The sequence below is a fragment of the Euprymna scolopes genome, chromosome 9 (assembly GCF_053919585.1).
Source record: "Euprymna scolopes isolate OS-2025 chromosome 9, ASM5391958v1, whole genome shotgun sequence".
Taxonomy (NCBI): domain Eukaryota; kingdom Metazoa; phylum Mollusca; class Cephalopoda; order Sepiida; family Sepiolidae; genus Euprymna; species Euprymna scolopes.
Genome location: NC_136490.1, coordinates 3,466 through 75,554, shown reverse-complemented (window position 1 = coordinate 75,554; position 72,089 = coordinate 3,466). Strand labels below are relative to the sequence as shown.

The window sequence follows — 72,089 nt, the reverse complement described above, 5'->3', positions numbered from 1 at the left end:
ATTTGCTATTGTCTGCTAGTCTTTTGTAGTCTAGTGATGTAAGTTAAGCATATCACAGAAATCTATCAATATAAGATAATTATGACTGTAAACTTTGTAATAAAGCAAGGGTGTTCTCTTCATCAACATTTTATTTATTCTTTTTTTTCTGCGCCTTTTTTGGCAGGGTGGGATTTGGGAGAAAAATGAAGGGGAGCCACACGAATGTTGAGAATTCATGAAGGGGGGAATGGAGTGAAAAAGGTTGAGAACCACTGCACTAGGGGATCTGACTTGTGTTGGCAGACAAACATCCTAAGGAGGGCTGGTCCTCCTTGCAGCCACTCGGGTAAGGTATATCCGGTGCCCGACCTTCTGGAAAAGTTAAACATTCTCTCGTGTGGGGTTGAGTTAGTTGCTGTACAAAGTAGCGATCGAATAGAGTGCAAAGCTATGTTGAGTACTTCATGCCAGTGACGTTCGTCCAATTGCCTGGTTTTGAGTGCAAGTTTGATCGTTTTCCAAATTGTGCCATTTACTCTCTCGCATTGTCCATTGCCGATTGGATGGTATGGAGTTGAGTGGGTAATCACAACTCCATGTAGCCAGAGAAACTCTTTTAGTTCACATGAAATAAACTGACTTCCTCGATCACTATGGATGGAATCTGGGCAGCCAAAAAAGGTAAATAAATTCTGGAGACAATTTATAACAGTTTTTGTTGATATGTCCTGACATGGATAGACAAAAGGATAGCGTGAATATTCATCTACAATCACGAGTGGGTATTTGAGATTATTCGTAGATGGTTTCGGTCCCATGAAATCTATTGAAAGACGTTCAAAGGGGGATCGGGAATGGATTAATCGACCTGATGGAGGTTTGAAGAACCTTGGTTTTAGTTTAGCACATATTTGACATTCAGCGCAGGTGCGCTTAGCATCTTCCATGAAGAATGGTAGATTCTTCTGCCTCACAAAGTGATAGAGTCTTGCTACTCCAGGATGACAAAGTGCTGCGTGCAGGTCCTTTAGTGATAATGAGCGCAAAGCAGAGCATGATCGAGAAAGGGTATCTGAAGAGTTATTAAGAGAACCTGGTCTATATACTATCCCATAAGAATAGTTTGAAAGTTCAAGTCTCCACCGAAGCAGCTTATCGTTTTTAATACGATTTGGTGTCTGCGTGTTGAACATAAATGATGCAGCCTGTTGGTCACTAATAATGGTAAAGTGTCGACCGAGTAAGAGGTCACGCCATTTACGCACAGATTCTACAATGGCTGCCGATTCACGTTCCACTGCTGAATGTCGACGCTCTGACTGCGTTAGGGTTCTGGAAAAATATGCTACTGGACGTCCATTCTGGGAAAGGCAGGCTGCTAATGCTGTCGCAGATGCATCAGTTTCTATCGTAAAAGGAACTTCATTCTCAATGGCTGCAACCGAAGCCTTGCAAATTTCATCTTTCATGGCTTGAAATTGATTTTTGAGTTTCTCAGTGATAGGAAAGGACGTAATGTTTAATAAAGGTGAAATCCGATCTGAGAAATTCTCTATCCATGGTGAATAGTATGAGAAGAAACCTAGAGCCCGCCTGAGTGACTTACTGCAGTTCGGAATCGGTAATTCTTTTAGTGGTGTAAGTCTGTCTGGATCAGGACTGATTGTTCCATTTTCCAATAAGTGCCCTAGAAACTTTAGTTTGGTTATACCATATTCACATTTTACAGGGTTTAGTTGCAAGTTAAGACGGTTGATAACCTTTCTAAAAGCTTCCATATTTTCGTTTAATTCTTTATTAGTTTTTCCTCCGATGACAATGTCATCAATGTAGGCAAATGTACCTTGGAGTTCATGTTCTTGAATCAGATTATGCATGATACGTTGAAACACATTCGTTAGCCCAAAAGGTAACCTAGAAAACTCGTATAGTCCTCCGTCAGCTTCAAATGCTGTGTAAATTCTCTCGTCTCTACGTATAGGGCATTGATAATATGCAGACTTCAGGTCCAACTTATTGAAAATTTTGTACTGTGATAGTTGGCGTATGATATCCGAAATTTTGGGAAGCGGAAAAGCATCCAAAAGTGTAAACCGATTTATAGTTGCAGAATAGTCAACGACCATGCGACGCTTATGTCTTTCATTTCTAGTTACTAGTACTTGGGCTCTCCATGGGGAATTCGATTTGATTATGATACCTTCTTTTAATAATTTTTGTATCTCATTCCGGATAAATTCGCAGTCCGATGCTGAGTAGCTTTTGCTTTTTGTTGCGATGGGTTTACAATTCTTTGCTAAATTAGAAAAAAGAGACGGTGGCTCGATTTTCATCTGAGTGACGTTACAAATCTGTAAAGATGGTATCTTTCCGTTATAACGGAATTCCACCCAGTTATGCAATTGCATGAACTCTTGTCCTAGTATAATTGGAGCACACAAGTTGGGAAGGATAGATAAACGCATATTAGTGTAAATTTGTCCATTAACAGCGATGGACGCAACACAGTGTCCTAAGGTTTTGCTCGTGAGATTCGAGGAAGCCATGCTTACCGTATCATTAGAAGGTAATATACTAAGGCCGAGTGATCTCACGATGTTCATTCGTATAAAGTTATGAGTGCTTCCACTGTCTACCATAGCTTTCAAACAGGTACTATTAATTGTTGCATTTACTACAGAATATTGTGGGCATGGAGTGCATTCGGATGACGCAGTGAGGGCAATATATGCAGAACTAGTCCTGGTATTATAAGTTGTTTGTTTTATTTTAGATCGGCAGACTTTAGAGAAGTGGCCCCTCTTTCCACATTTAAGGCAGTCAGCATTCCGAGCTGGGCAAATATTTCGAGAATGATTTTCTCGTCCACAGAATTGGCATCCCGGCGAAGTGAGTCGCCTGATTATTTCTGGAAACAGCAGCACATTCATTAGTTAGTTTCAAACTAGAGTTATTTTCAGATTCATCTGCATGAATAGATGCTTTTTCTACAATTGATGTGTCATAAGCTGCTGCATTATGTTGGACCATTTCTAGACTTCGTGCAGTTGCTACGGCATGATCTAGGTTAATTTCAAAACTTTCAAGTAATCTCTGCCTAATAGTTGAGGAAGTGAGACCTGTGATAAAAGCGTCACGTATCGCTAGCTCCACATGTTGAGAGGCAGTAACATCTTCAAATTTACAATCCTTAGAAAGATTCTTTGGTTTTAGGAGAAACTGATCAATAGATTCACCTTGATTTTGTTTCCTAGTGGCGAGAAGGTGACGAGCAAACACAGAATTTACCGGTTTTACATAGGTTGCTTGAAGGATGCTAATAGCCCTCTCGAATGTTGAACAGTGAGATATAAGAGAATAGACCTTCGGTGAGATGAAATTAATCAGAATACTTAACTTATTTGGAAGAGTTTGAGGATGAGCGACTGTGAGAGAGTCGATGCAGTTGATGAGGGTACGATACCAATGATTCCATTCGTCAGCGGTTGTATCTGAGGATCCTTCGAATTTACCAGGTCTCAGTATAGCATCCATTGTTGCTGTTAATTTTTAATTTTATGTTGAATAAATTGTAATGAAAAATAAAGACCTTTTAAGATATTAGAAAGGTTTTATTCAACATAAAATTCGGCAGGTACAACAACATGGTCGGTAACGAACGACTAAGCTGGGAAAAGGCGCCAATTTCGTAACCATTTGTAAACATCTGGTGCGCATGCGCACTAGTGCTCTAAACTCACAACAAAGCCATTTCACAAGTAAGTCGCATTCTACCTTTTTTGGCGACTACGTGTGAAAAGAAAGAAAAGGCTTGAAGTTTTGTTCCAAGTTCTGCAGAAGGGCAGGTCATGTAGAATCAGCAGAAAAGAAAGTCCTGTAAAGTCAGCAGACGAGCAAGTCCCAAAAAATCACACACACACTAAAGTACTCTTTAAGCTGCAGCAGTTCACCGATACGATCACACTGACGTCGATCCTAGAAAAAACGCCCCCATGTTCCAAACACACTCCCTTTATCCTTCCGGCGTCCGTCCTCGGCCAATCAGCAGCCAAAGAACGGTCACGTGGGGCCCAGTGATGATCGCACAATCTACAAGATGAGGACGGCGCCATTTTGGAATTTCTTTCATGTTTCGGCCATGCACGTACGCACACCGTAGGAGCGTTCCAAGGTAAGACATGACGCGCAGACACGTGGGCGCTTCCTCCCTTCATTTTCTTCGACTCTACACCCCCCCCTGGTTTCAAGATCACACATGCGGCATTGCGGCCGCGGTCGTTTGATACGAGCGCTCCTACGGAGGGGGATTAGCTGGGCTTCTTCATGTCCACCAGTGCCACCCGGGTCAGTGTCCACAGTCCTACCATCCGGCTGCACTTCATCTTCCTCCAACCTACCTGGGTCAGTGTCCACAGTCCTACCATCCGGCTGCGCTTCATCTTCATCTTCATCCGAGCTCTCAGAAGTGGTGCTGGAGCTATCTCCATCCGTGCTGAGGTTCTCAGCCATAGGCCGGATTCACATTTCATCACTGGATGATTCATTACTTTCACTGTTCACCATTTGGTTTATATCAAGGGTGGGCCGGACATCCCTTATATGGCGTGGGACACCATCAACCAGCACAGCCTGCTCACCGATTATGCCGGTGATCCGTCCCTGTCTGAACCTGGTCGTGCATCGGTTATTGGGAGGCCTTACCCAGACGGTGTCCCCTGACTTGTACCGTCCTTGCGTCTTTTTCTGATTAGGCGGGCAGGCGTCAATGCCCTTAACACGCACTCGATAGCGATGTATCGCATTAGCAGGTGCACTTCCAGCAGTCGTGTCATCTTTTGGCGTTGTATTGTACCTATATACCGCCTCCGCAATCGTGCATTGCTTCCTTGCTGCTATCCGTTTCACACTTCGGTGGCACCGCTCTGCTATACCGTTGCCACTCGGCACATACGCACACCTGTGTCTAAGCCGGGTCCCCCACTCGTCCATGAAACGCCTGAATTCCCCGCTGCAAAAGGCTGTGTCGTTGTCCGTGAGAATCTCTTCGGGTGGCCCCCGCTCGTAAAATATAGACTCTAATTGGCGGATGACACTAGCCGAGTCCTGTCTTGTTAACAGTCGCCAGATCGCAAACCTCGTCAGTCCGCAATCGATTAGTGTGAGGAAGTGCTGACCACCATAGTGGGTTATGTCCATGCCCAGCCGGCTCTAAGTCCCGTCGACTTCCAGCCGACCTTTCTGCCATTTGGTGGGAGCCGGGTCGATTGACTGGCATATTTGGCATTCCTTGACCACTGATTCTACTCTGTTTTTGGACACTGACTGGTTGGTTAAGTGTGCAAAATAATATGTCCGTCTCACTCCGGGGTGTCCCGTGTCGTGGTGTACCCTCTTGATTTCATCCGTCTCCTCAATAGAGGCAGCACATAACGATCCTGGTTCGGCTTCTTTCTTCATTGCGTCGAACCACCTCTGGGGCACATGGGTGAGTTTATCTGCAAGATTGCGGGTGGAAGCGGCAAGCACTGCGTTCACCGATAGGTTGTACTCTTCCACCAACTTCCTTAGTGTCTCCAACCTTTGTCTGATTAGCATTTCGGTAGCCGCCTTGGTGCACACTCTCACTTTGTCTGTTAGTGTGTCAACTATCCAGTGGTACACGCACAGCGAATCTGTGTGTAAGCACAATTCTTTAACTTCCACTGGAATGCCATATTTACTCCCTTTATCGCCGCATCCAACTCCGCTAGGTTGATGTGAGTGGCATCATCCAGTGGTCGCAACCAGCAGGCGTCCTCAATCACAGACCCGTTCATCTCCAACAGTGCCCCAATCGTGAGGGAGCTCGCATCCACCCACACATTTAGTCTGTCTCCCTGGACGCACCAATCTCCTTTAGCGGGGTCCTCCTGCTTGACTCTTGTGATGGTTTCTTTTACCATGCGAAGCAACAGATTGTCCACCGTCTCGTCATCCCAGCCTTTGGTAACTGCACTCGCCCTCCTCTTCATGCTGGCTGTTGCGACCCGGGTGCATCCACATACTGGCAAGTGTCCTACCAGTTTTCCACACAGGGAAAATATGGCCCGCCTCGTGAGGATATGGGGCACTTCGGAGACTGCAGTTCCGCACCCCCACCTCAAGGTCCCTCGCTCCTGTTGAACGCTCAACCCCAAAACACGAGCGCCATCCTCCAAGCGTTCTGGATCCTTATAAATAAGTCCAAGTTCGGCAAGCTTAGCCCTCACACGTGATGATGGCACAACGTCTTCATTCACGTATATGTCGTCAAGGTATGCTGATGTCCCCTCTTTTACGGTCTTATCCTGTGACAATACAGCATTGACGATCGTCTTCATAATTTGGGGCGCAACGTTCAGCCCAAAGCCCAGTCACGTGAGGCAATACCTCCTACCGGAAAACACTACCGTCTGAAACGGCCACAGTGTCTCGCTAACCCGGACCTGCAGATATGCCCTTCTAAGGTCCAACAGGGATACATTAGAACCCAGCTGGCGCCATTCTCGCAGTTTGCTAGCACACACGTCGGCATCGCCTGTGAACGCATCAACATATGAGTTCAGTTCTCGGTAATCCATCACCGGCCTGACTTTTGCTTTGTTCTGTTGAGCAACTGCCATTAATGGGATCAGACCCTTGGGGGTTCCAAGTTTTTTGTAGGTGTAGGGAATCAACAAGCCATCCTCGATCCATCTGCAAAGTTCTTCTTCGTACGCGGGCCTCATGTGGTCGGGCACTTGGTATTCCGTTATGCCATTTTGCAGTTTGGCCGGTTCTCGGTCTTCTGACCACTTCCATGAGGCAGTCCAGGCCCTCTTTTGCTCGTCAAATTCGACGCTGAAGTCTGGTTGGTCCATCTTTAGTGCAGCACACATTGGGGCTTTCTCCTGAAAATGTACCGCCCCCGTCACCGTTATGTAGACGCCACCAAGAGCTCTAATGGCATCATATCCTAGGAGCAGCTCAAAACTCAGGGGTTTTTCTGGTACCACCAGCGCCTCTAGGTTAGCGGAGATTCCATTTTTCATCCGAATGTTTACGCTGCCCACCCCGCAACATGTGCGCATCTCTCCACTGATGGTAGTCACTCGGACGTTCTTCTTTCTCCAAGTGTGGCAGAGATCTGCACATATGATAGTGCGGGAGCACCCGGAGTCAAGGAGTACTGAGCGCAGTGTTTCGTTGACATATATTGAAACGATCGGCAGCGTCTCATTTAATTTCTGCGTGGGGAAGAGGTTGACGCTGACACCGCTCATGCAAAGAGTGTAAGCGAATTGATCTGGCACCGTCCTAATGGCAAAAAGGGAAGCTTGAGGTGGAGGACAACCGGTATCAAGTAGGGATAGACAAGCATTTTTTTACCTTGACAGATTGTGGCTTGACACGTTTCATGATATGGCACCTGTTGACACAACAGTTGAGAGCCTTATACAACAGTTGAGAGCCCTCTTTCTTGGATGTGATGCCGGCAGTTCCTTGCAATTTGGCCCAGTCCATTGCATTTGTAGCATATGATTCCGCCACGTGGACCGGGTCCCTAATACGGTTTCTTATCATTCGGCGTGGACCGGGCAGCAGCAATTACCGGTTCCCTCATCTCGGAATAATTCTTCATTACAGTCCTGGCCCGATCCACTAGGTCATTAAGGGGAAACGAATCCGCACTTGAGCTGGCTCGTAATAGTCGCTTTGCTTCTGTCGGGAGTCCTGCTAGGAATTTGCATGCTAAGGCCCGCTCGGGCAGTCCATCAAACAAGACCGTTAACTTGGTCAGTTCTACCAAGTATACATCGACCGTTTCGCCCGGACGTAGGGTCCTTGCCTCAAGTTGCTCCCAAGCAGTGGCGGGGTCAATTGCAAACGCCTTGAACAGCGCCGCCCTAATTGTCTCGTAGTCCTGTTTGCCCTCATGGCTGAGCTGTTGATACACGGCAAAGGCGCCGCCGGACAAGCGCAGAGAGACAACACGTTCGAAGTTCTTTACGCCAGACAAAACACAATGTAACTCCAACTTTTCCACCCAGTCAAGTACCGGGGTTGATCCATCGAACTCCAGTATTAATTTGAGGTCAATTTTTTCCCCCATTTCGCCGAAATAGCTTAAAGCAGTTTCACAAGTAAGTCGCATTCTACCTATTTAGGCGACTACGTGCGAAAAGAAAGAAAAGGCTTGAAGTTTTGTTCCAAGTTCTGCAGAAGGGCAGGTCCTGTAGAATCAGCAGAAAAGAAAGTCCTGTAAAGTCAGCAGACGAGCAAGTCCCAAAAAATCATACACACACTAAAGTACTCTTTAAGCTGCAGCAGTTCACCGATACGATCACACTGACGTCGATCCTAGAAAAAACGCCCCCATGTTCCAAACACACTCCCTTTATCCTTCCGGCGTCTGTCCTCAGGCAATCAGCAGCCAAAGAACGGTCACGTGGGGCCCAGTGATGATCACACAATCTACAAGATGAGGACGGCGCCATTTTGGAATTTCTTTCATGTTTCGGCCATGCACGTACGCACACCGTAGGAGCGTTCCAAGGTAAGGCATGACGCGCAGACACGTGGGCGCTTCCTCCCTTCATTTTCTTCGACTCTACAAAATGCTTTTTATATAATGAAGGAGACAGTTCCGTGACTGTGATATTACAAGATTTTCATGTAATGAAAAAGACACTTCTGCAACTGAGGTATAAAAAGATCTATATGGGATGAAGTAGAAAAGTCCGGCGACCGAAATAATTGAATGTTTTTTTTATGTATTGAAATAATCAAGAAAAATCCTTCGACTGGGGTAATTGAATGTTTTGAAGGAGACAAGTAAAAGTTCTTGGTTAGAAATAACCAGTCTTTTCTAGGAAGAAATAACAATATAAAAGTCCATCACTTACTTTAGCCAAGAGATAGAAAAGGGTAAAAAAAAATCCATTAAGATAAAAAACCCATCTCCACGTCGAAAAACGAATGATGGTGTGGTGCACACGAGGTTAACGTCTATGGTGACGGAGTCAAACGGCGAGCTGTGTGTGCTGATGTAGACTGACTCGTTTGGGCGCAAAAATGCCCTTTTTATATATTTCCGACTTTGAAAGAGAGTTTAAAACATATTTTAAAAAGGAAGCACAAAATAAGTGGATAGTACTTAATCTGTGGAGTTTCAAAGAAATACTTTCTTTCTCATCAAAGGGTTGGTATTAGCAAAATGCGGGATAGGATTTTGCTTGCAAAAGTATTTAATGAAACTACAAGTAAGTCATAGACTTTACTTGGTAAAAAAAAAGTGAAGCAGAGGGAATGGGGAGAAAAAAAGGCCATTTCACGTGAATGGATGGCCTGGTGATGAGTAAAATATCCAATAACGGTAAAATCCAAAAAAGTTGATTGAATTTCCATAAGTAAAATCCAAAGGAATCGCGTTATTCACGTTCTTATTATAAGCTTGTTTGAACATGTTTTCCCTCACATATACATACCCACAAGTATGCACGCACGTACGCACACACACACACACACACACGCATATACACAGCCCCATACACACACTCACATTTATGCGCATACACACACCCGAGCTGTGACGTCACTTCCTTTTAAGTGAAAACAAGACATGCGCACCCAGAACACTAACTCCAGTATAAAAGTCAACAAAACCTGTTAACTTCCCTCTTTTTCGTCTGGACCAGCATTCGAGCTGCTTAGTCGACGAACTGACCGCATGCTCTAACGTCACTCTATCTCCCCTTCGCTTTGGTCCATCAAAACAGACATGTGCGTGATGCTCTACTGAGCTTAACCCTCTCTTTCTACAGGCCGGCCTGCCACTTCGGGTTTCTCTATTGCCTTTTCCCTTTCCTTCCATGCGCGTAGTCGTCAACGGGTGAATGAACACATGTACACCAAAGACTTTCATTTCTCAACAGAAAATAAACGACATGTTTATTTTATTCCAGCATTTGAGTTCTTTGTTTTCTTCATTCAATTCGTATTATTATTTTTTCTTGTAGCGAGTTAGGGTATTTCATATCCTGGTCCACAACATGAAATGGTGATCCCTTTATTTTAAAAATGAAATGAATGAGTTTGAACGAAACACGTGGTAAACTAAACTCTCCCACAAAAATTCACGGCACGCACGAAAAATAATTTTTCTCTAACAAACAAGCAAACTTGTTGACCACGAGGAGTAAAAATTTCAAACCGCACATACGAAATTGAAATATAAAAATTTCAACACAAAACAAAATGGAACTTCAACAGATGGACTTCTACAACGAAACCATGGCATTAAACATTCGGCAACCTGATCAAAACTGAAACGAGGAATTAGCAGAATTAAAGTCTGCCGTTAAGAAGCTTTCGAAGCAGCTAGCCGACGCACTTCAAACGCGTCAACATGCTCACAGAAACCACAACGACATGCGACGAAACTACAGGCGAAGAAGTTCAAGCAGGAACCGATCCACGTCACGAGATAGACAAGATGTGTGTTTCTATCACAGGAGATTCGGCGTCAACGTGTTCCAAAAAACAGCACAAGGAAATGAACCTTCCAGCCAGTAACGACGACGACTGTAGCTGGAGCACACAAAAAAGGTCGTCTATTTTATATCCGAGACAAAATTCACGGATATAACTTTTTAATAGACACCGGAGCGGAAATCAGCGTCATACCGACACCGCATGGTCACCTGACAGGGACCGAATTTTTCAACTTATAAGTCGCCAATGGTACAAAAATACCCACTTTTGGTGAAAAATCTTTAAATTTAAACCTTGGAATACGGAGTAATTTTTTATGGAATTTCACCATAGCCAGCGTGACCACTCCAATTTTCTGGGCGGACTTTTTAGCCAATTTTAACCTGCCTGTCGACATGACTCATCACACATTGACAGACAACGAAATGAAGATTTCAGTGAGAGGAACTACCTCGAAATTTTTAACCACCGGAATCAGCAGTGCCTTACCCAAAGATTTACACGTCCGCCGGTTACTCCAAAAATTTCCTCAACTTTCCCAGCCGTTTAAAAACACGGACCCCATCAAACACAGCGCTAAGCACTATATTAAGACAATAGGACCGCCCGTCTATTCAACCCCCAGACGCTTGAAACCGGATAAATACAAATTGGCAAAATCCGAGTTTCAAAATCTACTCCACATGGGAATAATACGGCCCTCGAAAAGTGCTTGGTCATCACCACTCCACATGGTACAGAAAGCTGATAACACCACATGGCGACCATGCAGAGATTTTAGACGCTTAAACGCAAAAACTGTTCGAGATAGATATCCTATTCCCCATATTCATGACTTCGCCAATGGACTCCAAGGCGCCACAATTTTCTCCAAACTGGACCTCGTTAAGCCATATTTTCAAATTCCAGTCGCGGAAGATGACATTCATAAAACCGCACTGACCACACCATTTGGCCTTTATGAGTTCCTAAGGATGCCTTTCGGGTTGAGAAATACCTGTCAAACTTTCCAGCGTTTGGTTGACAAAGTTTTCAGAGGTCTGCCGTTCATATTCGCTTATGTGGACGATGTTTTAATCGCCAGCAGAAACCTCAAAGAACACCGGCTACACCTGGAACAAACTTTTGAAAGACTGTCACATTTCGGTCTTAAACTAAACACCGATAAATGTGTTTTTGGCCACCAGGAAGTTGAATTTCTCGGTCATTTAATTGACAAGGATGGAATCTCCCCTTTGCCTGAAAAAGTAAGTGCTATTTCAAATTTCCCTCTACCGACATCTGTCAGACAAGTACGCCGTTTTGTAGGCATAATTAACTATTACCGACGTTTTTTGCCAAACTGTTCCACGTTACTCGCACCTTTAACGGACTTGTTAAAAAAACGAACCAAAAACCAACAGTTAGTTTTGGAAGGACCTGCACTAAAAGCCTTCGAACAATCAAAAACTGGTTTGGCAAACTTCACCAAACTTACATATATCCAAGATAGCGATACAACGGAACTTACGCTTACAATGGACGCATTGGAAATAGCAGTAGGAGCTGTCATTCACCAAATTTCTGACAACAAAATGACCCATATTTATTCTTCTCTGCCAAGTTAAACAAAGCGCAGACTAAATATAGTACTTTCTCGAGAGAGTTACTTGCAATTTACCTTGCAATTAAGCACTTTAAACATCTCCTCGAGGGCAGACAATTTTCCATTTATATGGATCATAAACCTCTAATATTTGCTCTACACACACATGTCGACAAATATGGTGCACGAGAAATTTGACACCTGGACTTTATAGCCCAATATTCTACCGATATACGGTACGTAAAAGTACAGGAAAACGTTGTAGCTGACGCTTTATCTCGCGCAATAATTGCTTCTGTAAATTCCACTCCACTAAGTATGGAATTAATAACACAAGAGCAATTAACCGATACCACGCTCCCAGCTATAATGGACAAAACTTCACTGAAGCTGAAAGAAATACCGATACCATTCGGAACAACAAATTTCTATTGCGATGTTTCACAAAAACACCCTTGCCCTTATATTTCATCCAGCCTCAGACGACAAGTTTTCCAGCACTTCCACAATTTGTCCCACCCAGGAAAACATGCCACCGTGAAATTAATAAGCGGAACGTTTTGTTTGACCAAATATGAATACGGACATCTGTAGTTGGACCAAAACTTGCATTCCTTGCCAAAAAACAAAGTTCACAGACACACAAAATCACCTTCAGGAACTTTCAGTGTACCAGACGCTAGGTTTACTCATGTGCATATCGACTTGGTTGGACCCTTACCCACTTCAAAAGAACATACCCACATCCTTACTATAGTCGATAGATTCAGCAGATGGCCGACAGCAATACCAGTGAAAGACACATCAGCCGCAACAATAGCCGGAGCGATTTTACAAGATTGAATAGCAATTTTCGGAGTGCCCTCCGTAATCACAACGGACAGGGGCTCACAGTTCCAATCAACTCTTTTCACTGAATTCAACCATTTGTTGGGAACAAAGCACATTAAGACTACTGCCTATCATCCTTGCCAAACGGTATGGTGGAACGATTGCATAGACAATTAAAAGCATCTTTGGCTATGAACGGAAACAAATTGGACTGGTCAGACAACTTGCCACTCATTCTTCTAGCAATTCGCAACACTGTGAAGGAAGATTTGCAGAGCACACCTGCAGAATTAGTTTTCGGATCAACACTTATTTTACTAGGACAATTCTGTGAAAAAAAAATACACATATTTCCCCAACGAAAACTTCTGTGACAGACTTAAAACACAAAATGCCACAATTAAAATTTACTCCAACCAAAAAGCCAGACATGAACGTTTTCATTCCAAGCGATATTTACACATGTAAATACGTTTTTATCAGGAACGACGCAGTAAAAAACCCACTATGTCTAAATTATTCCGGACCTTATTTAGTTCTCGACAGGAGTAAAAAGTATTTTACAATATTAAAAAAAGAAGAAAAAAAGACACTATATCAATAGACAGACTTAAACCTGCATTCATAGACGAACAATTACACGTTTCTCCTACTCCAATACAAGAACATACACACTCAGAAACGGACAAAGAAATTACAAAAAACACCACACCACAAACAATAAAAACTGGTCGAAAAGTTAATTGGCCAAAACATTTCAAACAATATATAACTTATTAAAAAAAAAATATATACATAAAAACAAAAACAAAATACGTTTCTCTTGTATATATATATATATATATATATATATATATATATTATATATATATATATATATATATATATATTTTCTCCCCAGGAGGGGGAGTCTTGTTCGAACATGCTTTCCCTCGCATATACACACCCACAAGTATGCACGCACGTATGCACACAGACACGCATGCATATACACAGCCTCATACACACACTCACATTTATGCGCATACACACATCCGAGCTGTGGCGTCACTTCCTTTTAAGTGAAAACCAGACATGCGCACACAGACCACTAACTCCAGCATAAAAGTCAACAAAACCTGTTAACTTCCCTCTTTTTCATCCGGACCAGCATTCGAGCTGCTTAGTCGACGAACTGACCGCGTGCTCTAATGTCACTCTATCTCCCCTTCGCTTTGGTCCATCAAAACAGACGTGCGTGACGCTCTACTGAGCTTAACCCTCTCTTTCTACAGGCCGGCCTGCCACTTCACGTTTCTCTATTGCATTCCCCCTTTCCTTCCATGCGCGTAGTCGTCAACGGGTGAATGAACACGTGTACACCAAAGACTTTCATTTCTCAACAGAAAATAAACAACATGTTTATTTTATTCCAGTATTTGAGTTCTTTGTTTTCTTCATTCAATTCGTTTCATTATTTTTTCTTGTTGCGAGTTAGGGTATTTCATATCCTGGTCCGCAACAAGCTCTATTTTCCATTTGGTTTTATCGAGCTTTTACATCTGGTTGAGATTACTTTATAAATATTAACTCTTTAATATTTATAATAAACTTTAGATTTGCCATCTTGGATTATTTTGGTAAACTTAATTATAATTCTTATTTCATTATATATATATTATATATATATATATATATATATACACACACACACATGCTAACTCCAACGTTGCATGTAAAGTAAAAACAAAATAAAATCATTTAGTTTTAATTTTGTTTAAATGTTAAAGAAAAATATCAAAAAAAATTAAAAAAAAACGAATTTTCTTTTTACCTTGAAAAGGTGAGCATGTGAAAAAAAGCCATTTTTAATTTTATTAAAAAAAGTATTTGTATAAAAGGAAAAGAAAATATTTTGAAAAAGTGTTTTTTATTAATCTTTTTTCATTAAAACTTTGTGATGCATTTAGTATGTTACAAGTGCTAATTCAAACCAAACGGATGCCGTTTTCCATCTTGCTCAGGACAAGTTTACTTTCTTTTTTTCTCAACTGGACTCAACTCGATTCAACTCGCCCCCAACCTCTTCACTGCCAGCCTTATATTGTCTCATTCATTTACATTGGTAAAAATAAATTAAATTAAATGTTATCAATATAAATCAAATTTAAATAATAAACTTAAATAGAACACTTAAAACAATCCTCTCACTATAAACAATAACTAACACTCCGCTATTTACTAAATCAATTTCCCTTAATGTAATATGCAAATGAGGTCATCTCTTAATCGTCTATTTTGCAAGAATTATACTATATATAGGAATGAAGTATTAAAGTAATGAACCTTTTGTATATATTAATCAAATTGTGAACAAACAAATAAACAAACAGACAGGTATACGAATTTATATATATAGATAATCCCCTGTCTTATGTAAAAAGTGTCCCCAACCTAGCAGTTCCCAAAGTATCAACTTAGCTCCCACCTGTCCCATCGCCACAATGGGTCATCTGTTTTCCTGTGTTTCAAGTACTTTAACGGAATGGTGCTCTGATGTACTCATAACACTTGTGCTCCCTTAACTTAAATACCCTTAACTAACCCAATAAGCAACAAAATACGACCCAGTAGATATTCCTATATCCAGGAAAGCCTTTTACTTTAATAGTTTCTTCTCTCAAACTCCTGGACTGGAACTACCTCTCTGTTTCTTGCTTCCCTGACTGTCCTAACATGTAATTTGAACAGACATCTCACTGTTCCAACTTTTACAGTGTCGCTATAGGCATGGTCCCTGTAGGAAAACACGTGACTTACCTACCTAGCATGTGTACATAATTCAACGGGGCAGTTGTGGAATGAAATGAAGGAAGAAAAAAGAAACAAAAATGGCTGCCTTATCTCTTTATATGCCTGCAATGTTGACGTTCTGGTGATGTAAGAAAAACCCCTTGGCTACGACATGTTGATTGGAATTGATGCAATACAAGCACTAGGAGGCTTCATAATCACAGTGTAATGCTTGGAGAAGGGAAAGAAGTCTTTGCAGCTATGTCTATCAAAGAAAAGGACTTCTATGCTACATTTGATGACAACGAAAGGGCGTGGACTGCAAAGTGGAAGTGGACCATTAGCCAGGCACCAGATTGGCTGTGCAACACCATTTCAGAGTATGCAGTTTCTACCAAGAATATGGCCGCATATGAAGAACTTCAGACATGGATTGATAACAGTTGGTTAATAGTGTACCCACAGGAACGTCTGGGACCATTCAAAGGATTAATTCCGCTCATGGCTGTTGAACAACTTATCAAAGACAAAATTTGGCCTGAAATGGATTACCGGGAATTGAATCAACATGTTGATGCTTTCACCGGAAACACAGATGTGTGCACTGCTAAACTAAGAGAGTGGCATCAGAAAGGGAGTAATGTAGCACTGCTGGATTTGAAGAGAGCCTACCTGCAGCCATTTCAGACGGTGATAATCAAGGGAAAACGATATTGTTTGACACATTTAGGTTTTGGCCGAAACATAGCACTCTTAATAATGACTATTAAAACTGTTTTGATGCAGGATGAGACCACAGCAAAAGCTGCTTCAGCTTGCATTGATGACATCTATGTTAATAAGGATATAATGTCTGCAGATGCGGTTCGAATAAAACTGGAATCGTTTGGGTTAATAAGCAAAGATCATAAGCACCTAAAGGATGGGGTGCCCGTGTTAGGCCTAGAGGTCTGAGAGGAGGGCAATACTTTGCGATGGAAGCAAGGGAGCCTGATTCCAGAGTTACCCAGTGTATTAGCAAGGTGTATTGTTTTCTATTTGCAGTAAATTAATAGGACATCTACCTGTCTGTGAATGACTCCAATCAGCAACAGGAGTATTAAAAAGATGAGTAACTGCAGTACCAAAGGATGGGATGACATGGAGGATGATGATTCTCTCCAGCAAATGATGGACAAAATGTTGACCACAGTATATAGGAACGACCCTGCCTGGGGTGAGTGGCAAGTATTTGGAAATTAACTGAATGCATGGGTTGATGCAAGTTCACTGGCTACAGGTGTTGTGTTGGAACAATTAGGTGCTGTTGTGGAAGATGCATGCTGGCTTCGTCCGAAAAATGATGCCCAGCATATAAATTTGGCAGAACTTGATACCACGTTAAAAGGCCTTAATCTTGCATTGCAATGACAGGCTAAGGTTGTGCATCTCCACACTGACTCATTGTGTTTATCACTGGTTGACTGACACCTTGACTGGAAAGGCTCGAGTTAAGACTAGAGCTGCAAGTGAGATGTTAGTACAAAGGAGACTGGCGATAATAAAGCATCTAGTTGATGAATTCAGCTGGCAGGTGGATATCCTGGAATTCAGAGGACCACATATTTTGTCCGAAGAGTGTGTCCTGCAACTACAAGGGCATCAATTAAGGCAGCCATACGCTCATGCAAAGAGTGTAAGCGAATTGATCTGGCACCGTCCTAATGGCAAAAAGGGAAGCTTGAGGTGGAGGACAACCGGTATCAAGTAGGGATAGACAAGCATTTTTTGACCTTGACAGATTGTGGCTTGACACGTTTCATGATATGGCACCTGTTGACACAACAGTTGAGAGCCTTATACAACAGTTGAGAGCCCTCTTTCTTGGATGTGATGCTTCACTTGAAATCCTGACTGATAATGCCACTACATTTTGATGTCAAGAATTTCAGAAATTGATGCACAAATAGGGGATTAGAATGCATTAACTATGTGCATATTTTCCTGAAGGTAATGGTATAGCGGAGCGGTGTCACTGCACCATCAAAAGAATTGTGGTTAGGACACAGTGCTCTATTTCAGCTGTGTACTGGTATGTGACACCCAAGGACAATGCAACACTAGCAACTGCACCAGCCAATGGGATTTACCGCTATGAATAGCGTGTAAAAGGAATAGATGTCACACCATCAGTGATTAGTGTTGTCAATATACCATATCAAGTGGGAGATTGTGTTTGGGTACAACCCATGAATGCTGGGTGTACTGCAAAATTTTGCAGAGGACAAATAGATAAAATCATAAGTCCTCAGAACATGTTGATTGATAGTATAACAAGTCATGTAAAAGATATATATCCCTATTATACATCTTCTGATTCTGAGAATGATGAGCAGGATCACATACAGTTCAGGGATGATCCTGCTCACCTACTGCCCCTTCAGGTGAGCATAGAAACACTACCTACAGAACTAGATAAGGGAATGATGGGGCATACTGTTCGCAATAGTGATAAGATAGACATGGAGAAGTAATGCCTCCAATTCCTCATTGAAGTACCTGAGAAAGACAAATAATGTCCACCCTCCGTGATTGTGAAACACCAACTATAGCACCACGAGAAGGGGATGATGGAACATACTGAGGAAGATGGAATCAAGGAAGTGATGCCTCAGATTCTTCAAAGAAGTACCCAACAAAAACGGATATTGCCTCCCTGCCCTGATTGTGGAACCGCCTATGGAACCACAAGCGGGGATAATGGAACAGACTGGTGGCAATAACAGTTGTAATGAGGAAGATGGCAACGAGGAAGTGCTGCCTCTGATTCTTCAAAGAAGTACCCAACAAAGACGACTGCCCCCTTGCCCTGTTTGTGATCATGAGATCAGGGGGGAGTGTAGGAAAACATGTGACTTACCTAACTAGTATGTGTGCATAATTCAACAGGTCGGTCCTGGAACGAAATGAAGAAAGAAAAAAGAAACAAAAATGTTGATGAAATGTAGCATTCAAGTTATATCTGGTTGACATAAATCTTTATAGACCTGCAATGTTACCACCTGCTATGCAGATGAGATGCTCCTGGTTGGATATAAAAGAGAGTTGCTTTTTCAGAGAGGATGTTCATTTTAAAGTTGGATTTCGAAGAAGTTCAATCATCAGCAGTGCTTTTGGAGTTGAAAGAAGGTGTGTTACTTATACAGATGTGTGGAAATCAGTGAAAAAGATTGGTGCATTTGGAATCTGGGTGTTTGGACAACAGTGTCAAACTTAACCAAGAAATTGGTGATGTGAAGGGCAGGAGAAATAACAGGTGGGTTATTCAATTATAGTACCAAAGATACAAGTAGCAATATACATTGTATGAGTGGCCACTGAACATCAAGGTACCAATATGTGGCATAGCTCTGACTTTGATATAGCTATTTGGATGATGATAACGATTTTGGATATTGTCATGAACCACACCGGCAATTTATATAAATTGTCTACCTATGTTATGTCATAGAAAAAGTAGGAAATGAAGCATGTATTAAAATGAAAATAAATGAAATGAGTAGTTTTTAAATGAAAACTCAAAAAACACATTATATACCTACAAGTTTACAAGTAAATAAGTCATTTTTAGTTAGAGATGTTTATTTATGAAGGTTTATACAACTGTTTTTAGTAGTAAAATTTTCTGTAACTATCACGAAGAGTTGGACTGTGGTATATGTTAGTGTGAATATGCATGCAGGAATATTAGACAATGAGGCACTGTATAGGTATGTGTTAGTTCATCTTGTTTTGGTTAGTGCATGTGTAGATGGGAAAACTCTAACTGGCTTTTCGAACTAATTGAAAGAGCATATCACAAAAAATGAAAAAAAAAGAGGGGAGTATTTAAGTCAGTCATATTTTGATGATCGTTCTGATCGCATCTCAATCTCACAATAATTTTTTTTTCTTTTTCATTACATATACCACCAGACAACAAAATTCAAGCCCATATATTAATTTGGAGGGGAAGGGTTCAATTGAATCTCAGGTAGGTGTCTGTTAGAGAAAATCAAAAGTTCAAAACTGATAATTTTTAGCTTATTATAGGATCTGAGGCATTTGAGACTGATGCTTAGTCAACTACTTTAGTCAATGAAGTGATCAATCTTTTAGGCACTGCAAGGATCTGAAGCAAAAACTAGAGAAGCAGGCTGGAGTCAGGTGAAAATCTCAAGTAGCAAGCAGCAACAAAGAGTGAAAGTTAGATTGCATTAAGTTTGAGTTGTCTTGAAAAGGAGTCTAGTTGGTTGTTTTTGTTTTACGGCATATCAAAATTTTACAGGTCATTTAATGCTGAATCCAGTGATTTGGAAGAAAAATTTTTTAATCGAATATATTTTTTTTTTTTTTTCAAGTTGGTTTCTATTCAACCCATAGTTGGGACCCTAACAGGTACTACCACTCTGGTCAGAGTGGACCTGGGAGTAATAGCAATTAAAAGGTGGCTACACACTCCCTAAAGCCCGCAAGCTGGGGCCTCACCATCGGATATAGTTTAAGGTCATATCCAGGACGTGAAAAGAACTGTTTGATTGCTTATGCTGCAAGCATTGGTAGTGGCGTTCTCTTCTGCTTCTTGTCACACCAACTACTCATGCAATCCAAGAGACAGGCCTTCTGACTCATGGCCTATAGGTGAAACCCCTGATTGAAAGAAAAGCTGTTGAATGTAGTTTTGAATAGGTATCTTACATTTGGTAATTCCATGAAACAAACAAACAAACGAATGGAATTAATTCTGGTAAAAAATAGTGGGTTATTATTTGTGGCCAAATCTTGAAGTCAAATATTTTATTTTAGTCTTTAAAAGTAGGGTGTTTATGACTGTCAAAAAAAAAACAATCTTATATTTTTTTAATTTTCAAAATGGTAGCAGCAGTAGTTGGGTAATTTTCCAGGATCTTTGGGGGCATGGCTTATGGCAATGCTTTTGATGGCCATTTTAATTTATAATGGTAAACAGATAGTGTCAAGCTAACTACTGACAAATTATAGTACAATGTTGAAGATTTGGTACATCAGCATTTTCAGAAAATTTACTCTGGAAATCATCTAAGTATCAAGTTGAGGAGAAGTAACAATTAAATTTGTGGTAGCAGAGTTTTTGAGAGATCTGGGCAGAGGAGGTAGAGTTTTAGATTGAAGAGAGGCATTTTGTATCTGTTTATGCTCTAGCATAGAATCCATTTCTCTATCTATGCTGTTCATTCTATCATGCAATGATAATTGAAGGGATGTCTATGGGGATTACAATAGTGGAGATGGAAAGACTGTATTTAGTACATTTTATCAATTGGTAATTAGATTTCTTAACAGTAAAACCAGACTCAACATAGATCATACCATTGAATCTTTTCATTTGTGTATTACCTTGAAGTTAAAAGGCGGTAGTACGCCTTGAATCAATGCCTAAAGAAAGCAGAAATTCCTTTATTTCCTCCCATCTGAGAGCTATACCACAGTGTACAAAACAAAGATTTCTAGGAACAGAAAATAAATTAATTAGATGCTCAAACACAGTTGCAGCAGCACAAGTGTAAGCAAAAATGGTTATCCGTCCCTTAGTATGTGGCAATTATAAAAATTCATTACCATTCTTACATCTTCCATAAAGTATGACAGATCTGTTCTCCTGACGAAATGTAGCATTCAAGTTACATCTGGTTGACATAAATCTGTGTGCAAGGTGTGAAATTTGTTAGCAAAGATAGTAGAAAAACAAATTCAAGATACCGCATCCACAGCAACATTTTATTTTCCTGAGTGATGTCATAGCTGAAGCAAGCAAGTTCTAATTTCACTGTGTGGTTTTCTCATATATTTATTTTTGCACTTACTTTAATATAGACAATTTTTCTTATCAGCTAAGTGGCACATATCACCATAGTGTTTACCTCCTTTTCAACCACTGAGTGTTTTTGTTCAGCAGAAAGTTCTAGAGAAAGAAATCTATGAGCTGAGATTTTTGGGTTGAAAAGCAGCGATAGTATGTTCTGAAGCATAACTTTCCACCTCAAAAAAGAGAAAGAAGAGCCTATGTTTATAGCGACAATTTTAGCAGTTTTTTTCTTCAGGATAAAATTGTGTCCAAGATGGGCACATTTGTTGATGATGATATGTTCTATAACAGGCATGAAGGCAAATCAACTGTACACATTTCTAAGACAATGCCTGAAACGAAAGAAAATAACATCTAGTCTATAGTGAAATGGAGACGAAAATATAACGTGCATCCAGGAGATAAGCGCCCACGTGTTTGCATGTTGTGTGGGTATGTGGGAGAGACGGACGAGGGGAAAAGACTTACCTCGAGACCAGCTCAGCGTTACCGACCAAAAATAGAAAAGAAAGACCAAGATGGCGGCCGCCATCTTTTGTAAAGTATTATGTCTCGCAAAGTCACACGAATTCTTGGAATATGCAAATTTAGCCAGCCTAGAACGACGATAAAAGCGGGTGATGGAAAAGACGTGGGGAGAGCGACAATTGAGTTGGCCGGGGAATCGTGTGGCTGTTGCTTCTCGTGCCGTGTGAGGATATTTTACCGTTGTTGGATTCCGTGCAGAACCGGTGTATAATGGTTATTGAAGTACGGCAACATTTATAACATTTTTTCCTGAACTTACCGTGTTAAAGAGAGAGTCGGGCGCCATCTTGAATTTTTCCTTATACATCTACAGAGGGCACAGTAATTTTTTTTTTTTAAAGGACTTTCCTTACACATTTTTGTTACAAGCTATCTCGGCCATTTGGCCTCTAGGACTATGACCGAGTCGAAATTTGACTTAAAGCTCATACCCGAGTTTGACGGGTCCATGTCCATCGTCGACTGGGTTGAAAGGGTCGAGCTGACGTGTGACGTTTGTGAGGTGAAAAGGGTACACACTGTGATTCCCCTGAGATTGGCTGGAGGTGCCTTGAGCGTATATCAGCAACTCAGTGCTGCCGAAAAGGGAGATGTCACCGCAATTAAAGCTGCGCTGTACAAGGCATTTGCCATGGATCCTTGTACGGCCTATGAAAAATTTGCTTCCAGAAAACTTCTACCGGAGGAAAGCGTGGACGTTTTCTTCGCTGAGTTAAAGAAACTCACAGTTCTGTTCGGTGGAGGGGTGTCGGAGCGGACGCTCGCGTACGCGTTTGTGGCGGGCCTTCCCACTCGGGTGAAGCAGCTACTGAGAGCCTCAACCAGCGTTTCAACAACGACCATGGAACACTTGATGGAACGTGCTCGAGCCATCATCAAAGATGAGGAGGACCTGGGGGAACCAGTTGTGATGGCGACACAGACAGGCCAGATTGGCGCTCGGGAGATTCCGAATCAGAACCCTGCAAGCAATGGGAAATGTTTTCGCTGCGGCCGACGCGGACATTTTGCAAGGAATTGCACCAACAGGGGGCGTGTGCGCTGTTTTAATTGTGGCGGTTTGGGGCATCTAGCCCAAAACTGTGCGGGAAACGTATCAGGGGAGAGGACATCAGCGCCGCCCTGCTCCCCGAGCAAAATTTGAACAAGGCACAACCAGTGATGACCGTCTACGTAAACAGGATACCCTGCTCAGCACTTCTCGACTTGGGCTGTTTGCATACTATAGTGAGCCCCAGGCTGTGTCCAAGTTGGACTAAGAGGAAGATCAAAGTCACCACAATAGGAGGCGAGACCCAGACATGCTGTGGAGCTGGAACTGTCAAGATCTACACGGACATCGGTGCAGCCACTAAGATCAATGTGCTCATGACCCAAGGAAATCTCCTGGGGTTTGACCTGTTGCTCGGATACGATGCCATCAAGGCGCTGGGGGGAGTCGCAATTCATCGGGATGGAAAGGTGCGATTCTTGGAGGCCCCAGTATGTGTAGCGCTCCATATCGATCGGCCGGATTTTACAGTGGACTACGACTCGCGCAAGAGAGCCTGGATTGCATCTTGGAAGTGGACCGAGTGAATGGCACCGACTAAACTCAAGAATGGGGTTGCAGAGTACCCTATACCCAGTGAGGCCCGAGCAGAATACGAAAGGGAACTAAAGGCGTGGATCCAAGATGGCTGGTTAATCCCCTACCATGAGAACAAGCTTGGGCCTCCCAAGGGTCTAATACCCTTGATGGCAGTACTCCAGCATAACAAGTCGAAAGTACGGCCCGTGCTGGACTATAGGGAGCTTAACAAGCATATGAAGCCTACACTGCCGATGCTGACGTATGCGCCAGTAAGTTGAGGGAATGGCATCAGAAAGGCACTAATGTCTCGATATTGGATTTGCGAAAAGCCTATTTACAGGTGTGAGTTGATGAGACGTTGTGGCCGTTCCAGACAGTTTGGTTCCAGGGGCAGAGGTACTGCCTTACACGCCTCGGCTTTGGCCTAAATGTGGCACCACAGATCATGAAGACTATTGTCAACACAGTATTGTCCCAAGAAAAGCCCATGAGGGACTCAACGTCAGCTTACATTGATGATGTATACGTCAATGAAGATGTACAGTCTGCGTCGTGTGTCAAAGAAAAGTTGGCTCAGTTTGGTCTGGAATGCAAGAATCCTGAACGTTTAAGGGAAGGAGCACGTGTATTGGGATTGGATGTTTATGAAGAAGATGGCACCCTACAATGGAGGCGTGGCAGTGAAATTCCAAGCATCTCCAACCTCGTTACAAGGCAGACCGTTTTTTCTTGGTGTGGAAAACTTGTTGGTCACTTACCGGTCTGTGGCTGGCTCCGCGCAGCTGTTGATGTAATTAAACGCAGAGCAAATTTAACAACCACAGGTTGGGATGACATATCCGATGATGTCCTACTAACTCTGATGATTAAAGAGACACTGGAGAGAGTGAACAAGAAGGACCCTGTCTGTGGGCGGTGGTGTGTTAACGGAGACAACGTAGGTGTGTGGGTTGATGCCAGTTCTTTGGCGTTGGGAGTATCGTTGGAGCAAGGAGGAAACGTGTTCGAGGATGCGTGTTGGCTGTGGCCCGTAACAGATTCTCAGCATATCAACCTGGCAGAGCTGGACGCTGTTGTAAAGGGGGTAAATCTGGCCCTGCAGTGACAGTCTAAAAAGTTGACCTTGTACACAGATTCTCTCTGTGTCTACCACTGGGTGTCTGACACACTTTCAGGATGGACACGAATCCATACCAAGGCAGCAAGTGAAATGTTAATACGGAGAAGGCTAGACACGCTAAAAAACCTGGTATCTGAGTATGGGCTATCACTGAGCGTCACTCTGGTGCCATCACATTGTAATCGTGCTGACCAACTGACCCGTGTACCTCACAAATGGTATGACGCCGCGAAGATGGGAATGGAGATTACTGCTCGATCTTGTGCAGTTGCAATCGACCCATGTCAAATACAAAAAATTCATGCACAGAGCGGACATCCAGGTATCAAGAGGACCCTTTATTTTGTGAGGCGCATATACCCAGCAGTGACCAAGATGGATGTCAGACAGATCGTCAGAAATTGTGAGGCTTGCCAGTCTATTGATCCTGCACCAGAGCGATGGCAGAAGGGTCGCTTGGAAGTTGAGAGTGTGTGGCAGCGGCTGGCCATGGATATTACCCATTACAGTGGCAAGCCCTTTCTAACTCTCATTGATTGCGGGCCTACGAGATTTGCGGTGTGGCGGCAGATGACCAGACAGTATTCAGCAAATGTTGTTCACCACCTATCATCCATTTTTTTTGAGCGAGGTGTGCCGGAAGAGCTCCTGACTGACAATGATGCAGCATTTTGTAGCCAGCAAGTCCGGCAGTTGTTAGATTAGTGGGGCGTCCGACTATGGTTGCGATGTGCGCATGTGCCACAAGGAAATGGCATTGCTGAAAGAAGCCATCACAGCATCAAGAGAATTGCTGCCAGGAAGCGATGTACTATTATGGAAGCCACATATTGGTACAACATTACGCCAAAGGACGGGACGTCCCCTTCAACCGCACCTGTGAATGCTATTTACATATACCGAGTCGGAGTGAAAGTTTAATAGAACAATGTACTCTTTTTTTAACAAAGACTGTTTATAAAAACAGCTGAAGAAAACAGAATGTTTATACCTTCAAGCAGCCAGCCGACAAGGGAACATATAACAGATATGAAGTGGGAGATCCAGTGTGGGTGCGGCCCCCAGGAAATCGGTGCACTGACAAGTTTAAGTGAGGACAAATATCTGGAGTGATTAGCCAGCAGTCTGTTTTGGTCAATGGAACCCCACGACATGTGCGAGATCTTCGCTCAGCTACCGAGGTGCGTCACACAACTACAGAAGAAAGCAGTGAAGCGTCTAGCGATGAGCTGCCGATGCACAGATTCAGTGAGCCCCCTCCAGAGACTGATAGCGATACTTCATCTGATGAGGCAGAACCAGATCCAGAGCCCAAATCTGAAACAGTGAATGTACCTCTTCGCAGAAGTACACGCAATAAAAGGCTACCCCCCCCCAGTGCTCTCTATGTGATCATCAGATCAGGGGGGAGTGTAACGTGCATCCAGGAGATAAGCGCCCGCGTGCTTGCATGTTGTGTGGGTATGTGGGAGAGACGGACGAGGGGAAAAGACTTACCTCGAGACCAGCTCAGCGTTACCGACCAAAAATAGAAAAGAAAGACCAAGATGGCGGCCGCCGTCTTTTGTAAAGTATGATGTCTCGCAAAGTCACACGAATTCTTGGAATATGCAAATTTAGCCAGCCTAGAACGACGATAAAAGCGGGTGATGGAAAAGACGTGGGGAGAGCGACGATTGAGTTGGCCGGGGAATCGTGTGGCTGTTGCTTCTCGTGCCGTGTGAGGATATTTTACCGTTGTTGGATTCTGTGCAGAACCGGTGTATAATGGTTATTGAAGTATGGCAACATTTATAACATCTTTTCCTGAACTTACCGTGTTAAAGAGAGAGTCGGGCGCCATCTTGAATTTTTCCTTATACATCTACAGAGGGCACAGTAATTTTTTTTTTTTAAAGGACTTTCCTTACACATTTTTGTTACATTAACATTTATTGCTAATAAGACTAAGCTTCTTTTCTTTAACAATTACAACATTCACAATCACTGATTGCCATGGTGTGACCCAACCCCTGTGAGAATGGATTTAACAGTAATAATTATTATAACAAAGCTTAGTCTAAGCTTTTACTTTGTGAAAAAATACCAGGCTATTCCCGATTGTCTTGCTGGCTCCTTGTTGCTAGTTGGTGATGCAACACAAAACACAAGGGAAAAATAACTGCCGCTGAACAGATGTGAGTGATTATAACAATTAAATAGTAATATTGTTTGCCAATGAATCAATGATACAGAGTATTGTTTTGGCTTGGGTTTTGGGTGAAGATGACTTCTGGGTCACCCTATGCAAAACCTGTTGGCGTGAGAAATTCCTAGATGAAAAATTACACTTTTTTGTTTACTAGCCAAATAGAAAAGTTACTAGCCAAACCCACATGATTTTTAAAATGACATCTTCGTTCTGTGAAGAGTATGTACATTATAAAGATTTATCTGTATATTTTTAAATAAGTGTAATTCTAAATATACAACAAATTTTATGTTGATACTTGTATAACCCTTTCTCCCTTGCAGCAGTCGCGCGCGCACGGTGGGAAACGACGCGCACTAACCCTAAGGACGGTTGGCTATATTTTCGCTCCTTCGAGCCTCGGACCCCGCACAAGCATCCGTCTCTCTCCCTCTCTCTCTGCTGAGTCTCTCCGAATTGGACGTTGGTATCTGGCCGTCTAGTGTTGTAACGCCCAATCAGGAATTCTTGGTAATTTCTGTCGTGATCGTCTTCTCGTCGGTGGCCGTCTCTCCCTCTGTCTGCGATGGCTTGAAAGTCAAGTTTGGTTATGCTGAAATCGAAGGCAGTCTTCACAAGTATAAATGGAAACAATCAACAACGATGAGGATGGTTTAGGCTGTTCATTTAGTAATTCGGTATACATTAAGGCTCGGCTCGTCCCTTATACGTTCGTCAGGCTTGGAATGCAACCCCCACAGTGTATTTAACAAAAACTCTAAGTCGGCGGTCTTGTGAGTTCTCTTCGTCTCAATTAGAAGAGGCTGGCGGCATATGTGGCTCCCAACTGCTCTGTTCGACAGACTGTCCGATTCTCACTTGCTGGCTATCTCCGCAGTAGTTTTATTAAAACGTTATCCTCCCCTTCCTTCTGTAGTCGACCCAATCTCTCTATTCGACGGGTAATCATAATTCTTTCTCTCTCTCTCTTTCCTTCCCAACCGACCCCCTCTCAATTCAATTCCGAGAATTGGTTATCTCTCTAGGCAATTAACCAATTTGTTCCCTTAAAATTAGAATGACTAATTCAATTGTTTTCGGTTTTGTTCTTTCTCTATTATCACCTCCCTTGTTGGTTTAAGTGAATCATGTTATCATTACACTCGGACCGTCGACTTTACTCGTCGACCCTCCCCAGACCTCCTTGCGTTTTCCTCGCCAACCCGACATCTAGCTTATCTTTAGTCTGGCCCTTTTTAATTCCAATAATTTACTTGTCAACCGATGACAAATCGTTGGTTTCTCACGAGATGGGACTGAGACCTCTCGCCCAGCTGCATCCCACTCACCCTCAACCTAGGAAGCAGGGTTATCCGGTGTCGCCCGGCTTCGTTACATACGACCCCTGTTTTTCGTGTCATTGTCATCAATTACACGCCTGTCCCCTGCCTCTAGCTTCTGCTCCGAACCAGTGTGGGTCGTATATGTACTTATGTATGTAGGTAGGCGTGTGGGTTGCATTCCATTCCCCCGTTTCTTTTTTCCACAGTTGAGAACCCGACGAGGGGAAAAAAAAAATCTTTCTTCTCTTTCAGCATGCAGAAGAAGATAATTAATAAAATAGGATGAACCAAACAAAATAAAATAGAAAGAGAAAAAAAAAAAAAATGTTCTTGGATTAACGGTCCATCTGATATGCATAAAATTGTTCGTCTCGAAAATTTTGCAAATTTCTTTTTCATCTCATTTCGTCTGCATTTTTTTTTTTGTTCAAAACAATTAAAAAACAAAGAGTTCATAGCGACTCAACAGTTAGCATGCAATTGATAAGGTAGGGTCGTTGAGTCCATTTTCCCTTCCTCTTCCTAAGTGTCATAAGGACAACATTGATAAGTTCAATTCATAGATTCCTTCCCTTCTTTGTTTCGCGAATCGTTCTTTAATCTGAAGCATGCAAGCAAAAAAAAAAAAATATAACAACCAAAACAAAAAAAAAATATCATTTTTTTCTTGAATTACTCAATAGTTAGCGTGCGGTAACGGAAGGATCTTCTCCTCCTTTTTTTTTTCAGTGAGGTACCCAAAATCCAATAAAGAAAAAGAGAAAAAAAAACACACACACACAAGGAATCCTCCGGTGGTCCCCTCTCCCTCTCTTCACATAAGAAGCCATGTACAGTTTATGTCACAAAATCACCTGGGGATATAGATTTCCCTGTCTCTCTTACTTCCTTTCCGTCCTGGGTCACTGGACGATTTTCGAGGGTCTCTCTGCCGGCTTGGGTTCCTCCTCAATGCGGATCTGGTTTACCAGGTCCTTGGCTTGATTCTCTGATAGCCGCAACTCAGGCTCTTCTTCCATGCCCCGAGAAAGGGCGCTCATTGGTATCCTCGCTCCGCTCTGGTGCGTTGTCGTCGGCGGGTTACCATCACGTAATCTCCTCCATCCTCCCCATAGATACCTTACCAAAATGGCTAAAACTATCACTACCATTAGAATACTCATGATCGGCCAAGCTATTTTTCCAACCACTGCTGGCCTCCCCCCTGACTCTTCCCTACCGACTCGGCTTAATTTAACCCTCAATTTCTCTAGACTAATTTTTTCGATCGGTCCCAACACTTCAGGCATCTTCTGTAAGGTAATATTGGGGAATTCCCTTATTATTGGTTCCTATAGCTCCACCCAACCGCTGGAGTTAGTTACTATTAGCTTCTTAAGGGACCCCCTATCTTCGAATCTCTCTTCCGCCTGATAGTACGGGGGCAAGGAAATCGAGGCCCCGTGCGCGGCACAACCCATGGGTAGCTCTATAACAGACAATGGCGCAGCGACTCTCACTGTTCTCGGGGGCTTCCCGTCACAAACTCGGGTTAACTCTATTCCCTCTTGGGTTACCACCGCCCAAATCCTGTCGGACACCCCCACTGCGGAAGGTAATGTCACCTTTGTTAAGGTTTCTACCTCGCAACTCTCTTTGATCCCCGGTTCGTTTTTTCTAAACAGCTCTAGTACGCACAATCGGTATCGACTTACTACATAAATGGGGCTGGTTGACCAACACGTTCCAAGGGCGTTAGCCCTGCATCGGCCGGCTTCCTCACCGGTCAGCAACATGAATCTTGTTCTCGCCATGTTTAACGCAATAAAGTCTGTTTCCATCTTATATCTAGCCACTGCCCCTAGCTTCTGGTCCGCTGTGGGGTAGGGCATGGCTAGGTTCATTACCTGGTATATCTCGAATACTGTCGTGGTCCAACAAGGGGATCGACACTAGTACAACGAGTCTATCCTCTTCCAACAGTGTAACGCAGCCCAGGGCATTATAGTATCTCCATAACCGCTCGGTGGGGTCTACCGGCAGTCTCAAGTGGGGGGGGGCAACTTCGACTGTATCTCCAGCAGCACTTCTCTTAACCTCCCTGGAGCCACTATACTCGGCGACAAGTGTCTCAAGGACAACATATCCAGCTGCGCCCGCACGTGTTCCAATTGTATCATTACCTGTCGCCCTGTCTGATGGACCCTGTTCATTATGGCCAACAATTGCAGGTACCTCTGCACAAAACCATCCAACTCTCGTAATTCCGTGGATATCAGCTGGGTTATATTAGCTACCTCTTCCTTGAATCCTCGAATCTGGGAAAACAGCCTCCCTATGCTGGCCCTGTTCTTGGCCAGTTCTAACCTGGTAACATTTAGGATCGATACGCTCTCTTCGGCTACGTGTGCCAACACCACCTGGTCCTTCTCGACCTGTTCCAATCTCCTCCGAATGATCCTTACATCACTCTCGGATACCGTCCCAAACAATACGTGGAGGGCCTTTCCCACTATCGGCAGCACCGATCTCTTCGATTTCGTTCAGAGCAACTCTACCTCCTTTAGGTAGAACCACATATCCTCCCACTGAGCCTCCATTACGATGGTCTCCCTCCACAGGGAGGCCAGTAACTGCACATACTCGCTACGACCCCTATATTCTTGGATCATTTGGCTCTCGATCTTGGCCAATTTGGCCGCTTGTTCACTCAACCGCTCGATCACCACTCTATACGGCTGCAGGTCTATCACTAGCGTGACCAACCACCTTGATTTGGTGATCACTACTTCACTGGTCTTTTTAAACACGGTATTCTGGCTCTGCTCCCACATACTTGCTACCGCTAAGGCCGCCAATAGTACAACTACTTTTCGTCCACACATTCCTGAAATGATACAAGTAGAGAACCGGTCTGAGCTCTCTATGTTAGACTCTTTCCAACAGGTTCCAATCACTCTGTCATTACTCGAAAGACTTTAGAACCACTCTGACTGTCAAATTCCTTCCAACCTGTTTCAATCCTTCTGTCATTACTCAACAGTTTAAAGGCTTTAAAATCACTCTCACTGTTAAACTCTTTCCAACCTGTTTCAATCATTTTTGTTCCTACTCGACAGTTTAAAGGCTTTAAAATCACTCTCAACATCAGACTATTCTCGCTTCCTCAGCACATCCGAGAGTCGCGAGCGTCACGCCCTCCAGGCCCCTCACATACACGGGGGCCCTTCCGCACACATGATGGCCCAGCGGTGCACCGCCGCTTCCCCAAGGTGGCTAATCAACAGAAAAAAAAATAATAATTATAGCTTTCCTTCTCTTCACTACCATTCTTCTTCCTTCTATTCTGGTCCCCCGGGGTGGTCTACTCCTCTTAGCCTTAACTTCAGGGGCAATTCCTTCTCAACGCCCAATGTTTCCTTCTCCCTTTTCCACTTCTCCCGGAGCCGAGCAAGGGGGACTTCATCCTCTTCTTCCCACTCGCTCGGTGCATCCCCCGGGCTTAATCCCTGATTCTCACCGATCCGACCTCCTCTGTCCGTGGGAGCCGTCTTAGCTCCCTCCCTCGAGGAGGTCGTCGCCTCCTTTACAAGCCTGTCACCAGCTGGAGGGGGAAACTGACATCCCGCTCCTCGCCACTCTGATTCACTATCGGATTCCACTCTCTCTGGGTCCACGAGAGTGGTCCGTCTCATTTTCCTCCTCTTCGCTCTTATGGGCTCTGGCTCTTCCGATCCTTCCACTTCTGCCAGCTTTAGATCATTGACATGCACTTGTTTCGTTTTCCCCACCACCTGGTCCCAGATGACAAAGGATACCGGTCCCGTCTGCTGTACGATCCGGTAAAAGGGGGCCCATCTCTGGTCTAACTTCCCTTCTCTTAGGGGCAACCTGTAGTATACCGGGTCCCCCACTTGTAAGCCAACTTCCTTCCTTCCCTTATTTACTCGTTCATTCCTTTTTTTCTGGGCCCTGTGGACCCTCCTCCTAACTTGGGTAAAAATCTGGTGCTGCTTTTCTAAAATCAACTTATGGTGGTCTTCCCCCAGGTATTTGCGGTGTGGTTTCAGCAAGTTATCGATAGGCAAAACCACGTCCCTTCCAAACAGCAAGTAATAAGGGGTGGCCTTCGTGGTTTCATTCATAGTGAATCTTACCGCCGCCAGTGCTTGGGGAAGATATAAATCCCAATTCTCCCTGTTGCCCTCAGCTAGTTTGGCCAGCACATCAGCCAGGGTCCGGTGGAACCGCTCGACCTTGGCGTTACTTTGGGGCCGATACACAGAGGTAGTCACGTGCTGGACGTTAAGACCTCGCAACGTCTCGGCCATGATCTGGTTCACATTCTCTGGTCCGTTATCCATGACCAGCTGTTCTGGGGCTCCATATCGGGGAAATATCTCGGATAGTATTATATGGGACACAGTTTGTGCCCGTTTATCTGGTATGGCGAATGCCTCCGGCCAGTTCGTCAACCAGTCCACGAAGCTAAGTATGTAGAGATTACCCGCAGTGGTTTCTCCATATGGCCCTAAGATATCCATGCTCACCTTTTGAAACGGAAAACTCGGCACGTCTGTTTCCACCAGAGGGGCCGATCTTCCACTCCTACTCTGGAGTAGGCAGGTGCGGCAGCTCTCCAGGTGGGCTATCACGTCCTGGTACAGCCTCGGCCAGTAATAATTCCGGCCTATCAATTCGTATGTCTTCTCGATCCCCATATGCCCAGTTCCCTCGTGGCACTGGGTCAATATTTCCCTTCTCAACCCCTCCGGCACGACCAGCTTGGCGCTCACTCGGCCCTCCCGCTGGGAGAGATAACACAGCACCCCCTCTTGTATTACAAATCTGGTCGCTGTACCCTTCTCTATGCTAGCTCGGAGGCTAGCTATTTCTTGATCCTCTTGAGCTTTCTCGATGAGGCTCCTCCAGTGGGGATCCCTGATCGTTTCTGGTTCCTCCTCATCACTACTTCCCCACTCAGGCCGCTGGCCCTTTCGATGAGAATTTATGACGTTTATCTGGTACGCCTTATCGTCCACGCCCGGTTCCAACTTGACCGACTCGGTCTCCAACTTCTCCGGTATCCGGGACAGCAGATCCGCGCAGGTGTTGTCCCTTCCGGCCAGGTATTCTATCTTATACTGATAGCCGCTAAGCTTCAAGGCCCACTGTTGTATTTTTTTGTTCGTCCAGTCGGCCTCCAACAAGTGTTTGAGTGGTTTATGGTCCGTCTTGATAGTAAAGACAGTTCCATTCAGATAGTATCTAGTTTCTGCACCGCATATATGATTGCAAATGCCTCTTTCTCTATCACCGGCCATCTCTGCTGGGTCTCTGACAATCTATGTGACAGGAAATACACGGGCACCTCCTCGGGTATCCCTGGTATTGGGCCGTCCCTCTCGGGGCAAAGCTGGGTCAACACCGCCCCCACGCACCTATCACTGGCATCGGTGTACAACACCATAGGCCTGCTAAGGTCAGGGTAGGTCAGCAGTGGCACCGCGGTCAGTTGTTCTTTAAGGGCCTCGAAGGCCTTTTGGCAGTCTTCCGTCCACTTGAATCGGGCGTATTTCTTTGTTAGTGCTACCAAAGGTCCCGCTAATCGGCTGAACGCGGGCACGAATCGTCGGTAATAACCTATTGCACCTATGAATCCGCAGACCTGCCTCACCGTTTTGGGTTCCGGCATGGCTCGAATGACCTCGACCTTGTCCATGTCCGGGCGAATCCCGTCCCTGTCTATTATAAACCCCAAGTATTTCGTCTTATCCTTCAAGAACTGACACTTGGGTAGCTTCAGCTTCAACCCGTGTTCCCTTAGTCTATCGAACACCCTCTGCAGGTGTTCGAAGTGCTCCTCCTCATTTTTCGAAAATACCAGTATGTCATCCAGGTAGGCCATGGCGAAATCTTCCAGGCCTCGCAATACTATTGACATCAACTGGGTGAATACCCCTGGCGCATTCGACAACCCAAAGGGCATCACTCTAAACTGAAACAGCCCCGCATGACAGGCAAAGGCCGTCTTCTCTTGATCCTTCTGCTCTAGTGCCACCTGCCAATATCCAGACCTCAGATCCAGGCTCGAAAAACAGGTGGACCTCCCCAGTAAGGCTAGTATGTCGTCTATAAGTGGCAAGGGCACCGCCAATGGTTTAGTGACGGCGTTCAGTCTTCGGAAGTCAACGCAAAACCGGTGACCTCCGCCCTTCTTCTCAACAATAACTATGGGGAAACTCCATGGGGAGCTGGACCTTTCTATTATCCCTGCCTCCAACATATCCGCCACTGCCTCCTCGGCCAATTTTCTCTTGTGTATCGGGGTTCTATACGGTCTCATCCTTATGGGCGGGTGGTCCCCTGTGTCAATTCCCATCTCCACCGTCTGGGTCTGTCCCAACTCTCTATCAGTCAAGGCTATCACGTCTCGGTTATCCTCTAACAGTTGTTTGGTCCTTATTCTGTATGGTCCGGGAACCACAATGTCCTCATCTCCCAATCGTTCAGCTCTCGGCCTCCCTTCCTTCCTGGGGATCTCCTCTAACCGTACCCTTTCTGTCCTCTTCACTGGGCGGCAATATGCTAACTCTTCTCCCTTAGCTATTCGGATCGTCTTCCCCGATGTGTTGAACATCAACACCGGTATCGTCCCCGACGCTTGGACAACCGATTCGCTCACCGTCACTCCCTCTTCATTATCCATGTATTTCTCTACGGGCAATATCTGGACTAATCCCCTTTTTATTTCCTTCCCCGTTTCAACCCTACCGGCGCAAGACATCGCCATCCTGGGCGAAATCCTCACGTCGGGGCTCGCCAAAATGGGCAACTCGTCTTGTTCTTCGCCTCCCAAGGGAATTTCCGTTTCACCTATCGTCAGTACAGCAGGGTCGAAACTGAGTCTGGCTCCCTTGGCTCGGAGCCAATCCTCCCCCAAGATCAATTCGCTGCACAGCCCGTGCGTTACATACAAGGGAAACTCGTCCTCTCCCCCTGCTACTCGTAAGGGCAACCATGCCACTCCGTCCACCCGCAGTTCGCTCCCATCTGCCTGGCTGATCGCTATGTCCGATGGTTCTAGTCTGCCCCTTCTCGCTAGCCCTTGATACGTTTCTTTCCCCAACAGTGAGATCGATGCCCCAGTATCTATCAGTGCCTTCACTCGCACACCTCTCACAATTGCTCCGCATGTGAGTTCCTTTTTTTCAGTGAGCAGGGAGAACACCTGGGCTCTCCCTCTCTCTATTTGTGGGGTCCTTATTCTGTATCCCGCTACCGAAGACATGGGGGCGGGCAGCAACAAACCCCCTTGTGACCCATCCGTCCTCGGATCGCCGTGGTGCTCCCGACGGTCCCTAACAGTTGCCTCCCTGGGTGGGCGCACGCCGCCCCGGCCCGCCTCCCCGAGGGGCACCCCTTCCTTAGGTGGCCCTCCTCTCCACATTGCCAACATCGACGCCGCCGGCAATTGGCGGAGAAGTGGTTCTTCTCCCCACACGTCCAACACGCTACTGATTTCGACTTTATTGGGGCCACCCTGCCAGTAACCTTCGGCGAGGCGGCCCTCTGGCGTTTCCCTAGTTTCTTCCCTCATATCTGGGTGGTACGCGATGATTGGGTGTAGTGACCCCCAACCTCCTGTCTCCAGCTATTCTGCACCCCCTGCTCTCGTGTCCGAACTGCCCACATTTGTCGCAGTTCGGTCCAACCGGATCAGGTTGTCTCCCCCATCTCGTGGGACACTCCGCCGCCCGATGCCCCTCACTCTGGCAGGTCCAACAAATCAGTCCGTATCTGCCGGGAGTGGGTTTGTAAAACCCATGCGCGAGGTGCCATTCTTTTCTGTTTGGATCGGCCTCTGCCTCCCAGTCTTCTTCTCCTTCTTTCCACCCGGGCTTCCCTTTCTTCTGGGGTTTCCTAGTGTTTTCGCCCCTCTCTATTCTCTCTCCAAGCCTTACACTCGCCCATGCTAATTCCTTAGCTCCCGCTAGGGACAGTGGCTGGCCCCTGACAATATCCATCCTGGTCTCCTTGTCACTCAGACCATCCACAAACGCATCAATCAGTATCGTCTGTATGGCATCACTGCCTCGTCCTCTCATCAGGGAACGCCAACACTGCCAGCCTCTCTATTCGTTCTGCCAGTTCGTCGATGCCGTCCTTGTCTGACATTTTCAGTCATGTTAACTTTCGCACCACCTGAATTGCCGTTCGCTCACTGGCATATTGTTTCACCAGTGCCCCGCGCTACTCGGACCAAGTTACGGTTTGATTGTCGGCGTATATTGTCCCGATGAATTTTGAGACCGGTCCCGCAGCATTGTCCAAAGCCAGCAGGACCATCTCGTAATCCTCTAGTCCATATATCACCCTCTTCTTTTCTATTATCGCTAGCCACTCCTGCAGTCCGGCGGGTTCACCCGCATAGGACGGAATCCTTATCCCCCCTATGGGCTTATCCATCTTCTTTGCTCCCCCGAGGGGCGCTTCGCCTATGGTACTAGCGCCCTCTAGCTCATTTATTTCTCCTTCGTCTGAGGTGGTCATTATAGTAATGCTTCTCTTCGTTCACTCTTCTTAAGGTCTCCAATTCCCTTCTTCTTCCCCACAACCTATCGCAAGTAATATCCCCACTTAGAACCACAACCAGTTAAAAAAAGAAAAAAAAAACTCACCGACAACAAGCACCTATAAAAAAAAAAAACGAGCGAAGCAACAAGGAACCAAAGGAAAATCTTTTTCCTACCTCTTTTTGCTGTTCTCGTCCTTCTGTTTCTCTTTTTCTGTACTTCTGCAATTGACAGGCTGGCTTTTGACTGCACGGTCTTAGCTAAGCCCTAAAAGTTCTGTTTAGTTTACTTTTCTTTTTCTCTCATCTCTTCTGATCTTCCCTCCGTCTCGATGATCATTTATTGGATAGATCTGGATGCTGTTTTTCGTGACAACCAGTGTGGCATTCTGGCTTCACGGCACCATTAATATAACCCTTTCTCCCTTGCAGGGGTCGCGCGCGCACGGTGGGAAACGACGCGCACTAACCCTAAGGACGGTTGGCTATATTTTCGCTCCTTCGAGCCTCGGACCCCGCACAAGCATCCGTCCCTCTCCCTCTCTCTCTGCTGAGTCTCTCCAAATTGGACGTTGGTATCTGGCCGTCTAGTGTTGTAACGCCCAATCGGGAATTCTTGGTAATTTCTGTCGTGATCATCTTCTCGTCAGTGGCCGTCTCTCCCTCTGTCTGCGATGGCTGGAAAGTCAAGTTTGGTTATGCTGAAATCGAAGGCAGTCTTCACAAGTATAAATGGAAACAATCAACAACGATGAGGATGGTTTAGGCTGTTCATTTAGTAATTTGGTATACATTAAGGCTCGGCTCGTCCCTTATACGTTCGTCAGGCTTGGAATGCAACCCCTACAGTGTATTTAACAAAAACTCTAAGTCGGCGGTTTTGTGAGTTCTCTTCGTCTCAATTAGAAGAGGCTGGCGGCATGTGTGGCTCCCAACTGCTCTGTTCGACAGACTGTCCGATTCTCTCTTGCTGGCTATCTCCGCAGTAGTTTTATTAAAACGTCATCCTCCCCTTCCTTCTGTAGTCGACCCAATCTCTCTATTCGACGGGTAATCATAATTCTTTCTCTCTCTCTCTCTTTCCTTCCCAACCGACCCCCTCTCGATTCAATTCCGAGAATTAGTTATCTCTCTAGGCAATTAACCAATTGGTTCCCTTAAAATTAGAATGACTAATTCAATTGTTTTCGGTTTTGTTCTTTCTCTATTATCACCTCCCTTGTTGGTTTAAGTGAATCATGTTATCATTACACTCGGACCGTCGACTTTACTCGTCGACCCTCCCCAGACCTCCTTGCGTTTTCCTCGCCAACCCGACATCTGGCTTATCTTTAGTCTGGCCCTTTTGAACTCTAATAGTTTACTTGTCAACCGATGACAAATCGTTGGTTTCTCACGAGATGGGACTGAGACCTCTCGCCCAGCTGCATCCCACTCACCCTCAACCTAGGAAGCAGGGTTATCCAGTGTCGCCCAGCTTCGTTACACTTGAAGGTATAAACATTCTGTTTTCTTCAGATGTTTTTATAAACAGTCTTTGTTGAAAAAAAGAGTACATTGTTCTATTAAACTTTATTAAATAATTTAACTTTGTTCAGTTAATTAAAAAAATTGAAAATATATTTTTCGCTCAGTAGTTTACTTTGGGAGATTGTTAGTGAAGGAAATACAATCGCCAAAAGATAAGCATTTCATTATTTCTAGTCGCCACTTTGAAAAATCACTCACAAATATGACTGTTACACTCGCAATATAGAGCCCTGATAATCCTTGTATAGAACCTGACCAGAGGATTTCATCATCATGTTTTTTGTGTGACTTTTAGAGATAGTCTACTTTAAATTACAGGACCACCAAAATCAAGTCCAGGAGTAATCTTATGGACTCCTCATGAAGAGAGTGAAAGACCCAGAAGCGACTAACCAACCCTGTCATTGCACGAATCGATCACAGCCAAACTACTGAATGTGTGAGCTATTTGGGTGACTAGATAGCTGTTGAACTCTGTCTGGGTGTTCTGTAATTTAGGATACACCTGGATTCGAACTCTTATATCAGGGAACACCCTTTGGATCTTTGTTGGTTTGGCTCTGAGAGATCATCATGCAAACTTCTCAGTTTAACATTCACATGCAATTGAATTGGAACAAAGACACTGACAACATATAGAAGGCTGCTGCAAAGAAGGTGGGCTTTCTCTACTGTGCCAGAAAACTACTCACACTTGACAGTATTGTGTATATTTGTGATGCCACCATTCGCCCATGCATGAAGTATAGTTGTTATATCTGGTCTGATGCCTCTAACCCTAGCCACTCCCTCTTAGAATGCAAGACAGTTTCAAACCTATTAGGACCATTACTATCAAACAAACTCCAAACCCTAGCCCAATGTTGCATCCTTCTATTTGCTTTACAAGTCCAAGAAGCTTCAATCTCTACTACATCGCCACAATAATGCACAACTGCACGTATTGTACAAATACTTTAATAGTATATGTTCTAAAAACTTGCAAAATTTTTGTCTCCTGAACATAGATACCTCTGACTTACCTGACAAGCAGCAAAATCTTACCTCTTCACTGTAGAGATGTCTAGATGCCAGAAAGCCTTCTACTCTAATGGTTTCTTTTCTCAAACTGACAGACTTTAGAATTCTTTTCCTGTTTCTTACTTTTCTGACTGTATCTACATGTAGAAATTTAAATCCCAAAGTCTAGTAAACTACTTAAATAAGTTGAAGATCTAAAGATTTATTATCTACACAATGGTTTTCCCTCTTGTCTCTATTCATCTGTAAATAAGTCATTTGTCTGTATGTGATTGTGCGTATTGTTTTTATCAAGAAACGAAGATTTAAGAAAAAGTGGATTATCTATACTGTGTTTTCTCATGTGTATTTTCAAGGTTGATTGGTGAGAAAATGAAGAACTGCAGACTTTACAAGTAAATTTTTTTTCATGAGTGTGTACACGCATATGATTTTTCAAAATTGATTGCCGGGAAAATGATGAAGCACAAACCCCACAGGAAAATGGTTTTTCTCCCGTATGTCTCTGAAGATGTGCTTTCAAATGTGATTTCTGAGAAAATGAAGATCTACATACTTCACAAAAGAATGGCTTCTCTCCGGTATGTATACGAATGTGCTCTTTTAAATATGATTTCTGTGAAAACGAAGATCCACACTCTTCACATGAATATGGCTTCTCCCCACTGTGTATACGCTTATGACTTTTCAAAGAGAATTTGTGAGAAAATGAAAATCCACATATTTCACAAGAAAATGGTCTCTCTCCAGTATGTATACGCATGTGGACTTTCAAAGTTGATTTCTCTATGAATGAAGATCCACAGATTTTACAAGAAAATCGCTTTACACCAGTGTGTATGTCAATATGGCGTTTCAATGTTGATTTTTCAGAGAATGAAGATCCACATATTTCACATAAAAAAGATTTTACTCCAGTGTGTATACGCATGTGTACATTCCATGATGATCTATGAGCAAATGAAGAGTTACATATTTCACAGGAAAAAGGTTTCTCCCCAGTGTGTAGACGCATATGGTCTTTCAAAGTTGATTTCACTGAAAATGAAGATTTACATACTTCACAAGGAAATCGTTTTGTGCCAGTGTGAACACTGGATGAGTTGTGAGAAAATGAAGATTTAGATATATCACAGGAGAATTGTTTCTTGCTAACGTGTGTATGCATATGTTTTTTCAGAGTTGGTTTCTCAAAACATGAAAATCGGCATACTTCACATGAGAATCGTTTTACCCCAGTGTGTGTATGTATATGTACATTCCAAGAGGATTCATGGGAAAATGAAGATCCACAAAGGTTACACAAAAATAGTTTCTTCCCACTGTGTATATGCATGTGTCTTTTTAAAGTTGATTGTCGTGAAAATGAAGATGCACAGATTTCACAGGAAAATCGTTTCTCTCTAGTGTGTGTAGGCATGTGCTGTTTTAAAGCTGATTTCTTAGAAAATGAAGATTTGCACATTTCACAGGAAAATCGTTTTTCTTCTGTATATACATCCATGCGTCCTTACCAATCTGATATCAATATTGGCAATACTGAATAACACCAATCATATAAAGGAGTTTACGATGCCTTCATGATTTGCTGGTCCAATTTTAATCTTTTATTCAGTAATTTATATCTGTGAATAAGAAAAAGATAATATTCATTAACTTAAATTCAAATAGAAGATTTATAATTATTAGATTTCCTTAAAAATATTACAAAGCCATTCATTTATAAGGTATTTTTCTTATTTACTAAAACAAATGTTATTCTGTTTTGGAATCATTTCACACACCCACATCAAAGATAGATTGGTTTAGTCCCAGGTAATTTTTCATAAGAGACAATTTTGACAAAGCATGTCGTTATGTGGTTGATAAAATAAAAATAAATTATCCCATCTTTGTTAGTAAAGTAAAGAAATGATGTATTCATTTTTCAGGATTACTAACATGAATTAATACAAGATGTGGATGGTCTAAAGGGATTGAAAGACCAACTATGGATAGTGTTACAGTGATCTACATCATTGTCATTATATTGACTCTTGGCCACACTATAAATAGTGATAGTGAGAAAGAGATACAGACAGAGACAAAAACAGCCGTATTAACCAATACAGAATAAGTCTCTCACAATACATTACTTCTGTACTTCCCATATATTCATATTCTAGGTTACTACCCACGTTTTGTCTGATTTGTTTTAAGCCATTTATTGTCACAATATAGAGTAACATCTAACTCAGAATGAATGGTTAGTACATGAATATTTTGAAGCTTTGTTGTAATTAAGATTCCAGGGAAACTCATTGATGTTGAATAGATAGCTACACAAGAATATAAGTATCCAAAGAGAAAACAGCTGAAATTGAAAGGGATTTCCCAGCTTAGGAACAATACCCCTCCCCGTGTTTATTTGGAGAAGGTAATACATAAAAAAAACTTGTAGTAAAAACACATTCAAAATAAGTTTTTAATTTTAAATTTACAAGAAGTTAATCCTCAGATTAATTTAGATTACAAGTTTATCTCTCAAATTAGTTTTTGGCTTAGTTTATAAGCTTTCAACTGGGTATACTTATTTTTCCCTCACCTCCAATAACAGTATTTATTTTGGTAGGTGTTGTGATGTGTCCACCCCTATGATAAACTCTTTTACTTACTATAAACTCCAGGAGAATATGTCTCTTGGTGTTAGCACACAAATTATGCACATTTCATGCACACTTGGTTGTTGGACTGACATTCAACTACACTTTGTTGTATTTACTTTCATGTTCAATATATTTTGTTTTCACTAAATACCGAGTGTATTTTTCTTTCAAGCTTTTATAGGATCAAAATACTGGTGGTGAGGAAAATTTAAAGAACTTGAACCTTTCTCACCAAGAAAACTTGTGACTAAGAAATCGACAAAACTCCAACCTTAGTCACCAATAAAACTGGCAATGAAGGATTATTAAGGTACATTCTTTCAAGAATTGTAAAAAGCATGCCACAATAGGATAACAAAGTTTTCAAGAATTTTATACCCAAGAACTTAAAAACAACAAACATGAAAAAGCAATGTCGAAATTTATAAATAATCCCCTAAATTACAAAGCAAAATAGGCATCATTAAAGAAATTTAATAAATTTGTGTAAGTTAGATTCTTTTTTAATCCCCTTCCTTTTCTATTAAAGAAGTCAGTAATTTAATTTTATTGCTTCACTATGTTAACTTTTAGCAAGAAAGGAATACATTATAGTTTTCTCTCTCAGAAGAAAAAAAAGTACTGTTGTCGAAATTATAAACCTTTATTTTACAGCTGACTAAAAGTCTTACCATAAAAACTCATATGTGAAAAATGTACTACAAAGTGATTTTTCTTTCTTGGTATAAACCCTAACTTTGATTGCCATCTTACATTAACAGTGTATGATTGAAATGTATAAATGTGCACTTATAATGGCAATTTTTAACTTAGGAAACTTCAAATATACTATACTCGAATTGGTTAACAAATGGATCAGCAGTTAAACACGAAAAAATTACAAACATTTCAAATGGAGAAATGACATAGAAACTAAGAAAAATAACTAAAAAAAACAATGAAAATTCCAAAAGCAAAACAGCAAAAAAAAAAGACTACCAAGATAAACTTCTGCTACAACTGCAAAAGAACAAAGGCAACAAGCGTTTAAAGAATTATTATTATTATCATCATCATTATTATTTTCAATAATAGTGAGTAGGGTCAAGTGCTGTAAACGTAGAGGTTTTTGCTAAAAGTACCATTTAGAATGCAATTAACATTTCACCTATTTCCCAGAATAGGATAAAATCTCTTCCATTTCAAACGCTATAAAAGTCTATATAAAATAGACTGTGAAAATGGGCAAATTCTAAAAACAATTGCCTACTACTCTGAAAATCAGGGACTATTGAGCAGAACAAGTTTGTGGACTATATATTATTCAAAAAAAATAAACGACTTGACTTTTGGCTGAAGCTGTTAAACTTCTAACAGAGCTATTTAGTCCTAAAAATTTCCTGTTCCACAAAAAGTGAAAAGTTTGAATTTAATTAGAAAAAAATGAAGGATTTTTTACATTTGCATCAATCATCAATAAACACCATGACGATTTCCAATTTTCTGAACTTAGTGCATGATGTTTTATATTCTTAATATTTGTGCAAACACTGGTATCCACGAAAGATGCTAAAATTAGATAAGTAATTCTAAGCAAGTTAAAAGTAGAATCAGATTTAACATTATAAAACTTAACTGAATACTGCCAAATACTTAGAATTATCAAACAAAATTAAGAATATTGACGAGTGGTGCATTGCTTACAGAAGGAAAATATACAAAAAAAAAAAAAAAAAACATTCCAACACTCCTGGAAAAACAAGTAAAACCAAAAAGAAAGATTTTTTTAGCTTCCCTATGAAGTCACCTCAATGAAAACTCAATGAAAACTATATCCTAACCCCTTTTTTCGTTGTGGAGCCCTACATTGGGTTACAGTTTGTAATGCTATTTTAACACCTGTCTACTTTGTAATAAAGTTGAATATAATACTTTCATGGCAGAATGAATAAAGGAAATAAAAATCAGGTTAAATCAATGAGAACATACAAATAGGATCACACATTTATGAGAAAGTTCATGCGTACAAAATAACACCAACACAAAGTCAAGTATCTGCAGAATGTCTTCTTGGTTCCTCCTCTTCTCTTTTCTCTCTCCTAACAATCGAACACAGCATATAATAACAAAACTCTAAAGCACGTCTGACAGCACTGACTTCTGCCAACAGTCTGCCCCTCCTCTTAACAACACAGGCTTTTTATATCGCAAAATCGTTCACCTCTATTTGCATATTCTTCTAACTCACATGATCACTACTCTATAAATAAGAGTCTTGACCGTTTCTTTTCTTTCTTTTTATTTATTTTTGGTGACCGACCCGCACATGGTCTATCCAGGTAAGTCACGCATTTCTCCACACTCCCCCCTGATCTCATGATCACAAACAGGACATGCGGGCAATCGTCGTTGGCGGGTACTCCTTCGAAGAATTGGGGGCAGCACTTCCTCATTGCTGTTTTCTTCATTACCACCATCATTACTACCAGTCTGTTCCATTATCCCGTCTCGTGGTTCCATAGGCGGTGTCTCACAATCAGGGCAGGGGGGCAGTATCCGTCTTTGTCGGGTACTTCTCCGAAGAATCGGAGGCGTCATCTCCTCGGTATGCTCCATCATCCCTTCTCGTGGGGTTTCGCAATCACGGGGGGTGTGCAGTATTCGTCTCTGTCGAGTATTTCGATGAGGCATTACTTCCTTGTGTCCATCGCTCTCCTCACTATTGTCATCAGTATGTCCCATCATTCCCTCGTCTGGTTCTGTTGGTGGTGTTTCTATGCTCACCTGAAGGGGCAGTAAGTGATCAGGATCATCTCTGAACGGTGTGTGATCCTCCTCATCGTCCTCAGAATCAGAAGAGGTATAACAAGGGCGGATATCTTTTACGTGACGTGGTATGCCACCAATCAACATGGTCTGAGGACTTATGATTTCGTCTATTTTTCCCCGGAAAAATTTTGTAGTGCACCCAGCATTCGGGGGTTTTATCCAAACAAGGTCTCCCACCTGATATGGTGTATTGACAACACTCACCACTGATGGTATGGCATCAACTCCTTTCACACGCTGTTCATATTGGTAAATCCCATTGGCTGGTGCAGTTGCTGGTGTTGCATTGTCCTTGGGTGTTATATTATACCAGTACACAGCTTCTGGAATAGAGCACTGCATCCTGGCTGCAATTCTTTTGATGGTGCGGTGACACCGTTCTGCTATACCATTATCCTCGGGATAATATGCACACCGATAATGCATTTTAATCCCCCATTCGTGCACGAATTTCTGAAATTCTTGACATCGAAATGTGGCGGCATTATCAGTCAGAATTTCAATCGGGGCACCACGTTCAAAAAAGACGGCTCTCAACTGTTGTATAATGCTGGCTGCATCCTGTCGTGTCAACAGGCGCCATATTGTGAAACGCGTCGGGCCACAATCCGTCATGGTCAAAAAATGTTTGTCCCCATAATGTGTTATGTCCATCCCTACTCGCTGCCAGTTGCCCTCCACCTCGAGCTTCCCTTTTTGCCATTGGGATGGGGCCGGATCAATTCTCTGACACTCTTCACACGAACGTATGGCTGCTTTCACTGATGCTTTTGTAGTTGCAGGGCATACTCTTTGGACAAAATATGCAGTCCTCTGAATTCCAGGATGTCCAATCTGCTGGTGTATCATACGGATCTGGTCAGGTGTTAATTGATCCGTTACAGTCGCGCATGTTTGTTGTTGAAGATCGGATCCCTGCCTCATTGCATCGATCCACCTCTTTGGTACTTGAGTCAAGCTATCAGCCAAATTCTGCATCGACGAGACTAACGTAATGTCTACCTGCAAGCTGTATTCGTCAACTAGACGCTTAATTATTGCTAGTCTCCTTCGTACTAGCATTTCACTTGCAGCTCTAGTCTTAACTCGAGCCTTTCCAGTCAAGGTGTCGGTTAACCAATGGTAAACACACAATGAGTCAGTGTGGAGATGCACAACATTAGTCTGCCATTGCAATGCGAGATTAAGACCTTTTAACGTGGCATCAAGTTCTGCCAAATTTATATGTTGGGCATCATTTTTCGGACGAAGCCAGCATGCATCTTCCACAACAACACCTAGTTGCTCCAACACGACACCTGTAGCCAACGAACTTGCGTCAACCCATGCATTTAGTTCGTTTCCAGACACTTGCCACTCACCCCGGGCAGGGTCATTCCTATGCACTCTGGACAACATTTCAGCCATGATTTGTTGGAGAGAATCATCATCCGCAACATCGTCCCATCCTTTTGTTACTGTAGTCACTCATCTTTTCACCACTCCTGTTGCCGATCGGAGCCATCCACAGACAGGTAGATGTCCTACCAATTTACCACAGATAGAAAACACAGTACGTCTTGTTAATACATTGGGTAACTTTGGAAGTGGGTTCCCTCGTTTCCATCGCAACGTATTGCCCTCCTCCCAGACCTCAAGGCCTAGCACGGGCACTCCATCCTTTAGGCGCTTAGGGTCTTTGCTTATTAACCCAAACGCTTTCAGTTTTATTCGAACTGCATCCGCAGACATTATGTCCTCATTAACATAGATGTCATCTATGTAGGCTGAAGCAGCTTTTGCTGTGGTCTCATCCTGCATCAAAACAGTTTTAATAATGGTTGTCATAATCAAGGGTGCTACGTTTAGGCCAAAACCCAAACGTGTCAAACAATATAGTTTTCCCTTGAGTAGTACTGTCTGAAACGGCCATAATGACTCATGGACACGTATCTGCAGGTAGGCCCTCTTTAGATCCAGAAGTGCTACATTGCTCCCTTTTTGACGCCACTCTCTCAGTTTAGCAGCGCACACATCTGTGTTTCCGGTAAACGCATCAACATGCCGATTCAACTCTCGGTAATCCATTACGCGACGAATTTTTTCTTTGGTAGGTTGTTCAACAGCCATGAGCGGAATTAATCCCTTGGGTGGTCCCAGACGTTCCTGTGGGTATGGTATTAACCAACCGTTGTCAATCCACATCTGAAGTTCTTCTTCATATGCGGCCCTATTCTTGGTAGAAACTGCATACTCTGGAATCGTGTTGCACAGCCGATCTGGTTCCTGGCCCATGGCCCATTTCCACTTTGCAGTCCACACCCTTTCGTTGTCATCAAATGTAGCACAGAAGTCCTTTTCTTCAATCGACATGGCTGCACAGACGTCTTTCCCTTCTCCAAGCCTGATACCTCTAGCTGCTGTGATTGTAACGCCTCCTAGTGCTTGTATTGCATCAATTCCAAGCAACATGTCGTAGCCAAGGGGTTTCTCCTGCATCACCAAAACGTCAACTTTAGCTGTGTCACCCTTCTCAGTGCAGATTGTGACTGTCCCTTCACCACAACATACCCGTGATAAGCCATTGATGGTCATAACGCCGACTGGGTTCCTCCGCCACACCGGACAGCAATGGGCACTAACTATAGACCGGGAACACCCCGTGTCTATAAGTGCTGAACACTGCACATCATCAAGTTTAACGCTAATGACAGGCAATCCTGTGTTTATTGGTTGGCAGGGGGCAAGGGTAGCGATAGTACCTTGCCCCCAACTTCGTTTCCCGAACAGTTGCGAGATATGTGCCCAAACTTATTGCAGCGATAGCATTGCACTGGTCTCTTTGATTGTGGATATACACCTCTCCTATCACTCCGGCACTCTTTAGCAAAATGATTGGCCTCCCCACATTTATAGCACACTGGGGTGGCATGCTTATTACTATCTGGAAGAGAGTCCACATTGCCTCCATGTCGAAAACGAGCTGCTGCTGCAATTGGTTCCTGTTCCTTACAGATGTTTCGAGCTCGGGCCAATAACTCATCAGTTGACAATTCATCAATTCTTGATGATGCCCGCAACAGTTTACTGACCTCCTCGGGTAGGCCTACCAAAAAAGCACAGCTTAATATTTTATCGTTGACCCCACCAAATGGTACAGATAATTTTCGCAGGTCGGCTAGGTACACGTCGACTGTTTCCTTGGGTTGAAGTGTCCGGCTCGTGAACTGTTGCCACGCAACAAATGGATCTGTACCAAACGCTGTATACAGGCTCTGCTTGATTTCATCCCAGTCTGGTTCATCCCCGAGTTGTTGGTAGACTGCATAGGCCCCTCCGGTTAGCCTCAAAGGGATAACTGTGGCTGGTTCTTTAATTTTGCACAGTTTACAGATTTTCTCTGCCTTTTCAATCCATTCAACGACAGCCGGTCCAGTGGTAGATCCGTCGAACTCGGGTATTAAGCGAATGTCGAATCTGTCCATTGTTAGTAACCGCACACCAAGCGCCGAAATAGCTTAAAACCAACACAAAGTCAAGTATCTGCAGAATGTCTTCTTGGTTCCTCCTCTTCTCTTTTCTCTCTCCCAACAATCGAACACAGCATATAATAACAAAACTCTAAAGCACGTCTGACAGCACTGACTTGTGCCAACAGTCTGCCCCTCCTCTTAACAACACAGGCTTTTTATATCGCAAAATCGTTCACCTCTATTTGCATATTCTTCTAACTCATGTGATCACTACTCTATAAATAAGAGTCTTGACCGTTTCTTTTCTTTCTTTTTATTTATTTTTGGTGACCGACCCGCACGTGGTCTATCCAGGTAAGTCACGCATTTCTCCACACAAAAATCCTAAATAAACATGTCAAATTACAATTAGAATCTGGATCTGATTTGTCCATAATCAATCTAGTTTAAAAATTGATTTCAGTGGATAAATAAGCAGGTCAATGCTATTTTTGGACAACAACTTTATTAATCCAAAATGATGGAGGTCTGAAATATACAATGACATTATGGTGAGATGAGTATGAGTATGAGTCTTAGTGTCCGTCACTTTCTGTTGGCCTCTGCACACAGCCTGAAAGTGGTTCATTCTTCCGCAGTTGTTGCAGGTCTGACCGTATGCGGGACACTCTTTCTTGCGAAGTTGGAAGGTTGCTCTGGCACCGTGACCTATCTTTCCACAATAAGTGCATGCCGTTTCTTGTTGTACTGTTTTCTTGGTTACAACACGTGCAGCATTTCTGTTGCGACGATATGTGCTGCTAGCTGCTTCAGCCCCTTGGGAATCAAGTAGTTTGGATGCAGAGCGTTTTCCAGATTCCTTGGCTTCAACGAACTGAAAAGTGTCTTCAAGGGTCATGCTCTGACTTCTGACCCCAAGGAGGTCTAGCTGAATGTCAGGGTCATTGAGTCCATGAATAAGCACATCACGCAGGATTGCATCTGTGTAGTTGACTTCATGGCTGCAGCTGGGGTACGGTATTAGGAATTTGCATACTCCTGCTTGTCCACGGAGACGAGCACCAAATGAGCGCACAGTTTCTTCGCGATCTTGTGTCATATTGTTCAGCATAACCTGAGCCACCATTGTGTTTTCCTCACGCACTGCCAGGGCTCTCATGGCTGTTAGGACATCTTCTTGAGATTTTCCTGTCAGGGAGCCGCCAGTTGATCTTGTAAGTTCTCTGCGCAAAGTTTCATCACAGCACTCTAACAGTTGGATTACCAGTTCTTTGTCCTTGATTTTGGTGGCTTCGACATAATCATTCCATCGTGATAGGAAGTATGACCAGTCCTCACTTGTACCAGCTGATGAGATGGTAGGTCGTTTGACGTTTTCTACCTTGTTGTAGCTTGCAGTACTTGTGGGAGTTGTGGTGTGTACTAGCGCATGAGTTGTCAGGAGTGCTGCCACAATTGCTGCGTCAAGATCAGCTGTCTCGAAGTCGCAGTCGGGAATCAGGCATTTAACCACTGGCATCCTGCTGGCGATGATGTTGGTCTAGTGGTCTCCCAGTTGGTGGAATCCGTCCGTTATAGGCGTTACTGTACCTCCATCATAAATAAGCAGGTCAATGCTATTTTCGGACAACAACTTTATTAATCCAAAATGATGGAGGTCTGAAATATACAATGACATTATGGTGAGATGAGTATGACATAATAATTCAACTATCTGTTAGATTAATTTAAGATGTGCTAATGGTTAGATTATGATGATGTAATGCACTATCCTCTAGTGGAGTTTTAAAGTTGCATTCTGTCTGCCTACAATCTTTTGATTCAGCTTCAATAATCTTGATAATACACACGTCCGTTCATATAATACATTGTCTTTCAACTTGCCAGCCGCTTCTTTTACAACTTCTATTATGCATCTTGCATCAACTAATTTGCATAGAGTTTGTGTGATTTACATGACGTCAAATACAAAAGTGATGTTGCCATTTTAGCTTTTTTCTTTCTTTTGTCCAACAAATGGACACTCTAATCAGGTAAGCTACAATTTTCCCTACACTTTCCCCTGATCTCATGATCACAAACAGGACGGGGAGGTAGTATCCGTCTTTGTCAGGTACTTCTTACAAGGGGAAAGACAGAGGCCTCACTCTGATGTGTACTCTCATCTGCGGGTCGGCTTTCAATAGACACCTTATCAGTTGGGAGATTACTAGCATTGGAATCACTGTCAAGCAGATCTGAATTCAAATAGATTAGCCACTCACTATCCTCAGAATCACTTTTGTCACTTGATAGTTGCGTCCATATTACTTCTTAAAGGTCTTTAACATGTGAAGGCTACTCATCAACTTTCTCTGACTGAGCTGATTGCTTCAATATATGACTAATGTTATATTTTGTTGTGCACCTGTTATGCAGATTTTTAACCCAAACAACATCTTTTCCATATTTCCCTCCAGTCATTTCTGGTTTGGGCAATGGGTTAACTTCAATATCATTTCTGTGTAGCACAGCAGCTGGTGTAGTGGAAGGTGAAACATCATCCTTTGGTGTGACATTGTGGTAGTAGACCGCCTCCAATATTGAACAATTTTTTTCTGGCTGTGATGGTCTTAATGATCCTATGACTTCATTCTACAATAATGTTTCCCTTGTGAGTAAGCACATTAAAACCACAGATGTATGCCCCAATATTTTGTAAATTCTCAAAACTCTTTACTGGTGAAAGCAGTGGTGTTGTCGGTCAATATTTCCATCAGTGAGTCTCGCTCAACAAAAATATTCTCCAACTGTCGGATAACAATAGTCACATTTGTCTGATGCAATGGCTATTATATTGCAAATCTAGAGTGGCTACAGTCAATGATAGTAAAAAAATTCTCACCATTGTAGTGAGTTATGTCTATCATTAATCTGTTCCAGTTGTTCTTCATGTTGAGTTTTCCTTTTTTCTAATGAACAGGTGCTGGATCTATTGATCAACAGGTTTTGCAGGCTTTCACAATGGATTGAGCAGTCTCTTTGGACACTTACAAGCCAACCGACCTGCCAAAATATAAAGTTTGTTTCACACCTGGATGTCAACTTTGATGATGTATGTCAGCCACCTGGTTTTCATCCAGTTGTCCTACTGTTGCGCAACTCCTGAATACTGGCTCCCTTCCTTTCTTGAATAGATCCATCCATCTCCACATTACTCTGGTGAGACTATCTGCATGGTTCTGACAGGACTATGAGTTTTACATTGATGGTTAATCCATATTCTTTTGCCAGCGATCGCAGGGTTCCTAACCATTTCCTGATAAGAATCTCACCAGCTGTTCTTGTGTTCACACATGCTTTTCTAGTTAAAGTGTCAAAAATCTACCGGTGCACTCAGGCAAATCAGTAACCAAGTGTGATACTGCCGCTTGCCACTGAAGGGCCAAATTGACTCCTTTGAGAGCCGCATCAAGTTCGGCTAGATTGATGTGCTGAGAATTATTAGTTGGGCATAGCCAACATGCATCCTCAATGACCATTCCATTCATTTTCAATGCCACTCTTGTGGCTTTGCAACTTGCATCCACTCAAACTGTAATTTCTTCACCGTCCATGCTCCAGTCTCTTCCAAAGGGATCCACTTCTCATATTTGACTCAAAGTTTCTGCCAATATGTGACAGAGAGATGCGTTTTTAATTCTGTCATTCCAGCTCTTTGTTACTGCAGTTGCTAAGCGCTTGATAAATGCAACTGCCACCTGAAACATCTACACTAAGGGAAGTGACCCATGAGTTGCTACAGAAAGAAAATATGCATTGATAGGTCAATTCATCTTTTCCAGAATTGGACTTCCTCATTTCCATCTAAGAGTGCCATCTTTTTCCCAGTTTTGCCAGCCAAGAACTTTGGGTCCGTCTCTCAGTCATACCAGATCCTACTTATGCGTTTAATGTAAATGACCAGTTTTTCACTCAACAACTTTGTCCTGATGAGACGGTGGACAAGTCTTATGCTGAGCTACGACGACTGTCTAGTTGGGTGGGGGACCATTAACTGAATGTTGAATAACGTGCGCATTCGTTTCTGGACTATTGCAACATGTCAGACATATTACATGTTTCATGTAGGATGGAAACAATGGATCTCAAAATATTCAGTTGTATTATAGTCCCAAATCCTTACAACACCAAAAAAGTTGGGCACCATCAACTTCAAACTAAAATCATTGAAACACTATAGATATTTCATGTAGGTTAAATCTATACAGCATTTGTTGCTGCCTAAAAGTAGAAATTAAAAAGACAGCACATTCCTTTTACATCGGTTGATACCAAGAATAATGGCCGCAGATGGCTTACATGTATGGAAAAAAACAAGTGTTATGGTAATCTAGTTTATTGTCATGAATGTAAATACCAATCCAAATTAATAAAACCAGGCAAATTTACAAATTATAGACTTATCTTGCTTCTGAAACATGTTCAGTGAAAACAATGAAAAATACATTTTCCTTAAAACACTTAATGTAGTCAGCAATGTGAATTCTCCGTCTTCTTAGCAAAATCACAGTTTCTTTTTAATCCAGTAATAGCAGATTACAAATTATGTCCATATTTCCCTTTTCATACAACTTTCTATTATTATTGTAATTAAAAAAAGGATTGCTGTCAACGTTAGTATGACCTTCTACATACTGACCTGTTCAGTTTGGTTCCAAGAATACGACTCTCCCTGCTCCGTCGACTTTAGTCTTTTTACAATGTCTTTTCGATGGCAAAGCCTCACTGAAATGCAAATCAATGCATATCAAACTACAATTATTGTCTCCTTCAAAAATGTTTTGTTTTCATTGACTTGGGTGACTTTTACAATGTAGGGGTGACACACTCTTTGTTGAATATGTCAAATAAATAGGGGAACTTATTTTACCATATTTTTTCTATTTTATGTGTTGGGTTAGTTTAGTTTTTTATTTAATTATTTTACTTTTCTTATGTATTTTTACCTTAAGTAAATTTTATTTTGCATGCATATTGTTTGCTATTTCACTTTAAAAGTTTAATAGGTTTCAAAGTTTAAAGGTCAAAATTTCAAATTTCTCATTAAGAGGTAATCTTCACAGATCATCTAAATTTCTATATGCATGTCATACTATTGTAGAGAAAATTGTAACTTACTCTGCTAGCATGTGTGCATGCTTCAAAGGGTCGGTTGTGTAACAAGAATAAAAAAGAAAGGCTAATATGGCAACACCCAGTTGATTTTATTGTTGACGGTAACATGAGCAATGTTGTTTCTAAGCAAATTAGAAAGGTGAATAAAAACAGACATGAAGCGAACAGGAAAACGAGTTGGAAGAAGGCGTGTGCAAAACAACTTGAAAGAGTGTTGAGTTTTGGAATCAGAAGTTTTGACAACCGAGCGTCAAGTTGTGGAGTTGGAAGTTTTGACAGCAGTGTGTCGACTTAACCGAGAAATTGTCAGTTTAACCATAAACTATTTTGGCTTTGTAAGCAGAGACTTAAAAAAATTGGCAGATCTTACATTTGCTTAATTCCAGTGTTTGATGGATCTATCGCTGGACCGTCCACTGTTAATGGGTTGAGAAGGTTGAGCATATCTGTAAACAGTGCAAAATAAAAGAACCAGCAACAGTCATCCCATTGAGGTTAACCAAAGGGCCCCATGCAGTATACCAACAACTCGAGGATGAATCGGACTGGGATGAAATTAAGCAGAGCTGCAGAGCCTGCATACAGCATTTGGTACGGATCCGTTTGTTGCATGGCAACAGTTCACTAGCTGGCGACTTCACCCAAGGAAATGGTTGACATGCGCTTAGCCGATTTACGAAAGTAATCTGTACTATTTGGTGTGTTAATAACAAAATATTAAGCTATGCCTTTTTAGTAGGCCTACCTGAGGATGTCAGTAGATGAATTACCAACAGATGAGTTGTTGGCCTGAACTCAAAAAGGAACTCAAACCATTGGCAGCCACCAGCACCTGTTGTGTAGTGCCTGACAGAGACAATGTGGATTCTCTCCCAGCTAGCGATAAGTGCAAGAGCCCGGTGTGCTATAAATGAGGGGGAGGCGGGTCTAATCATTTTCCTAAGGAGTGTTGGAGTCAAAGTGATATGAGAAGTGTTCATCTACGAATAGTACGATGTTATCACTGCAATGAAGTGATCACATATCTAGCAACTGTTCAAGAAACAAAGTTGAGGACAAGGTATTGTCGCCACCTTTGCCCCTTGTTAAACAATAAACACAATTGCCTGTTGTTGGCATCGGAATAAGTGATGTGCAGTGTTCGGTTCTTGTAGACACACGATGTTGTCTCTATAGTTAGTGCAAATCACTGCCAAATGTGAAGGTAACAACAAGTGAGTGTTATAACCATGAATGGTTCATCCCAAGCATTTTGTGGTGTAGGAACTGTCACTGTCTGTACTAAGAAAGGTGATTAAGCTGAAGTCGATGTTCTGGTGATGCAAGAAAAACCTTTTGGCTACAACCTATTAATTGTAATTGATACAATACAAGCATTGGGAGACATCATAATCACAGCGGCTGGAAGTGTAAGGCTTGGTAGAGGGAAAGAAGTCTGTGCATCTATTTCTATGGAGAAAAAGGACTTCTATGCTCCGTTTGATGACAAATGGCCTAGTCTGTGAGGTGAAAGTGGACCAGAAACAAGGTGCCAGATCAGCTGTGCAATACTATTCCAGAATGTGCAATTTTTACCAAGAATCAGGCTGCATATGACGAAAAGCTTAAGATGTGGATTAATAATGGTTGGCTAATACCATAACCACAGGAACATCTAGGACCACCCAAAGGATTAATTCTGCTCATGGCTATAGAGCAACCTACTAAAAACAAAATTCAACCTGTAATAGAATACTGAGAAATTGAATCAACATGTTGAAGCTTTCACCAGAAACACAGATGTGTGCACTGCTAAACTACGGGAGTGGTGTCAGAAAGAAAGTAATGTAGCACTGCTGGATTTGAAGAGAGCTTACCTGCAGATATTGGTCCATGAGTGTAGAGTTGAATGTAATAATCAAAGAGGAAAGCGTCCCTGTGTGTGTGTGTGTGTGTGTGTGTGTGTGTGTGTGTGTGTGTGTGTGTGTGTGTCGTGCGGTCATACAACTTACCTTCGATGAAATCTCAGAAAAAGAGAAATTAAAGATGGCAGCCATGGATTTATAAGGTGTAGTCTTGTGGAATCTCACGAGATCTCATCTCCCACTGCACATGTATGCAAATGGAATGGGGTCAGTTTTCTGATAAAATGTCTGTTGGCAGAGGCAGATGGGAGAGACGTGCTGGAAGCTGAGAGAGAAAGTTGTCAGTGACGAATTCTAGCTGGACTTTTGCGTATTGTATTTGGTTCATTTTGTTTTGCTGTTTACCAGCCCATTTAACATCGAGCTATTTCGGCATGATGGGGGACAAATTCAACCTTAAATTAATACCGGAATTCGATGGCTCGACCCCGGTACTTGAGTGGGTGGAGAAGGTGGAACTACATTGCCTGTTGTCTAGTGTGAAGGATATTGAACATGTGGTTCCTCTACGTCTGTCTGGCAAGGGTTTTGCAGTATATCAACAGCTTAGTCCTGAGGAAAAACAGGATTATGAAAGGATCAAGGCGACATTATACAAGGCGTTCGCTATCGACCCCGGTGAAACTGTCAATGTTTATTTGGCCGAGCTGATGAAATTGACAGTGCTGTTTGGTGGGCAGCCTGAGTGGGCCTTGGCATGCAAATTTTTTGCAGGGCTCCCAACTGGAGCAAAGCAACTCCTGCGGGCTAGCTCAAGCATAACTTCATTGTCCCTTAACGACCTGGTAGACCGGGTCAGGACCGTGATGAAGAATACTTATGAGATGGGAGAACCAGTAGTTGCTGCTGCACAGTGTGCATTAAATGAGGATAGACCGTCCTAGGGAACCGTCCTGCATGATGAAGTCATGTGTTATAGGTGCAATGACCAGCACCACATTGTGAGGAACTGCCGGTGGCAACTGACAGCTATTCTCTGCTACCAATGTCATAAGACTGGTCATATGGCCCGGAATTGTTCGGAAAACGGGGTCGGGGACAAGGCGCCAGCGTCGACCTCTTCCCCAAACAGAAATTAGACGAGGCACTTCCAACCATTCAGGTCTCCATCAATGAGACATTGTGCTCAGCACTCTTCGACTTTGAGTGCTCTCACACTGCCGCACTTTGAAGAAGAAGACTACTAGATTAATCACCTTCAGTGGAGCGACACAGACATGTTGTGGGGTGGGCACTGTGAACATTCGTACTAAAACTGGAAATTCAGCTAACATCAAAGTGCTGATAGTACTCAAGAAACCGCTCAGCATTGACCTGCTCCTAGGCTATGATGCCATCAGAGCCCTAGGTGGTGCTCACATAACGCAGACGGGGGCAATACAATTTCAGAAGAAAGTTCCAGTGTGTGCTGCTTTGAAGATTGATCAGCCAGACTTTAGTGTCGAGTTTGACCAGCAGCAGAAGACTTGGACAGTCACATGGAAGTGGTCAGAAAACCAGAAACCAGGCAAAGTGTGAAATGATGTAACAGAGTACCATGTACCCGACTAAATGAGGCCTGCATATGAAGAGGAACTTCATGATTGGATCAAGGATAGCTGGTTGATTCCCTACCCCTATGAGAAACTTGGACCTCCCAAAGGCCTGATGGCAGTTGCTCAGCACAACAAAGCAAAGGTGAGGCCAGTGATGGACTATCGCAAACTGAACGCGCATGTTGATGCATTCACGGCAGACGCTGACGTTTGTGCCAGAAAGTTACGAGAGTGGCGCCAGCACGGTTCCAATGTGTCCCTGCTGGATCTAAGAAAAGCATACCTGCAGGTTCGAATCAGTGAAACAATGTGGCCTTTTCAGACAATAGTGTTTGCTGGCAGGAGGTACTGCCTTACCAGACTCGGCTGTGGGCTGAACGTGGCACCCCAAATAATGAAGACCATTATTAACACTGTGTTGTCACAGGAAGAGACAATAAAAGATGGGACATCGGCATACCTTGATGATATATATGTGAATGAAGACATGGTGTTATCATCACGTGTGAGGACCAAACTGGCTGAGTTTGGTTTGACGTGCAAGGATCCAGAACGTTTGGTGAATGGCGTTTGTGTCTTGGGTCTGAACGTTCGACAGGAGCAAGGAACTTTGAAATAGTGGCACGGAACTGCAGTTCCTGAAGTGCCCGATCTCTTCATGAGGCGAGCAGTATTCTCCTTGTGTGGAAAACTTGTGGGGCACCAATCAGTGTGTGGATGGACTCGCATGGCAACAGGCATCATAAAAAGGAGCGCAAGCGCAGTCACCAAAGCCTGGGATGATGAAACAGCCGACGATCTGTTGGTTTGCATAGTGAATGAGACCATCGGAAGGGTAAAGCAGGATGACCCCGCCAAAGGAGACTGGTGCATGCAGGGAGACAAACTGAATGTGTGAGTGAATTCAGGCTCTCTGGCAATCGATGTGCTGTTGGAGAAGAATGGTGCTGTGATTGAGGATACTTGCTGGTTGCGACGGGCGAGTGACGCTGCTCATATCAACCTGGCAGAGCTCGATGCGGTGATAAAAGGTATCAACCTGCCACTCCAGTGGAAAGTCAGAAAATTACGCATACACACAGATTCACTATGCGTGTACCACTGGATATCAGACACACTGACAGGCCAGACTAGGGTGCGCACTAAGTCAGCCAGCGAGATGCTGATCAGACGGAGGTTGGAGACTGTAAAAAAGCTGGTAACAGAGTACAACCTGTCTGTGGATGCGGTAATGGTCACTTCATATTGCAACCTTGCTGATAGGCTCACTAGGGTGCCACAGAAATCGTATGACACCATGAAGAAGAAAGCCGAGCCAGTACCATTATGTACCGCCTCTATTGAGGTGGCGGATGAAATCAGGAAGATACACCACCTCAGTGGACACCCCGGACATGTTATTTTGTGCAGGTGTCCAATCCGTTGGTGCCCAAAAGTGCTGTGAAAGCAGTAGTCAGGGAATGCCAAACATGTCAGTCAATTGACCCCGCCCCGGTCAGATGGCGGAAAGGTCAGCTGGGAGTAAGCACGACTTGAAGCCGACTGGGTATGGACATAACCCACTATGGCAGCCAGCACTTCCTCACCCTGATCGATTGTGGACCAACAAGGTTTGCAATCTGGCGCCCGTTAATAAGACAGGATTCCTCCAGTGTAATCCGTGAATTGGAGTCCATATTTTATGAAAGAGAGCCGCCTGAAGAGATCCTCACAGACAATGACACGGCCTTCTGCAGTGGGGAATTCAGACGTTTCGTAAATGAGTGGGGGATCTAGCTCAGACACAGATGTGCATATGTACCAAGTGGCAACGGCATAGCAGAGCAGTGCCATTGAAGCGTGAAGAGGATCGCAGCAAGAAAACAATGCACGATAATAGAGGCGGTCTATAGATATAATGCAACTCCAAAGGATGGCATGACTGCTCCAAGCGCATCCACCAATGCAATCCACTGCTATCGAATGCACATCAAGGACATTGACGCCTGTCTGCCTAATTGGCAGGAAACCCGGGGGCCGTATGAGTTAGGGGACACTGTTTGGGTGAAGCCTCCCAATAATCGATGCACCCGCAGCTTTCAAAGAGGGTGAATCACTGGCATCATCAGTGAGCAAGCCATGCTAGTCAATGGTACTCCATGCCATGTGAAGGATATCCGGCCTGCCCTGAATACAAACCAGTTGCCGAGTAGCAGTGATGGTGAATCATCCAACGATGACCTGTGGATCCATTCAATTCCCCACGATGGTACAACTGTGAACCCCAACACTGATGCCGATAGTTCCAGCACCCCTTCTGATAGCTCTGACGAAGATGAAGCCCAGCCTGATGGTATGACTGTACGCCCTAATGCTGATGCTAATGGTTCCGACACATCTTCTGAGAGCTCCAATAAAGATGAAGTAGTCCAACCAATCCCTCTTCGTAGTAGTGCCCGCAACAAATGACCGCATCCACCATGCCAAATGTGTTGTCTGGAGAGCAGGGGGGGAGTGTAGATTTGAATGTAATAATCAAAGAGGAAAGCATCCCTGTGTGTGTGTGTCGTATGGACATACAACTTACCTTCAGATGGGATCTGAGAGAAAGAGAAATTAAAGATGGCAGCCATGGATTTATAAGGTGTAATCTTGTGGAATCTCACGAGATCTCATCCTCCACTGCACATGTATGCAAATGGAATGGGGTCAGTTTTCTGATTAAATGTCTGTTGGCAGAGGCAGTTGGGAGAGACGTGCTGGAAGTTGAGAGAAAAAGTTGTCAGTGACGAATTCTAGCTGGACTTCTGCGTATTGTATTTGGTTTATTTTGTTTTGCTGTTTACCAGCCCATTTAATGTCAATGAGTCACGGTGGCATTTCACACAGTGATAAGCAAGAGAAAACGATATTGTTTGACACACTTAGGTTTGGGCCTAAATGTAGCACCCTTAATAATGACAGCTATTATTAAAACTGTATTTATGCAGGATGAGACCACACTGAAAGATACTTCAGCTTACATTAATGACATTTACACTAAATAGGGCATTATGTCTGCAGATGTGCTTCAAATGAAACAGGAATATTTCGGTTTAATAATCAAGGATAATACACGCTTAAAGAATGGAATGCCCATGTAAGACCTGGAGGTCTGAGAGATGTGTAATACTTCATGATGGAAGTGAGGGAGCCTGATTTCAAAGTTACCTAGTGTGTTGATGAAACACATAACATTTTCTATTTGTGGTAAATTAGTAGGACATTAACCAATCTGTGGATGGCTCAGGTCAGCAACAGAAGTATTAAAAAACAAGTAAGTGTGGTAACAAAAGGATGAGATCACAAAGTGGATAATTATTCTCTCCAGCAAATGATGGCTGAAATGTTAACTAGAGTATGTAGGAACGACTCTTCCCAGGTCGAGCAGCATGTATCCAGACACAAACTAAATGCATGCGTTGATGCAAATTCATTGGCTACAAGTGTAATGTTGGAATGATTGGGTGCTATTGCGGAAGATGCATGCTGGCTTTGTCCAAAAAATTATGCTCAGCATATAAATTTAGTGGAACTTGATCACATGCTAAAAGGCCTTAATTTTGCACTGTAATGGCAGGCCAAGATTGTACATCTCCACACTGACTCATTGTGTTTACCACTGGTTGATCAAAACCTTAACTGGAAAGCCATGAGTAAGGACTAAAGCCACAAGTGATATGTTGATATGAAGGAGACTGGCGATAAGAAAGTGTCTAGTTCACGTATACAGTTTGCAGGTTGACATTACTCTAGTTGCATTGGCACAGAATTTGACTGATAAGTTGGACTGAATGCCAATGAAATGGATTAATATAAGATAGGGACCTGATGGTATGTGCAGCCTTAACAAATCATTTAACACCTAATCAGATCCATGTAATAAATCAGCAATGTGAACATCCCAAAATTCGTTGGACCACGTATTTTGTTCGGAAAGTGCATTCTGCAAGTACCAAGGCACATCAAGACATCCATATGCTCATGCGAATTGACTCAGCACTATTCCAATGGCAAAAAGGGAAGCTTGAGGTGGCAGACAACTAGTGTCGGATAGGCATATATGTAACACATTATGATTGCAAACATTTCTTAATTTTAACAGATTGTGGCCCCACACATTTCACAATATGGCACTTGTTGACAACAGTATACATCAAACATTGTACGAAAATTAAGATCTGTTTTTTTATTGTAGAGCCTTGCTTGAAATCCTAAGTGAAAATGCCTCTACATTTCAATGTCAAGTATTTCAGAAATTCATACACGTGTTGTGTAGTGGGATGTAGATATCGGGGTGAACATATAACGGAGGATGAGACATTTATATAACGGCATATACGGTAATGTTATTCTTGGAGATTTCATATTATCAATACACTACAGATTTTTGTTTTTTCATTGCTGTTGGTAACAGTAATTTATTGACTATATTTTGTTTCATCATATTTTTGCTGGTAGCTATTCCTACAATTGCCAAAAATTAATATGAATGACATAGTTTTAAGAGTCATTTTTAACACATTTCACCATTTATTCACTTATTTGGAACTCATTATTACTTGAACATCTTTTGTTTAAACAAACTTAACTGGAATAGATACATTGAGAGCATTGCCAAGGCTGCTGCGAAAAAGGTAGGCTCTCTCTACCGTGCTAGAAGGCTACTTATGCCTGAAAATATCCTGTACCTCTATAAAGCCACCATTCGCCCATGTATAGAGTACTGTTGTCATATTTGGGTTGGTGCATCTGCTACTTGTCTCTCACTTCTGGATAGGGTATAAAAGAGAGTCGCCAACCTGATAGGTCCTGAGCTGTCATGTAAGGTTCAGCCTCTGTCCCATCGATATGTTGCATCCCTCTGCCTGTTCTACAAGTACTTTAATGGTGAATGCTCTGACGAACTACAAGCACTTCACTTGTACCCCCTTCGACGTGAATAAACCTGACAAGCAACTAAATCACACCTGTTCACAGTAGAGATCCCTATGTGTAAAAAAGCCTTCTACTCCAAAAGTATTTTTCTCCAGAACTGCTAGACTTTGGAACACCCTTCCGGAATTCTGCTTTCCTAACTGTACTGACACGCAGAAGCTCCGGTGAAATGTGAACAGAAATCTTGTTACTCATCTCCCTTTATAATACCCTGCAACTTATGTCCTCGATAGTAGCCTCCTACTTCAAAGTGGCACTGTGCCTTGTTTGGGGTGAAAATTGAATAATAAAAAAAAAAAAAATACAATTATCTTCGACTAACATGTTTTGGTTTGAGCGAGAAAAGATGGGAATTCAGTGATTAAAAATATAACTGTTTTTTGTTTATTTTGGGGTCATTTTAAACGATAGTCAAATTAAAAAAAAAAAAGGGTGGAAAACAAACACAAATATACAACAAATAAATGTTATCAACAGCATGATAAATTACTCTTCTACCGACCTGGATAGGTTTGTTTGTGTTTTAACTTTAGTTTAAGTGTTTGTTTTACTTAAAAACCAAAAGTACTGTAAAATCTGGCGTGTTTAAGAAAAAATCAAAATTAAATTAAGTTAAACTCACTTTTTGTGAATCTGCTTTCGAATAACTCAATTTGCTTGAAAGAAAGATGATAAGATTTAGACGCTAAAATTAGGTTTTTTCATATATAAGTTGAAATTCAAAATGGCGACCTGAAAATCAGGTTCGCAGAAAATTAATCTTTTTGATCATTTCAGGTAAAACAATAATAATTTAGCTCCAAATTTTAATTAATTTAATTTAAATAGAGAGTACGTAATTTTGTATATAGTTGATAAAATGTAAATCGGAGAGTCATAAATAATTATGGTGGTGGTAGTAGTAATAGTAGTAGTAGTAGTAGTAGTAGTAGTAGTAGTTTAGGGAATGATCGAAGGGAGATAAATCATAATACCAAAGATTTTATTAAATGAATGGTCTGAGCTCATTAAAAAAAAAAAAAAAAAAAGCGGTAAAAATAGCGACAACAGAACATCGACCACTCGACCACTTTTTAAGGGGTAATCGAGGTCGCTGACAACGAATCTGATAATCAAACCCGTCACAAATTTATCGTTTGCATGATATTAATCCCTAAGCCAGAGTCTATTTTCCGCCCCTTTTACAGCTTCCGTTTACGCTATGCGCGAGCGCGCGGTAACATAAACAACGGTTGTTGAATGTGCCTTCACGTCGCAAACTGCCTTTTCACATGGCGGACGAATCTTTTGTGGAACATTTAAAATAATATAAAAAAGAAAAAAGCACTCCAAGTGGATGTCGAAAAGACATTTTTTTTTATTTGTTTTTTTTTTTTTCAGAGCAGAATTTTGATTTTTCTTTTTTTTTCATTGGCGGACAATTTTAAATTTGTGGTGGTGGGGCAAAATAGGGAAAATGAATTGAATTGAGAAAGAGACGAACTACATGTTAAATTGAATTAAACAAACTGGAATTTATTTCGTGAAGAAACATATGAAAGAAAAGTGTACAACACAACATGTGTTTATGTTCGCGTTCGTCTCTCGCTGTTTACTGGTGAGAAGGAAAGTTTATTGTAGTACAGAGAGAGAGAGAAAATGAGAAAAAGTCAATTCAGTTTGGTGTGCGTCTCTCGTCATTAGCTGGTGAGAAGGAAAGTCTATTGTGGTATAGCGAGAGAGAGAGAAAATGAGAAAAAGTTATGACCTTCACCTTCACTGAGGTGAACGATTTATATGACCTTCACCGAGGTGCGCGACGGCACACAAAAATAAACCGCCTCTTAATCACCTGCTAACGTACGCGGCACTGTAACGTCCAATGACAACAACAACAACCTTCCCACTCGACCTGCCTTTATACCACTATCTCAATCCCTTCTCTTGCGCATGCGCCTGTAGATTCCTGACAACCTTGAGACTTCCGCTTATAAAAACCCAAGTTTTGTTGTCGCGCATGCCTATTGTGCCAGTTGGCACAGTTTAATATTCAAATTTAAAATCGTTAAATACAATTTAGGCGCGCAGTGCAATTGATTGTTTCGGCGCGTTGAAAAAATGAAAAATGACACCAACGCAAATTCCGGCGTGACCTTTATATACCAAAGGTGCGGACCTAGTTGAAAGCACCCCATGTGATGTCTTCCATCCAATGGAATTCCTCCTAGGACACATTTTAAAACTGATTTTCTAGAGCTCGTTTGGAGCCGATCAAATCGAATATAAACATGCACAAACACAAAATCTCTCTCTTTAGTCTCTTAGCCTTTCGAGCATTCTTTTGTTTCTTTAAACTCTTCCGACTCATTCAACGCTTTCTCATTAGGACTTGCCACATGTGCAATCATCAATTATTTCATTTCCACTGCTCCGCGCATTAATACTCTCTTTTAACAGACGAACATTAATATTGTCTCTGCTACAAATTTGAACATTCAAAGAACACAAAAAAAAAAGAGACTCTCCATCTTTCATATGAACTCAAAAAAAGGAACTCTGAAGTATTGAGAACTGTAGGAGACTAGGTCATATATAAATACCCCAATCCCGTTACAAGAGAATAATGAAACGAATGAGGAATTGAAGGAAACAAAGGCTCAGTTAATGGATAAGATAAACGTTGTTTATTTGCTATTGAAAGAAATGAATGTTTTAGTTATGATGTGTCCGAGCGTATGTAACCAATGCTCGTTGCAGGACTGGTGTTGTAGCAAAAAAGGAAATGTGTTTATATCTCAAGTTCGGGTCACTATTGTTTGTTCGCGCGTGGGAAGAGAAATAATTGTTGTAGGAAAATTGAGAATGATAGTCCAGCGTGTGTATGCATTGATACGGAATGAACTTGAGTAGGGTAGTATAATTAAACAAAGCGTACTTATCTTTTCAGACGACGGTGGTGGGAAGTGAGCGGCCGGCCGTGCTACTTCGGTGATATGTGTCAGGCTTTTAACTGGAGAGCGACGACTACATTTATCAACCTAGCGGCGCGGCATTTTTGCCTCCTGTGTTTTTCTTCTTTTTCTTCTTTGGTTTGTGTAAGATAGGCATTGTTAGAGTTGAAGGCGTCTCGGCTCATAACGTGAGAGCGGAGTTGGCTTCAGTTCACTGGTGCCTTATTTCTTCTTCTTCTTCTTCTTCTTCATCTCTTTAGGTCGGGTGGAAGAATGTCTGTGCGTTCACTGATGCAGCTGGGCGAATCTCCTTTTCTTTTCTTTTTTTTCTTCATTTCTTTAGGTCGGGTGGAAGACTGTCCGTGCGTTCACTGACGCAGCTAGGCGAATCTCTCTTTTTTCTTTCTGGTCCCCTCCTTTTATAGTCGTAAACCGGCTCCCAGCGGCTGTGATAATTTAGGCCTTTATTTTCGGCGGGGAGCTCTGCCATTGGTTCATAATTCTTTTATGGTTTCTTATTTTTCTTTTTCCAAACGGAAGCGATGCGTGGAGCCATGTGCAAATGACGATTTTTTATTTCGTCTCTTATGCTAGACACGTTAGCATTCGGTAGGCATGTTCCCACAGAACTATGTTTTAACTTATTATTGTTTTTTTATTTCTATTCCGGAAATAAACCTCCATTTGTGTTGCACATAAGATTTCTTATTTTTATTTTTATTATTTGTGGAGGAAGTCAGTTCCCCAAAAAAGGCCAGGCGACCCCCACAAGTTTGTGACCCGACGCAGAAATCATATGCACAACGGAATCTTATAAGCTATTAAACAACCATGACTCAGCGGCAAAAGCAACAATTTTTTTCGACCACAGTTTCAAGCTCCGCGTCATCGGAAAAAGTCAGTTGACAGTTTAAAGGCTTTGAAATCACTTTCGAGCGAAGAAAACAAACATGGAACCTTCCTGTGTTGAAAAACCTCTGGCAACGTTAACGGTAAATATACCAGCATTTAATCCTACCAACATAAAGACCTGGTTTATCCAAATCCAGGCCCTTTTCGACGCAAAGCGGATAACGTCTCAACAAACCAAATACTGTTACTTGGTGGAAAAACTCCCGGCAGACGTCGTCGAAGAGGTGGCGGATTTATTGGAGAATGTGCCTGAAGACAACCCATATGACGAACTTAAGGAGGCCATCTTACGACAGACAGGCTTTTCAAACGAAACAAGGTTACGCAATCTTTTCACCCAAGTAGAATTGGGAGATCGCACTCCATCACAACTTTTGCGATACATGCGTACATTGCTAGGGGACAACAAAATGTCCGAAAATATAATGAGAAGTCTGTGGCTGGATAAACTTCCAGACACAACAGTACAAATCCTAGCACCCACAACGGAAGAGACAAATATTGAAAAACTCGCCGATATGGCAGATCGAATCCATGAAAATCTGAGGCACCGCAAAGTAAACTCAGCACAAGCACAGCAGAAACAGACGTGCGACGACGATATATCGGGACTAAAAATGACGGTCGAAAATCTCACTCGACAAGTGCAGGAATTAATGCAAATAAACCATCGTTACTCATTTAATAAACGATCGAACTACCGAAAACGAAGTCTTAGTAGAGGTCGAAGCAACACACGGGAACGAGCGAACGAAATCTGTTTTTACCACAAAAAATTCGGCACACAAGCTCGGCGTTGCACTAATCCTTGTTCTTTTAAAAACAAGAATCAGGGAAACGAATATTCCGGCCAGTAGAGACGACGACTGTCGCTGGATTTTCCACTAAAGGTCGTTTATTTTTTATTCGTGATAATAATCATGGACAAAACTTCTTAATAGACACTGGAGCTGAAATCAGCGTGATACCACCTCTACGTAAACAAAAAGCTATTCCACAGCCTTACCACCTCCAAGCAGCTAATGGCACACAAATACCGACATACGGTGAAAAATATTTAGACGTCAATCTCGGCTTGTGCCGCACATTTCCGTGGATTTTTACCATAGCCAACGTGACGACACTAATATTAGGAGCAGATTTCCTAGCACGGTTTAATCTATCGGTAGACATGACTAGTCGCACACTGACTGATAACCAAACAAAAATTGTAATTAAAGGTATCACCACAAGATACCAGTCTACTGGGATTAGTTCTGCCTTACCTGAAGAGACGTACATTCGTCGGCTGTTTCAAAAATACCCACAACTCATTCAGCCATTCAAAGTCACAGATAATATTAAACATAATGCAAAGCATTATATTAAAACGAATAGACAACCAGTCTACACCACCCCCCAGACGTCTGAAGCCGGATAAGTACAAGATCGCAAAAGACGAATTTCAACGCATGTTGCAACAAGGAATTATCCGACCTTCCAAAAGTGCGTGGTCATCTCCTCTACACATGGTACAGAAAGCAGACGCGACAACATGGCGCCCATGCGGCGATTTCAGGAGATTAAATGCACAAACTGTACCGGATAGATATCCTATCCCACACATTCACGATTTTGCAATCGGACTGCAAAATGCCACGGTATTTTCCAAACTGGATTTAGTAAAAGCGTATTACCAAATACCGGTGGTGGATGAAGATATCCACAAAACAGCACTGACCACACCATTTGGAGTTTACGAATGCGTCAGAATGCCATTCGGACTTAGGAACGCTTGTCAAACCTTCCAAAGGTTAATAGACGAGGTTTTTAGGGACCTTCCATTCGTATTCGCTTATGTGGACGATGTCCTAATTGCTAGTAGAAACCTCGACGAACATAAACAACACTTGGAACAAGTTTTTCAAAAACTGTCCCATTACGGTTTAAAAATAAACTTGGACAAATGTATTTTCAGTCAGCAAGAAGTAAACTTCCTTGGACATTCAATTGATAAGGATAGTATATCACCATTACCCGAAAAAGTAAGCGCCATTACGGATTTTCCACAACCTACGTCTGTTAGACAAGTTCGTCGCTTCATAGGTATAATTAATTACTACAGACGATTTTTACCCAACTGTTCCACAATCCTTGCACCGTTAACGTCATTATTGAAGAACAAAACGAAAAACCAACAATTAAAACTGGAAGGATCAGCTTTAAAAGCTTTCCATCAAGCTAAAACTGCCTTAGTCAATTTCACAAAATTGAATTATATTAAGGACAGCGAAGAATCGAAGCTTACACTTACAACAGACGCATCAGACATAGCTGTAGGAGCAGTTATACATCAACTGACAGGAGATACAATGACCCCTATATCGTTTTTCTCAGCCAAACTGAGCAAGACACAGACAAAGTACAGTACCTTTTCAAGGGAGCTATTAGCAATTTATTTGTCAATTAAACATTTTAGACATCTGTTAGAAGGAAGAAACTTCTGTATTTACACTGACCATAAACCGTTAACATATGCACTGCATACGCATGTAGATAAATATGGTCCAAGAGAAATCAGACACCTTGATTATATTGCCCAATATTCCACAGACATCAGATACGTCAAGGGGCAAGAAAATATCGTGGCGGACGCATTATCACGAGCTGCAATAACTTCACTAAATTCCAGTTCGTTAACTATAGAATTAATTGCACAAGAACAAAAGACGGACAAGACACTCACTGACGTACAACAGAAAACGTCTTTGCAACTGAAGGAAATGCCCGTACCTTTTAGTGTAACAACACTTTATTGTGATACAGCAAAAGAACAACCGCGTCCATACATACCGCCAAAGCATCAGACGACATGTTTTTCTACATTTTCACAATATGTCGCATCCAGGCAAACGAGCCACCGTAAAAATAATAACAGACCGCTTTGTTTGGCCGAATATGAATGCAGATATTCGAAATTGGACCAAGACGTGTGTATCCTGTCAGAAAAATAAAATACACAGGCACACGAAGTCACCGCTGGGCACTTTCAGTGCGCCTGATGCCAGGTTCACCAATATCCACGTTGACTTGGTGGGGCCATTACCGCCCTCAAAAGGACACACCCACATTCTCACCATAGTCGACAGGTTCAGCAGATGGCCAACAGCCATACCCGTGAAAGACACATCGGCGGCGACAGTATCTGGAACAATACTAAAAGACTGGATAGCAATTTTTGGAGTACCGTCAATACTTACAACGGACAGAGGTTCGCAATTTCAATCGAAACTCTTCACAGAGTTCAACCAATTGTTGAGAACAACCCACATAAAGACTATTGCTTATCACCCTTGCTCAAACAGCCTCGTCGAACGCTTTCACAGACAGCTAAAAACTTCTTTGGCTACGAGTCTTAACAACGTGGACTGGTCAGATAATTTACCATTAATCCTATTAATGATCCGAAACACAATAAAAGAAGACTTACAAAGCACACCAGCAGAGCTAGTTTTTGGATCCGTGGTCACACTACCTGGACAGTATTTTAATGCATACACAAATATTTCACCCACGGCTACATTTGTGACGGAATTAAAGAACAAAATGTCTTCTCTCAAATTTACCCCCACCAGGAGGACTGACAAACAAACATATATACCGAACGACCTTCACACATGCAAATTTGTGTTTATCAGGAATGATACGGTCAAAAAGCCATTTTGTCCAAATTACACTGGACCATACCAAGTTTTGGACAGAAGTGAAAAATATTTTACTGTCCAACAGAAAGACAGGAAAGACAACATCGCGATCGACCGAATTAAACCAGCATACATTGAGGAATAACCTCAGACAATTTCACCACCAGAACAAATTCCTTAGAATATGGGAGTCCAGCAGAAAATGACGAGGACACCAAACCCATGACAAAAACGGGTAGGAAAGTCCACTGGCCGAAACATTTCAAGGAATACATTACATATTGAAAAAAAAAATTTTTTTTCCAATCTGGGAGGAGTATTTGTGCCAGTTGGCACAGTTTAATATTCAAATTTAAAATCGTTAAATACAATTTAGGCGCGCAGTGCAATTGATTGTTTCGGCGCGTTGAAAAAATGAAAAATGACACCAACGCAAATTCCGGTGTGACCTTTATATACCAAAGGTGCGGACCTAGTTGAAAGCACCCCATGTGATGTCTTCCATCCAATGGAATTCCTCCTAGGACACATTTTAAAACTGATTTTCTAGAGCTCGTTTGGAGCCGATCAAATCGAATATAAACATGCACAAACACAAAATCTCTCTCTTTAGTCTCTTAGCCTTTCGAGCATTCTTTTGTTTCTTTAAACTCTTCCGACTCATTCAACGCTTTCTCATTAGGACTTGCCACGTGTGCAATCATCAATTATTTCATTTCCACTGCTCCGCGCATTAATACTCTCTTTTAACAGACGAACATTAATATTGTCTCTGTTACAAATTTGAACATTCAAAGAACACAAAAAAAAAAGAGACTCTTCATCTTTCATATGAACTCAAAAAAAGGAACTCTGAAATATTGAGAACTATGTTTTAACTTGTTATTGTTTTTTTATTTCTATTCCGGAAATAAACCTCCGTTTGTGTTGCACATAAGATTTCTTATTTTTATTTTTATTATTTGTGGAGGAAGTCAGTTCCCAAAAAAAGGCCAGGCGACCCCCACACTATACAAGGCACAAACACGAGGGTGTTTGTTGTGCTGGTAAGTACTACCCTCCCCCCTGATCTGATGATCACATAGAGTGCACTCCGGGGGTGGCCTCTTAGTTCATTGGCTTCTGCGAAGGGTGGTATTTACACTCTCGGATTCAGGTTCTGGTTCTGGTTCTGGGTGTGGTTCTGGTTCCTGTTCTGATCCTTCCTGATCAGACGAACTACAACTACCACTCTCTTGCTCGGTGACCTCATTCATTAGCAGCTCCTCATCTGATGATTCATCGCTCTCTGTAGTTGTGGGATGTACTTCACTAGCTGGGCGAAGATCGCGCACATGGCGTGGGGTTCAATCAACAAGGACCGACTGCTGGCTGACCACTCCAGATATTCGTCCTCGCTTGAACTTGGTGGTGCACCGATTTCCAGGAGGTCTAACCCAAACTGGATCCCCTACCTTGTATTTGTTATGACTCTCCTCGTCGATTGGTTGGACAGTGTCAATGCCCTTTATCCTAACACGGTATTTGTGTATGGCATTGGCCGGTGCTGTTGTTAGTGTCTTCCCATCCTTTGGTGTGATGTTATACCAATACGTGGCCTCCGTAATGGTGCATTGCTTTCTGGCAGCAATTCTCTTGATGCTGCGATGGCTCCTCTCAGCAATGCCATTCCCTGATGGCACATGAGCACATCGCAGTCGTAGTCGGACACCCACTCATTCAACAACTGCCGAACTTGGTGGCTACAAAAAGCAGCATAGTTGTCCATCAATATCTCTTCCGGCGCACCTCGCTCAGAAAAGATAGATGACAGTTGGCGGACAACATTCGCTGAGTCCTGCCTGGTCATTTGCCGCCACACCGCAAAACGAGTGGGTCCACAGTTGATAAGGGTTAGAAAGGGCTTACCACTGTAATGGGTAATATCCATCGCTAATCGTTGCCACACATGCTCAACTTCCAATCGCCCCTTCTGCCATTGCTCAGGTGCAGGATCGATAGACTTGCATGCCTCACAGTGCTTGATGATCTGCCTGACATCTGCCCTTGTCACTGCCGGGTCCACACACCTCGCAAAATACAAAGTTCTTTTGATACCTGGATGTCCACTCTGCACATGAATTCTTTGTATTTGGCATGAGCTAATCACGCCAACTGCGCAAGATCGAGCAGTGAACTCCACGCCTGTCTTCACAGCTTCATACCATTTGTGAGGCACGCGGGTTAGTTGGTCTGCACGATTACAGTGTGATGCTATGATAGTTACACTCACCAACAGGTCATACTCTGATACCAGACTCTTCAGAGTGTTTAGCCTCCGCCGGATTAACATCTCACTGGCTGCCTTAGAGAGAGTGTTAGACACCCAGTGGTAGACGCAGAGAGAATCCATGTTCAAGTGTAACTTCTTCGACTGCCATTGCAGTGCCAGATTTAAACCCTTCACAACAGCATTCAGTTCCGCCAGGTTGATGTGTTGAGCATGCGTCTTCAATTACATTTCCACGTTGCTCCAATAACACTCCCAATGCCAAAGAACTAGCGTCAACCCACACATTCACAGTGTCCTCATCGACACACCATTCTCCACGGGCAGGATCCTCCTTGTTAACTCTCTCTAGGGTTTCTGTTGTCATCAGAGTTAGAAGAGCATCATCAGATACATCATCCCAACCCGTAGTTTCTAAACTTGTCCTGCGTTTGATGACGCCCACAGCTGCTCGGAGCCAGCCACATGCTGGTAAG

The 72,089-nt window shown here is 42.7% G+C and overlaps 1 protein-coding gene across 5 annotated transcripts; it reads right to left on the bottom strand.

The window, feature by feature from the left end:
* Positions 1 to 38,365: 38,365 nt before the first annotated feature.
* On the bottom strand, positions 38,366 to 62,548 carry LOC145284409 (uncharacterized). 5 transcript variants are annotated; one of them, XR_013868819.1, is made up of 3 exons: positions 62,442 to 62,531; positions 52,949 to 53,034; positions 38,366 to 40,987 (listed from the first exon to the last, which is right to left on the bottom strand). XR_013868819.1 is itself a non-coding variant. In XM_080133168.1 (3 exons), exon 3 carries the CDS (start codon positions 49,784 to 49,786, stop codon positions 48,704 to 48,706), a length of 1,083 nt encoding a protein of 360 aa, XP_079989294.1. In that variant the 5' UTR covers positions 49,787 to 49,926; positions 52,949 to 53,034; positions 62,442 to 62,540; the 3' UTR covers positions 48,565 to 48,703. The 5 variants fall into 5 exon arrangements, 3 of the variants coding, with proteins under 3 accessions (XP_079989294.1, XP_079989292.1, XP_079989293.1); XM_080133168.1 differs by lacking the exon at positions 38,366 to 40,987 and adding an exon at positions 48,565 to 49,926 and having other exon boundaries at positions 62,442 to 62,540; XM_080133167.1 differs by lacking the exons at positions 38,366 to 40,987; positions 52,949 to 53,034 and adding exons at positions 48,609 to 49,926; positions 59,430 to 59,601 and having other exon boundaries at positions 62,442 to 62,545.
* Positions 62,549 to 72,089: the final 9,541 nt, after the last annotated feature.

What these genes read in the sequence shown, in the direction of transcription:
- LOC145284409 (XM_080133166.1), bottom strand. Translation starts at nt 49,786, where the DNA reads ATGCCAGTGGTTAAATGCCTGATTCCCGACTGCGACTTCGAGACAGCT.